At 45.2% G+C, this 72,089-nt stretch overlaps 1 protein-coding gene across 1 annotated transcript; it reads right to left on the bottom strand.

Moving 5' to 3' along the window:
- Window positions 1-9,711: 9,711 nt before the first annotated feature.
- On the bottom strand, window positions 9,712-20,964 carry KLF10 (KLF transcription factor 10). Its single transcript, XM_089658285.1, has 4 exons — window positions 20,808-20,964; window positions 15,841-16,068; window positions 14,178-15,033; window positions 9,712-13,398 (listed from the first exon to the last, which is right to left on the bottom strand). The coding sequence occupies exons 1-4, from the start codon at window positions 20,823-20,825 to the stop codon at window positions 13,139-13,141; spliced, it is 1,362 nt and encodes a 453-aa protein (XP_089514411.1). The 5' UTR covers window positions 20,826-20,964; the 3' UTR covers window positions 9,712-13,138.
- Between the last annotated feature and the right edge of the window lie 51,125 nt (window positions 20,965-72,089).

The following is a 72,089-nucleotide window of genomic DNA, read 5'->3' on the forward strand; positions in this document are numbered from 1 at the left end:
AGTGGGAGGTTTCCCACCCATCAGAAGACAATGATCACTGCAGGAGGCTATATCTAGAGGCAGTAGTCATACAAAAAATACCCTACAGGCTGGTTGTATTGAAATCGATTGATTGATCGATTGACTTCTGTACAACCATTCTGCCTATAGATGGTCAGAATTAAGCCAGTTCAGTGGAAACTGACCGAATTTCAATCCATCTTTGGCTGGCTTAGGAAGCACCCCCTTCCTTTTATATTTCATTGTTGTTGCCTATAATTCAAGAGGGGCTCTTGGGACCCTGATATATGGAAGAGGGTGGATTCTAATGTTGGGGAGGTGACTCTAGGGACCCTGATGTTAGGGGGGAGCTACTCTGGGGATCCTAAAATAGGGGGGTAACACTAGGGACCCTGATGTTAGGGAGGTGTCTCTGAGAATCCTGGTAGGTGGTTTGGGTGACCCTAATGTAAGGGTGGGTCTGGGAACCCTGAGGTAAGACTGAGGAACCTCGGGGACCCTACTGTAAGGGGAGGGATTTAAGGACCTTAATGTTGGGGGAGTGGGTGATTCTGGGGATCCTGATGTAAGGGGGAGGACTCTGTTTGTGGGGGAACTCTGATGGGGATTCTTGATCTAAGGGGGGAATCTGTTGTGAACATGTGGGCTCATCCTGAGGCTGTACTGATGCTGAACTTGTATTGAAGTTACTTACTCCTGACCCCCTGTACTCTATACACTATGCTGTACACAGACCTGACCAAGGTGTTCATTGTCCCAACAGCTGATGGTTTTAATGAAGTTATTCTTCAAGGTAAGCTCAGTCACAAAAAGTGATAAATTTTTGTGCTCAGAAAAGCAAATATGATGGAAACGTTTACATTTTTAAAAATGATCCTTTTGTCCTGAGGGTTATGTGTATCTGTGAGACTGTCACTTGTGACATAGTAAGTAATAATTTGTGTGTATGAGGACTGTGCTATATGTATACAGTGTATACAGCAACTAGGCACAGATTCTGTTTATTCAGCACAGTGGCTAAATGGTTAGCATTTCCGCCTGGCAATACTATGGTCCTTAGTTCGAATCCCAGCCACAGCACCTCCTGCTTGGAATTTGCATGTTCTCCCTGTTCCTGCGTGGGTTTCCTCTGGGTACTCCAGTTTCCTCCCACACTCCAAAGACATGCTGGTAGGTTAATTGGTTCCTGTCTAAATTGGCCCTTGTATATGAATGTGAGTTAGGGACCTTAGATTGTACGCCTCTTGAGAGTTAGGGACTGATGTGAATGTACAATATATATGTAAAGCGCTGTGTAGATTGACATTGCTATATAAGTACCTGAAACAAATAAATTCATCCCCCTTTAAGCTCCTCCCATCGTTAGGCAAAATCTGTCCTCTGTGTCACTTACTACTGACCACTGAACTCTGCCTTACCTACTACTGACCTCTGTCCACCACCCTACTGCCCCTGTGCACTGCCCTTCAAACTGCTCTGCCCTACTGACCCCCTGTATAGTGACCTCCCATCCTCTGCCCCACCAACATTTTTTACTGCACCCCCACATTAGACAGGCTAGATCCAGCCCTGGTATAGAGTGCAGCAGTCAGGATGAGAGGGAGAAAGAAGGGAACAAAGATAAATAGGGGGGAAGAAGAGGGGGTGGAGGTAGAGAAATTAAAGCGGTAGTAAACCGCAAGAAATAAAAAAAAAAGTCTCCAGCAAGGTATTGCCATAATGTGCTAGTATGCATTGAATACTGGCACATTATGTAAAACTTCTGATTCTCTGCTTTCAATGCATTCTGAGTCACAGACCTAGAACAGGTATGAAGGAATTTGAACTTTCACTGGCCACATGCTTATTCTGGGTCAGTGACTTAGAAGTATGGGAGCTACATACTGCCAAGAAACTAGTATTTTTAGAAAGTGACCAGCAATAGCCGCCCCCATAGCTCTCTCATCACAGGTGTACTTAGAGCAGTAATAAACCGCAGCCTAAAAAAAAAATTAAAAATCCCCTGCAAGTTAATATCATAATGGGATCGTATGCATTGCATGCTAGCACATTATGAAGGACTTACCTTAAAATGAATCCCTCCAGTGGTGCACTGTCACCACTGCAGAGGCTTCCATCTTCACCCGGTCCTTCTTCCGGGTTCGCGCGTCCCGGGGCACAGCTCTGGAGGAACGGCATGGGCATGCTGTTCCTTTAGAGTGCATGTGCCAGCTGCAGGAACAAGAGAATATCTCTTAAATGGTGCATGTTTAAAAGCTATTCATTTTACCTACAGGTAAGATTTATTATAAAGGGGGAGAGTTTAAAGGGGGAGTTCACCAGAAGGGGAATTGGATCCCCATCTGTCCCTTTTTGGCAGATCGTATGTTGGCAAATGTTAATGGACACACCCACCGATCCATAGAGGAGAATGGAGGTTTCGATCAAGTCCACCTGAAAAATGAGCAGGCGGACCCGATCGGAACGTCCGTGTGAAAGAGCCCGTTATCGCATTTCCCACCTGAAGTCCCAGAGTTTTGAACCGGGCTAAGTGTCCAAGATTGGGAGGAAACTCAGCTAGTTCAGAGTTAAGGACCACATCTTGCAGAGGTACATTAATGGGGCAATGTGGCTTCACATGTATTTGCAAATGTATGCAACAAAAGGCCATTTTTAAACCTAAATGTTGAAACAGTTTAACTAGGTATTTTTGTGCCAATTCTTATATTATTTATCATAATTTGGACACAAATATTATGTTGTAGGTTGTAAGGTAGAGCTTACAGGCATGCAACGCATAAGGCTGGCCATGCATTATACTATTTTATGTAAAATTTTCCTTTATATTTACCAAAACCATATAATATGAGGTTAACCCTAAACGCTTTCAATTTGTATGTAATCAGTTAGGCCATGCACTACATAGTTGAAGGTAAATCAAAAGAAAATTGTATAATGTATGGCCAGCTAGGTGATAAATAGCTGCTTATTTTAGAACCTAATCAAACAGGTTTTTGATTTGTCATAGAGTACAACCCTTGCCAGTCATTAAAATATAGCTTCCGTGCTCTTATGAGAACACCAGCACGGAGGAGATTACAAGTGCTGAATCATGAAGGTTGGATCAATTTTGCATGAAAAGGCTCAGATCTCAGTTTGGGTTCATCTGTATTCCCTCATCTGTAGTCACAGAGCAGACACTACAAGGAGATGACCACATTAATATATAAATATATGAGTAATAATGAAGTGCCATGAACCTCTTGGCTCTAAGCTTCCTGCACCCATCAATAACGTTTGATATTATGTACCACTGATGTTACATGTTCCCAATACAACAATATTTTATCCCTACTACCATTATATTGCCATTTTGTTCAATCCAATTACTTACCATTGTGTTTTGAGGGGGAACTGGAGGTCCACACAAACCAAGGGAGGTCATAGAACCATGAAGACCCTTTCCCTGGTGGGTATTGAATATAGCATCCTGCCATACACTGCTGTATATGTGTGTCAATCAGTTACCACCATTCTGAATCACTGGAGATAATGTACATTTAGTATATCTGTACTAGTAAATTGTACAATATGTTATTACAGCAGTTCAGGACATACACTATGTAAGTATTCATCCAGGACCATGTATATGTCATGTAATATGCAGGCACAATTGTAACACATTTTCGTACAGCCTGGAATGCACAAAACGTCCTCATTGAAGACACAAACTGAAATCAAACATTGCACAAAGTAATGAATACCGACCAATTCACTATCAAACACAAATGGAAAGGTAAACAAATAGTAATGCATTTACTTATAAGTAGTTCAATCCACCTAGGATTGGTTTCTATCCTGCAAAAATAGAAAATACAATGAGAGAAAATGGAAAAATGAGAGGGTACATATAGCAATTCTGCATATGTTCTCATTTATCCATTATATTTAGGACAAAAGATCAAATATTGAATATTGTATTTGTTTAAGTCAGGTAAATACGAAATATAAATTTTGCAGCTAACTGGTAAAGTTCTAAGACTTTTCATATCTAAAAGGATGTGATACTCCTGTAATGTACTCCAAGTTAGTTTGTTTTTTAGATAATTCCTAGATTGTAAGCTCCGAGGAGCAGGGCCCTCCTATCCCTCTTGTATTGAACAGTATTGTTGCTGTATTGTCTCCCATTATTTTATATATATAGCGCTGAGCAAACTGTTGGCTCTATATAAATCCTGTACAATAATAATAATAAAGGCTAGGTAGCATCCTAAGATGAGTCAATCTGGGAATAAGGTAGTAAGGTCACCTCAGGGCAGGCTGGGAGGCTTTAACAAATCAGTGCTTCTGGAGCCCTCCCACCTTTCTAGGGAGTGGAGAACTTTCTGGAACAGGGGTGGAGGAGGGAAGGAGGCCCAGATCTGCATGTCAGAGGGACCTTGGCCAGTCAGCAGAAGATGGGGGGATGTGAAAAGAGATTCACAAGAAAAAGTGGTCACATTATGGACAGAAAGCGATACCCAAAAATGTATAAAAAAATTATGCTTTATTGCAAATTTTGCACATATTTAGACATTTAGGTAAATACTACAGTTAGCCATTGTTAGAAGTGGCTCATGCAGATAGCAGAGGAATGAGGCAGCAGAGAGTAGTTACACTTAGTGCTCTGGATTGAGACAAGCATACACTATAGAGGGATGTGCTTTGTTCATATTTCATGTCTGAGGTTTACAACCACTTTAACTCTCAAGCTTTTTATGTAGTGGACAAGCTTGATACAGTACTGCAGCTATTAATTTGCATGTCTGGACTTGGATGTATTCAGCTTTTTGACCATTCATAGTACCTAAGTGTGTTACTTAAAGGGAGTACTGATTACTATTCCCAATACGAGAGGCAGTAGGGTGGAATCGGCCAGGGCTGCCAGGGAGCCTGGCGAAACAAAATCTGGAACAAGATTCTGGAGTCCTGCCCAATAGCATGAGATGCAGAAAAACACCTCTGAGAAGACTGCATAGAACTCAGATTACAGTTGAACTCCAGGCAGATACAAAAACACTAGTTAGCACAGTTATGTATCCATTACAAATCATGAAATCTAATTTTAACACAAGTGTCTGAATAGGATCTGAATTTGTCTTGTTATCCCCTGTACCTGCTTAGCACTCAAACTGGAATTAGAAGAAAAAAGGCTGTGCTGCAGTGCACATATGCTAAAAGGAGGAGAGCAATGGCTCATCTCTGTGCTGCTCCTTAGGTAACCCATACATTGTTCTTTTTTTTTTTGTTGAACCCTCGATCCATTTCCCCCATCCATGCATTCGATGTAGATGGGGAAATCACTCCTGCTGAGGTATTGTGTTCAATACACTGATCAGTGTTGCTGTCTGTAGTCAGTGGCACTGATCGTTTGGGGAAAAAACCCAACAGGCTGCTTGTACACAAGTCGATCGATAGAATGACTTGTGTACAACCGGACTTGCCAAACATGGATTTAAATTCCGTCGGTCCCTTCTACACCAGCCAAGTTTTGATATATGTATGGCAGGTTTTATAGTGATATTAAAGTGATTCTAAGCCTTTTTTTTATAACAAACATGTCATACTTATCTGATCTGTACAATGGTTTTGCACAGAACAGAATCGAACCTCCTCTTCTGGGGTCCGCCACCAGCATTCTTGGATCCTACTCTTTGGCAAGTGCCCCTTTAGCAAGCTGCTTGGTAAGGGGCACTCGTGTGGGCTCAGTCCCAAGCTGGGCTGTGCTGTCTATAGATACAAACAGCGCAGCTCGGCCTCGCTCCTCTGTCCACTTTTAAAGCCAGTCAAAATCTAAAAAAATAAAAGTCAGACTGACTTTTAAAAAACAGACAATTACTTGTCCCTCTATCCAGCGGTGTCCTCACCGCAGCCAGATTCATCAGCTGTCCTCTCTCCCCAAGGCCACCATCTTAAGTATGGGAAACCGGTTGTGACAGACTTGCGGCTTCACAGCCGGGTGCCCACTGCACATATATGCGAGTAGCGCTGTGCCTTGTGAATGGTTTCTGGGACCTGTTATGTGTCCCAGAAGACTATGGGGAGGGGGGGGATAACAACTTCAGCTTTCGCTTGCCGGAGATTGCAGCAGAAGTGATAGTGGGTACCTGTCAAAATCGGATACCTGCTCCACCCGTTCCCCAAAGGTGCCAATCTTAACAGGGAGCGGGGGACAATGCCTTAAAGCAGAACTTCCCCTTTTAGGTGGAGCTCAGCTTTAACTCCTTCCTGTGAAGCCTGGATGTTCAGGAAAGCCGCACTGGGAAAGTAGGAGCCAGCAGCGTTGAAAGTTGTAAACTGCAGCTGCTGTGGTACAAATTTTAACAGATAGTTTACTATAAAATGCTAATTTTATTTTTCTCAATGTTAAGCTTAAAAATACTGAGGGTTTAATACTACTTTAGGTATCCAATAGGCAGGCTGGGGTATTTTTTTAGACCTGGCACAGGTGCCTGAATCCCAAAATTAGATGCACCGTTTTATAAACCCTTTGGAAGGTAACAGTGCTAGTTTTCTGTGCCAGAGCTGTACCATATGTTGTTCTTGCAAGTACACATACACAGTGCTATGTGGAGCTGCAGATTTGGAGAACAACTGGAGAGCCATCCAACATAAGCCATGGCTCCTGCATTGTGGGTCCATTGCTAGACTGCTTCTGAAAACATTTGTTGCTTGACTGTTTTTAAGTCAGTGACCCAGCAAATATACTTTGATCAGACATAACATTAAGATCACTAACAGGTTAAGTGAATAAAATTGATTATCCCATTAGTGGCAACTGAAAGTTGGCAAGATATATTAGGCAGCAAGTAAACATGTTGTCCATGAAGTTGATGTGTTGATAGCAGAAAAAAATGGGCATCACACTTTGTTGCGAATGGGGCTGTGTAGCTGCAGGCTGGTCAGGGTGCCTATGTTGACCCGTGTCCAATGCCAAAAGTGCCTACAATGGGCACATGAGCATCAGAACTGGACCATGGAAGAAGGTGGCCTGGTCTGATGAATCCCTTTTCCGTTCGCATTATGTGTATGGCTGAGTGTGTGTGCATCACTTACCTGGGGAAGAGATGGCACCAGGCTGCAGTATGGGAAGAAGGTAAGCTGGCAGAGGCAGTGTGATGATGTGGGCCATGTTCTGCTGGTAAATCTTGGTCCTGCCATTCATGTGTGTGTTACTTTGACATGTACCACTTTACCTAAACATTGTTGCTGACCAAGTACACCCCTTCATAGAAATGGTATTCCGTGGTGGCAGTGACCTCTTTCAACAGGATAATGCCCCTTCCACACTGCAAAAATGGTTCTATAATGGTTTGAAGAACACAACAACTATTTTGAGATGTTGACTTGACCTTCAAATTCTCCAGATCTCCATCCGTCCAGTATCTGTGGGATGTGCAGTTTGATCCATGGAGGTCCCCCCTTGCAATTTACAGGACTTAAAGGATCTGCTACTGACGGCTTGATGCCAGATACCACAGCATACTTTCAGAAGTCAGGGCTGTTTTGGCAGCAAACGAGGGATCTACTCAATTGTAGGTGGTTCATCAAAATATGACTGATTGGTGTACAGTATTTAGCAACTGAAGTCAGAATTGCAGATACTTACTCTGTTACAGTGATTCAGTGAGCAATAAAGCCAGAGAGCTGGTGTTCCAGAAAGGAATCTAGAACATTTAGAGAGATCAACAGATATTTCTGCCATGACAGGTTTCCTGCTTGATGAACTGATGAAACACAACCCCAAGTTAATAAACGAAAAAATATTTCTGAAGGGGTGGTGGTGAGAAAATCACTACATGGGACTCCCATGTCTCCAATAGTGTAAAAATGATAGCAGATCTGTAGACTCTAGGAGCACTTGCTATAATGTGCAAGTATACACATCACACTTACACATTATAACAAACCTACCTCCTAGTTTGTCCTTTAAGGCCTGGTTCACATCTATGCATTTTTTAGTGCTTTTTGTGTTTTTCAGAAACTCTCTACAATCCATTTAATACGGCTTCCTATGGGACACGTTCACATCTATGCATTTTCAGCCGCTGTGTTTTTGGATAGGGTCAGGATCTTTTTTCTTGCAGCAGATTGCAACACGCATAGGTGTGAACCAGTCCTGAGCGAGTGGTCTCCAAACTATGGCCCTTTGCTTGCCTTTATTCAGCCCTTGGCGCACTATTCTTCCCATTAGACACTAAAGGGGTTATTTACTAAAACTGGAGAGTGCAAAATCTGGTGCAGATCTGCAAAGAAACCAATCAGCTTCCAGGTTTTATCGCCAAAGCTTAATTGAACAAGCTGAAGTTAGAAGATGATTGGCTACCATGCACAACTGCACCAGATTCTGAGTGCACCACTTTTAGTAAATCAACCCTAATAGTCAGACAAAATTCCTGCCACTGACACCAACAATGGGGCAGGATTCCTCCCATTGATACCAATGATGGGGCGCCATTTGTCCAACTAATACCAATGATGGGGCACCATTCCTCCCACTGATACCAGTGATAGGGTTCTATTCCTTCAAGTAATACCAATGATGGAGCGCTATTCCTCCAACTAATACCAATGATGGGGCACCATTCCTCCCACTGATACCAGTGATAGGGTTCTATTCCTCCAACTAATACCAATGATGGGGCACTATTCCTCCCACTGATACCAGTGATAGGGTTCTATTCCTCCAACTAATACCAATGATGGGGCACTATTCCTCCCACTGATACCAGTGATAGGGTTCTATTCCTTCAAGTAATACCAAATGATGGGGTGCTATTTGTCCAGCTAATACCAATGATGGGGCACCATTCCTCCCACTGATAAAAGTGATAGGGTTCTATTGCTTCAAGTAATACCAATGATGGAGCGCTATTCCTCCAACTAATACAAATGATGGGGCACCATTCTTCCCACTGATACCAGTGATAGGGTTCTATTCCTTGGCCAGCTCAGTGGATTGCTTTACAAAAGGCCTGGATTAATTCTTAGATACACAGCATATAACTGGATACTAACATTTATAGGTAAAGTTGATCCAGGGAATATCTGATTGCCTCTCGGGGGATCAGGAAGAAATTTTTTTTCCCAGCAGGAGGAAATTTGATGGTGCTTTGCTGGCTTTTTTTTTGCCTTCTTCTGGATCACCTGTGGGGTATAGGATTATAACTTTTTTTTTTTTTTTTTAAATGATTGAACTGGATGGACTTTTGTCTTTTTTCAGCCAGACTAACTATGTAACTATGTAGCACTTCCACCTGGCAGTACTAGGGTCGTTGCTTCAAATCCCAACCACGGCACCACCTGCCTGAAGTTTGCATGTTCTCCCTGTGCGGGTTTTCTCTGGGTACTCTGGTTTCCTCCTACACTCCAAAGACATTCTGGTAGGTAAATTGGCCCTAGTATGTGTATGTATGAATGTGAGTTAGGGACCTTAGATTGTACACCCCTTGAGGGTTAGGGACTGATGTGAATGCACAATATATACGTAAAGTGCTGCGTAAATTGATGGCGCTATACAAGTACCTGTAATAAATAAATAATAAATCTCAAGAGTGACACTGGCCCAATTGCAGCAGAGAACAATAAGCTCACTAGGTTGGCTCTACAGTGTGACAAGGCTGTGTTATTCTCTGGACTGGATTACCTAAATTTCACCAGCCCTGAAAAAAAAAACAACACTATACACAGACGGCATAGAAAATTGTTCTTTTATTTTATAACACGTATAAAGTACAACTTTCATTGAAATACTGTGCAAACATATAAAAAAAGTAGTCACAAAATGCCTCATACATTAATGATCAACATTAAACCTGCTCAAAGCTGTGCATATGCCCCATGGAAAGAATAGATATTAAAGCTTTAAAACATCACTGATGATGCCTAAAACAGCCGTGGTCATTTTGTTGAAGGCCTAGAGTCATGTGTCTATATGTAATGACTTCACCAAGGGCTAAATGGCACCAGCAAGGAGTGTGGAACTTGCCAGCTCCTCATGCCTTCTAGGCCAACTCAAAACAACTGCCTCTTAGGTGTATCTACAGATTTAATACACAAGAATAGATTGTGTAATTTTCTGGGAATTAGATCTCTTTCCAAAACACTTGTGACCAAAGTACAGTCTAAAGAAGAACAAAAATGCACAAACATATTTTGACATTATGGGGATAATTTACTAAAACTGAAGAGTGCAAAATCTGGTGCAGCTGTGCATGGTAGCCAATCAGCTTCTACCTTTAGTTTGTTCAATTAAACTTTGACAAAATAAACTGAAAGCCGACTGGTTTCTTTGCAGTCTTAGCTATATTCCTGTCGCATACATTCCTGGAAATACGGCTCATCAATACCGGGTGCTGTAGCGACTACCAGCTGGGACTGGAAACATCATAAGCAAATGTACATATTCATCAGCATGTCATGGATCTCCAAATATGGTCCAAAGAGGTTTTTATTGCAAAAAGATCACATCACAGAAGAGAGTGCAATGTTTCGGAGCCATGCAGGACCCCTTCGTCAGGCATGTGAGGGTTTCTTTGCCGAGCTGCACCATGTTTTGCGCACTCCAGTTTTAGTAAATCAACCCGTGTATCAGAGATGCACTTAAAGCAACTGAAACCTGCAGCTTCCTTTCTCATTTAAGTGCATCAAGTTAGAAGTAGGCCTCTATTTATCCACCCCAGCAAGACTTGAACATCTGAACATAGGTCTGACTTAACAGCAAGTTCACCTAGTACGGATATTTAATTTTTGGATAGTCCCTGGCTGCTGCCATCACCCCCTTTGCCAGATCAAGGGATGATGTGACACTGCTGACTGTTCCATTTCTTTATTGTATTGGCAGCTATGGTGGGGAAGGCTGGGTGAGGAACACTAGTGGGGAAATCAACCTGTATTCCAGAGTCCACAGAAAAAAAATAAACATTCAACCCACCTCTGATAACCGAGATATTTATTTTCAATGAACTAAACCCTTAAGCAGCAGCAGAATCGGCTACCACTGAGATGTGACAGAAATTAAGTGTTACATTTGTGTTGCTAGAAGATGTTTCAGTTGCAAAATCCTGTACAATAGTGAAACTTATAAATGTGCATACATGAATTTGGTTGGATTATATGCACACAATTATGATACAGCAGTATCAAGCTATGCTGCAGTAGTATACGTCTTGCCACACGCCGTGGCCTCTACAACTTTCTACAGAACTTTGTATAGTGGTAAGGCTACCAAACACTCAAATGTGATTTCTTTTTAGTTGCCATTAGAAGAATAACACTGAACATCATTTAAAATATTGCTAACGGCACCCGAAGGTAAAATGGCTAACTTAAAGAGGAGCTTCAGCCAGGTTTCCAAAAATTAAAAGTCAGTCGCTACAAAAGCGGTAGCTGCTAACTTTAAATAAACAGACATTCATCTGTCCAGGGGTCAATCATTGCCCTAACATGGGCCAGTTCTTCCCCTTTATTTGGGTTCTCGGCATGTTAACTGTGGGAAGTTGGCTGCGAAGTTGTGTCAGGCTCCTCACTGTGCATGCGCCTGTAAATGGTCCCGCAGCCTCATGGGACCTGTGACATGTCCCAGAATGTTGCAGGCGGGGCCTCAACTTATTCTTGGATCACCTAAGCAATCTGAGCAGAAGTGCGAGTGGGTACCTGATAAAACTAAGTACCAGCTACCCCCCTCAAAAAAATACAAAATAAGGTAGGTGGAACTTCCCCTTTTGCATGAAGTTCCACTTTAAATGAAGTAAAAATATGATCTGAGTGCAAGAGAAAGTCTTTTTTTTTTAGCATACACTCCTAAATCACTACTGACTTCCTAAAAAAATAAATAAAACCAAAACATGGCAGCAGTTCTTTTAAGCAAAAGGGTGAGGTGCAGTTCCCTTTGAATATTTCAGTTATCCTTTGTCTAAGAACCTTATAGTAAATTGAAAAAACTATTTGCTGAAAAAGATAAAAAAATTTAGGACTACAAAAAAAATCCCTAACATTTCTATGAGGAAATGAGAGACCAGCCAGTACACCCTTAAGACCCAACAGTGCTGGAATACTCCATACTTGCAATAACAAGGTTTAAGCTGCCTGAAAATTATTTAAAGCCTGCATGGCTGACTTTATTAAGTGACATTTTAGGTATAGGCTCACTAACAAATGGCAAAAGGCTTTAACAAGATAATAGTACCTTCATTCATGTACTATGGATAGGTTTTATAGTAATGTCCAATAATAAAACAAATTTGCCAAATGCTTACCAACTTTAGCAAATACAAAAAGAGAAAAAAATCCTACTTAACATCTTAACGTGCATAGTTATTTATTTCTTTTTTTAATGGAATGGCATTAGCATATCCACACTTTTGGGATACTAATAATATTAAGGTGCCTTGTAAACCCAAAGTCAGCTACTGCACCGCCTTAAAAGTAAAAAAAGAATGATATGAACTAGAGGTGAAGACAAAAAATAAGAAACCTCTGTGGGAATTAAACGGAAAACTAATGATAAATAGAAGCAGTCACAGTTTTCTGGCATCTCACACCTTTTAGTTCGATGAAGAGGACACTCTAACAGTAAAGTTGAAAACTATTGTTTTGTCAGTCGTAAGAGGACTTACCTAAGGAAATAGAATTTGATAAATATTAGCTAACCTTTAAACATACTAGAATGGTTAGTAGATTAGGTGTTTTTTCTATTTTGAGTCAGGTATACAAACATCCCAACTTAACTTCGTTAATTACAAACCAGGCATCATAAAAATCGCCAAAATGAAGCCACTTTTACCAGGTAGTAAGAAAAAGCTTACATAGCTTTGTAAGCGGTACTAGTAGCAAATTGTTGTAATTAATAACACGCACACTGTCCTGGCAGCACTACCGACCGTGCCACACAAGAAAACCTGCATTCAACCATCTTCTCCAGTGCCAAATAATAAACAGAGGAATCAGAATCCTCGTAAAAAGTCTTTCAGTCACCGCCGCTGTTGCTTCACAGACCTCATTTCCATTTGGCTAATCAGACTTACGTCCACCATGGAGTGAAGGCGACTTGCCATTACGGTTTTCACAAGCGACGTGCCAGGAACCTATAGCAGAGTGATACAAGCTCTACTGGATACATTCACTGGACAGGAGCTGAGGATTGTGGCAGAGCAATGTCGCTTAACCGGCTGACTTCCATCTGCCAGGTAGGTAGCTTTTTGTTAGACAGGTGACGCCTGGCATGCTTGGTCAGGTGGTCACTGCGCATAAAGCGCCGGTCGCATTTTGGACATGCAAACTTCTTTTCTCCTGTATGTGTGCGACGGTGTCGGGATAGTTCATCAGAGCGAGCAAACTTTCTTTCACAGCCTTCCCAACTACAATTGAAGGGTTTCTCTCCTGTAAGTAAGAAACAAATTATAAACCTGATATGCAAAACATACAATACACAGTACTTTAGACCACAAAGCAAAGAACTTATAATCCTGCCAGGCACACCATTACTGCTGATATATCTTAATGTAATGGTTAATGCTTTCACAGCAGCGTAACGCACATGTGCATTGTGAGTGGGCCTTAACACAGGGTCAGGTGTCTCTACTGTTCTGTGCAAAGCATGTGCTTTCAGCCAAGTATCCGAGCTGCTATTGACAGATTCCGATCACTTATATTTATGATCAATAAAAGGGCTTCCAATTTTTATATCTGACATTTCAAATCACATTATTAATGCTTCATTTTAACCCCTTGGCACCAGCCCCTGCCAGCCGTTCAAGTGGCTCTGGAAGATTGGAGCTAGAGGCAGATTTCCTGATTATGTGATTGTTATGATTGGCTGTTGCAGCCACTTTAATCAGGAGATCTGCCTCCACCTCCAGTCTTCCAGAGCCCCTTAAAGGGTCAATATAAAATACAGTTTAATGGTAAGAATCATTTTATTGAATTGAGAAAAAATGTCTTTCTATACTTTATAACCAATAAAAAAAACTGACTGTGTCCTTAGAATACACCAACTAGGAGAACAATCTTCTCAAACAATATGCACTGCCTAAACCACTGCTGGTTAAAATTTATACTGGATAATGACAACAGTTCAATAGGGACTGGTCACTAAATGCAATAGACTCCCTTAGAAGGTTCCTACCAAGGTTTTGAAGGAATAGAGGTTATTCACATACCAGTGTGTGTTCGCATGTGGGCTTTCAGGTGAGAGCTCTTAAAGTACGTCTTTCCACACCCAGGCTGGTTGCAAACGTGGCTTCTTATGCGTGATGCATCCATAGGTGATGGAAACTTGGCCTCCGAAGCAGAAATTCCTGGTGCTGGTGCTATTGGTGACAATCTGGTGCCACTGGTCAACATAGTCTTTGTATTGTGCACTACTGGCTGGGGCATCACGAACATCACAGTTCCTTTAGGCACCTGCGCTCCCATGTAGAAGACAGGCTGCATGACTGCTGGGGTCTGGGCGGAAGTGCTTGCCACCACTGTTGTCAGCACTGAATTGCTTGAAGAAAAGGGGACCATTTGACAAAGGACTGGCACCTGCGGCAATGCATTTGGTGTTACAGGTGTGGACACCAACACTGGGGGTGATGGAATCTGCACTGGAATAACACAGGCATCACTGGAACTGGGCTTGCCATTACAGGCCTGAAGAGGAACACTACCATAAGTACTATTTGCAGGCAAGAAGGCAGGCAGAACCTGCATTTCTGTCTTGAATTGCTCAGAAAGAGACGCTGTAGTGTCACCAGACTGCACGACAGAACTTTGCTGCCGAGTGCTAATGTTTGTTTCATGACCATCACAATTCCTTGGTGTAAACAAATGTTGACTGCAGAACTCTGCGTCCGCAGTATGGCGGATAACGCTCGTTGCCTGGGCTTTTGGATGGCTCAGTGCATTGTGAGCTGAAGTACTTGGGGTTGTGCTGGTGACAGGCCTGCTCTTCTCCATACATGGAGATGCTGGATTGATGCTTGGGGAATGTAGCATTTCAAATTCGGATGGGCTGTATGGTGGGGTCAGGCACTGGAAACATGAAATTGAAAGGCTTGGTTAGTTCATGGCTGTACTTTACCACAAAGTCAAGTTCAAGTAAACAATAAAAAGGTACTAAGGGGTATTCTCTAAAAGAAATACAAAAGAGAAAGGAAAAAATGGAGTGTCTCCTAGCAACCCAAATCTTTAAAGGACCAGTGGTGGGGAAATTTCCAGTAATAAGATGTCTCCACGCATATTTCTATCCGCTTTCTTATTCCCTGCACATGGTGTCGTGCTCCTCCTGCTACAGTCTTTGTGATGTTAAAGCGGTGCTCCCAGGCTCCCCAAAAATCATTAGAAGTCAGCAGCTACAAATACTATAGCTGCTGACTTTTAAGATAAGGACACTTACCTGCCCAGGGTTTCAGCGAAATCCTCATCCGAGCCGATTCTTCAATCAGTTTCGGGTGCAGGTGCTGACATCTTCAGTAAGAGAAACCGGAAGTGAAGCCTTGTGGCTTCACAGCTGATTTCCTTCTGACGGGCAAGGGGAAAGAAGAAGAGACCAAGTGGTCACGTGACCACTAATAAAAGAATAAAAGCTATTTTTGTTTTTTAAATGTCAACTAAGGGCATATTCAGACAATGTGTAAGCATTGGCATTTTATATAGCTTGACTTTCCTTCTACTTTAAATAAATTAACAATTGAAATTGTGAAAGGAGACATCTACTCTGACTACTGGCTACACATACACCTTAAAACTGCAAATACATTGAAGAGCTGTCATGTACTTTAAGGGGCAAACCAAAATAAGACACTACATATAAAAAGACACTACATAACCCCCACTTACAAAAGCCGGCATGGTGTTGAAGTCAGCTGTGATCATGCTGTCTTCGTTCTCGGAGAGATCAGACGCTGGGGTGATTGGCCTTAGATCAATGTAGCTTCTGGGCTCAGGCTTCCACCGGCTGCTCATAAACATGAGAGCTTCCACAGCCTCCACGTCACTTTTCTCTGCTGTGAACTTCCAGGGAGCTCCCCCAAATCGCTGAAGACCACATACGTCCATTCTGTCCCTCTGATGAAACAAAAAAAAAAAACACATCCACATTAATCACTTTTTGGTACTTCAACTATTAAAATCAGGAACTTGGACAATAAGTGCTGCATTGGATCCAAAATTCTGCCAGATCCTTATTTATTGTTGTTTTGATTAAATTTTTTTTTTTTTTTTTATTTGAAAAGTATCCCTCCTTTCCCCCAATCTCCTCTATAGCTCGGTTCCGTCCAAAAAACAAAACACACACACACATTTGCACACACACTGCAATCCAGCTGTGTTTTGTACATTCACATCAGTCCCTGCCCTTAAGGAGCTTACAATGTCAGGTCCTTAACTCACATTCATACATACTAAGACCAATTAACCTACCAGCATGTCTTTGGAGTGTGGGAGGAAACTAGAGTACCGGGAGGAAACCCACACAGGCACAGAGAGAACATGCAAACTCCAGGCAGGTAGTGCTGTGGTTGGGATTCAAACCAATGACCGATTACTGCCAGGCAGAAGTGCTAATCATTTAGCCACTGTGCTGTCCCACTTACAATTTAAAGCAGAAATAACCCCCCCCCCCCCCATCCTTTACAGCCAACAAGGCTGATATGTTAGCCTCTATTTGATCTGCAGCTGACATGGTGCTGCACATGTGCTCAGTTATGACACCAACCATATGATGGCTTAACAGTTCAGTTGAGAGCACAAGCAACTGTGATAGTTATCATTCACGGAATGCTTTGAATGTTACTGTTTTGGGAGTACTTGGAGGAATCCCACACAGGCACAGGGAGAACATGCAAACTTCAGGCAGATGGTGCTGTGGTTGGGATTCGAACAGACCACCCTAGTACTGCTAGGATGAAGTGCGAACCATTTAGCCACTGTGCTGCCCTGGGAATAAGAGAAAGCCGGCAGGCAAGTGGACAGGTTGGGGGGGGGGGCAGAGGGTCTGCTTTGAAACCAAACTCTGAGCAAAATGTAACCCCAAAGATGCTGAGCGCCACACTCTCTCTTAAGGCAAACACACTGATCATTCACTTCTGTGGCTGGCAGTATGTTTTAGTGAGTCTCTGTCATGCCGTGTTGTGATAGGCTGCTATGCCACACATTGCAATGCAGTACACAGATTACAGTGCATTACCACAACAGAGGTGTAAAAATACCCCACAGAAAATGAAATACACAGGCAAAGTGACTACTGAACAGCCCAGCTTCATTTATCTGCCAAGCGTCTGTGTATTAAGCAGCAGCTTATTTTTATCAGGTCAGGGACTCCTGTAGGCGGGCAGCCCTTGTAACCCGAGTACACAGGAATCCCAATGACATAAAAGAAGTCCTCTCCCCCTCCCCCGGTATCTGATATCCCTTTCATATGAAGTGGCCCTCTAAAATACAATTCCTCCCCTCCTCCCCATGTCAACAAATGGCCAAGACCTGTGCGGACAGAGAGGATGCCAGGAAAGGAAGAGTACAGCATGTGAAAGCAAAGCTCTACCCCAACCTCTGAAGAGTCAATGTTCTCCTGCAGCACTCCAAGCTTTCCTAAACCCCAGAACAACCTGTCAAATGTGGCGGCTCAGAGATTTGGTGGCTACAATTGTTTTCTTTCCTCCGTTACTTCCAGCTTGTGATGTGATCCTGCCAGTATCACCATTCCTGTCCTACAGTGACTGAGACAAGGGTGGGGGCAGGAGGGACAGCCGCCCCAGAGCAGTGACTGCAAACCACAGACTCTAGATTGGTGGTGGCCAACCAGGGCATTGTGGCGGATCTCTGTCTGCTCTTACTATTGCCATCACACCGCACTCCAACAAGCATCCTCCCTCCTTGGATCACTGTGTAAAAAACATCCATGAGTGGGTGACTCCTAGCTGCGGAAGAGGATGAGAACACCCATGCATGCGCTGCGCTCCCTCCATGCCAACAATGCGCAGATGAGACGTGGGGAATGGGAACATGGACAGCAGAGCATGCCGGGCGGTACGCCATGTGTTAGCAGAGGGGGAGGGGTGCAGTTCTGTATCTTGTACTTGCTCACTCCACTATCTACACGGCTGTTGTCACCCCAGGCTGCTCTCCTTATTGGACTACAACTGCCTCCCCCGCTCTTCATCTCCATCACATGGGGGAGGGGATTTGTAGTTCACAGAAGACCACTTCAAATCCAGATCACAGGATATGAGATTTCAGTTTGACAGGAAATTGGAGAGCATTAGTGGCAGGATCAAATGCCACTTTCTGTGTTTGCCTAAAAGAAAACGAATGCTGCCACCCCACTGGAGGACTGATGAGCTGAAGCCTGCATATGGTGGGTGCTGCAGACACGTCACAACAAACTGCTTTCTCACTGGCTCCTCAATTCGTAATATAGCTACGAAGACACGAGGCCGCCTTGTTTTCGCACAAAAACAAGGCAGAGGCGCCATTGGTCAGGACGGGATTTGAACCCGCCCACGCAGCCTAGTTGGCCGACCTCCAGGCCTTGTGTCACGTGATCCCAGCCTAAAACTCATTCCGCCCACCTCCTCACGTAAGCCTTTTGTGTTGTTCTCTCAGCCCAGTTGCACAAACAAGCGGCTGCCTGGCCGCCGCAGCCAATGGAAGAGCGCTGACGACGCCCATTGGCTGACAGGCCCGCGCGCTCCTGCCGGCCATTGGCTGGAGCGGCTCTGGGCGTGCACGTGAAGGAAGCGTGATCAGCTGCTGCCCTGCAACTCTCAGGAAGCATGAACTCAGCGAACCACCGAGCGGCGACCTTTCACCTACTTACTGCTCCGCACACAACACGGGGCCCCCACCACACAGTACACCGCCCGGGGCCCCACCACACAGTACACCGCCCGGGGCCACCGCCTAAGGGTGATGTAATTCCTCAGAAACTAGCCTCTAATCACAAAGACTCCGGACAAGGAGATCGGAATGGAGGAGCAATGGTCGAGGGACACCCGCCCTACACTGTACTGAGCCCTACCCCTCATCCCTGCACTGTACTGACCCCTACACTGCACTGAGCCCTACACTGCACTGAGCCCTACCCCTCATCCCTGCACTGTACTGAGCCCTACCCCTCATCCCTGCGCTGCCCACTACACTGCACTGAGCCCTACCCCTCATCCCTGCGCTGCCCCCTACACTGCACTGAGCCCTACCCCTCATCCCTGCACTGCACTGAGCCCTACCCCTCATCCCTACACTGCAGTGAGCCCTACACTGTACTGAGCCCTACCCCTCATCCCTGCGCTGCCCCCTACACTGCACTGAGCCCTACCCCTCATCCCTGCACTGCACTGAGCCCTACCCCTCATCCCTGCACTGCACTGAGCCCTACCCCTCATCACTGTACTGACCCCTACTCCGTATCCCCTCACTGCACTGACCCCTACTCATCCCCGCACTGCACTGACCCCTACTCATCATCCTTGCACTGCCCCCCTTCTCCATCCCCGCACTGCACTGACCCTTACTCATCATCCTTGCACTGCCCCCCTTCTCCATCCCTGTACTGCACTGACCCCTACTCATCCTCACACTGTACTCCTCCTCATCCCTGCACTGTACTTACCCCTGCACTGTACTGACCTACCCCTCATCCCTGCACTGTACTGAGCCCTTCTCCTCATCCCTGCACTGTACTGAGCCCTTCTCATCCCTGCACTGTACTGAGCCCTACTCCTCATCCCTGCACTGTACTGACCCCGACTCCTCATCCCTGCACTGTACTGACCCCGACTCCTCATCCTCACTCTGTACTCATCATCCCTGCACTGCACTCCTCATACAACACAGCTGCAGGACTACAAGACTCAGCAGTAATGTCTGTGCATGCTGGGATTTGTAGTCCCGAGGGGTCTCAGACCTCATTGTTCTCCTATAGACTTCCAGGTCTGTCTCTATCTGCACTCAGTGGACAGCAATCCTAACCCCCCCCCCCCCCCCCCCCAGTCATGGAGACCCCTGACCTGTGCAGGAGGACATCACACACGTCTGTAGGGACTGTAGGACTATGTGCAATACATCTCCTGAGACCACAGTCCCACCAGAGGTACTACAAGGGTCAGCATGCCCTGACAGTGCCAGCTAGGACCCCCTTCTACAGATGATTTTATTTATATATATCTATATCTCTAGAGGAACTACAAGTACCAGCATACCATGGAAAGGAGTGCCCCCTACAGATGCATACCTCTATAGGACCAATTACAAGAACTACAAGTACCAGCATACCATGGAAAGGAGTGCCCCCTATAGATGCATACCTCTATAGGACCAATTACAGGAACTACAAGTACCAGCATGCCTTCCTTGCCCCCCCCCCCCCCCGGATGTCTACAATGTCATTATATACAGGGTGCTTTGTCCTGTGTGCACCTGGTCTCACCCTCCCATAATAATCACACACATCTCAGAGGCACTACAAGTGCCAGCATGCCTTCACTGCTAGGACTGCCCATCTCAGAGGCACTACAAGTACCAGCATGCCCTGACAAGGACAGCCAGCACCGTCTCCCCATTGTACATCTGAGCTCTCAGCAGACATCCCTGATTAACTACAAGTACCATCATGTCCAACAATGGCCGGGATGAGTGATGTGTGCCGGGGAGCGGTGCGGGGTCATCGGATGTATGGTGAGGCCCCCTAATGGACAGATGATTGATATACCAGCAGAGGGACTACAAGTAGCACAGTGTCCTGACACGGGCTCCCAGAGCCGCCCCACACAGACATGTCCCACCAGCAGCCCCGGGCGGCGAGCACTCACCGTGCTGTAACCGATCATATCTCCGCTCCGTACTGCAGTCACTGATGATCTCTCGGCGGGTGATGTCTCCGTGTCTCTCCTCCCCTCTCCTCTCTCCTCCGCTGTCCTCGGCGCCCCAGCTGCTCCATTCAGATAGTACTAAAGCTCAGAGAACGTAGCCGTGGGCGGGGAGAGCGGCGTCCAATCGGCGGCAAAGGTGTGTGGCGAGGCGGCCAATCGGAGGCGAGTTAGCGCGTGATCAGCTGCTGCTAAGCGGCGTGGTAGAGCGGGAGTGAGTGCGTGGTCCCCCGTCCCGGCCTGGGAAGTCCCATGGTGATGCAGCATCCCCGGCATCCTCAGTCACTCCGGAGAGGAGGGGGATGGGAGGGAGAGAAGGTGCGTGACTAATTGTCACGTCTCAATCCAGCTCCCCCCTCCCCCCGCAGAGACCACAGAATGCAGAGGCAGGACTGGAGATCCCCCCCTGGTCCCAGCCCCCTCTGGTCCCAGCCTTTGTTCTCTGGGGTCATGGGTGTCACAGTGAGGGTGACCTGTAGTGGGACAGGAATAGGCATTGTCATTGTATTCCCCCGGCTGACCTTTCCCCCACTTCGGTCTCCTAGGAGTCATGGCGAGGACATCTGACTACAGAACTCCCTTCCTGCCTAGGCGTGCGCTATCCCATTCCTGGCCCGGGCCCAGTTGTTGCCAGCGGCGGTACGGTTCAGTAGGTGGTCGTGTGATCGGTTCAAAGCATCCGAGTTCTAGAAGTTCTAAATACACGGATGGATGGTGAATGAATGGATTTGTATCTGTCCATCCAGTCCTGAGATTTACCCAGCTCTGCCACACAGCACAGCCCTGTCCGAGGAGACCTGATTTATGTCAGCTGCAAGTCAGTAACATGTACAGGTCTTGTCCCTCCCCTAGCCTGTGATTGGACAGTGACCCTAGTTTCACAGCTATTGTCTTCTGTAGTGTTTTACAGAAATGCAGTACATTCCATTTAACATGATTTCCTATGGACAGGTTAACATCTCTGCGTTTCATGTGGTGTGTTTGTTGGAAAGGGTCAGGGACTTTTTTTTAACTCAAAGTTGCATTTTTGGTTCTATAGACTAATGAAAATGCTGCAGAAAAGCATGTAATGCAATTTTAATGCAGTTTTGCCACATTTTTGATGCGTTTTGCATTTCAAACCTGCCTAGCAACAAGAAAAATTTTAAAAAATGAACCCCTCCTGCAAAACACATCAAAAACGCAGGTGCAAAAAACACAAAACAATGCAGAGACAACTCAAACGCAACCTGCATAGGTGTGAACCTTGCCTGACAGAAGAAGCAGTAGACTGATGAGCTCATCTCTCCATCACTCTGCTCTCTCCTCCTATCAACATGAGATTTGCACTGCAGAACAAGTGATCAGCTCATTGTGCCGCCTCTCCCTCCCTGGCCTGAGCTCTGCTGCAGGTTGATGTCAGTTCAGATTCAGGGACTTTTTATACGGCTTGCATTTAGTAATCCATGAAATGATGTAATAAAGTGATTGTAAAGGTTGCATTTTTATTTATATTAAACATGTTTTAGCCCGAGTTCACATTGATGCAGTGCGCCACATCGCATGCGATCCACACAGGAACTGCACCGCCTTCCTGTGCAAATCACATGCAATTTCTGTGCGCCGCATTTTGTACGTCTCAAATCGCACCGCATCCCCACTAAAAAAGTGCCGGACCCTTTTTTAGTCCGCACCAGAATCAGATCGCATGGGTGTGTGATCCGATTCTGCATATCGCACCACATTTTGCAAACTGATTTTGGGGTTAGTTCACTTAAAATACCTGCAGCGGTTCGTATGAATGGGGTGTGATTATGACGCCTGAACGGGGTGCGATTATGACGTGTGAACGGGGTGCGATTATGACGCCTGAACGGGGTGCGATTATGACGTGTGAACGGGGTGCGATTATGACGCCTGAACGGGGTGCGATTATGACGCGTGAACGGGGTGCGATTATGACGCCTGAACGGGGTGCGATTTTGACGCCTGAACGGGGTGCGATTATGACGCGTGAACGGGGTGAGATTATGACTTGTGAACGGGGTGCGATTATGACGCGTGAACGGGGTGTGATTATGACATATGAACGGGGTGAGATTATGACGTATGAACGGGGTGAGATTATGACGTGTGAACGGGATGCGATTATGACGTGTGAACGGGGTGAGATTATGACGTGTGAAGGGGGTGCGATTATGACGCGTGAAGGGGGTGCGATTATGACGCGTGAAGGGGGTGCGATTATGACGCGTGAAGGGGGTGAGATTATGACGCGTGAAGGGGGTGCGATTATGACGCGTGAACGGGGTGCGATTATGACGCGTGAAGGGGGTGCGATTATGACGCGTGAACGGGGTGCGATTATGACGCGTGAACGGGGTGAGATTATGACGCGTGAATGGGATGCGATTATGACGCGTGAACGGGATGCGATTATGACGCGTGAAGGGGGTGAGATTATGACGCGTGAAGGGGGTGCGATTATGACGCGTGAACGGGGTGCGATTATGACGCGTGAACGGGGTGAGATTATGACGTGTGAAGGGGTGAGATTATGACGTGTGAAGGGGGTGCGATTATGACGTATGAAGGGGGTGAGATTATGACGTGTGAAGGGGGTGAGATTATGACGTGTGAACGGGATGCGATTATGACGTGTGAACGGGGTGAGATTATGACGTGTGAAGGGGGTGAGATTATGACGTGTGAAGGGGGTGCGATTATGACGTGTGAAGGGGGTGAGATTATGACGTGTGGACGGGGTGCGATTATGACGTGTGAACGGAGTGAGATTATGACGTGTGAAGGGGGTGAGATTATGACGCGTGAACGGGGTGTGATTATGACGTGTAAACGGGGTGCGATTAAGACGTGTGAACGGGGTGAGATTATGATGTGTGAACGGGGTGCGATTATGACGCCTGAACGGGGTGCGATTATGACGCGTGAACGGGATGCGATTATGACGCGTGAACGGGATGCGATTATGACGTGTGAACGGGGTGCGATTATGACGTGTGAACGGGGTGAGATTATGACGTGTGAAGGGGGTGAGATTATGACGTATGAACGGGGTGAGATTATGACGTGTGAAGGGGGTGAGATTATGACGTGTGAAGGGGGTGAGATTATGACGTGTGGACGGGGTGCGATTATGATGTGTGAACGGAGTGAGATTATGACGTGTGAAGGGGGTGAAATTATGACGCGTGAACGGGGTGCGATTAAGACGTGTGAATGGGGTGAAATTATGACGCGTGAACGGGGTGAGATTAAGACGTGTGAACGGGGTGCGATTATGACGCCTGAATGGGGTGAGATTATGACGCGTGAACGGGGGGTGTGATTATGACGCGTGAACTGGGTGCGATTATGATGTGTGAACGGGGTGCGATTATGATGTGGTGCGAATTCTGCGTGGCATCAGTGTGAACCCAGGCCTACTCACCTACTCTGTGCAGTCGTATGGGAGATCTACTCCGCCCACTCCTCTAGGATGGACATGCAGAAGAAGGGGTACGAACCCACCTCTAGAACCAGACTGAACATCCTGCAACAAAGGAACAAAGCGATGTACGCTGTGGGCACCTTTAAAGATGCAACTGGACTTTAATTCGCTTTTAAACTTTGTTAAAAAAAAAGACAAATTACTGTAAAGTGAACCTCTCAGATGTCTCCAAGAGTAAGTGTCCTGCAAGATATTCAGATTTGAAAAAAAAAATGACAAGTTACCACGAAGTAAAAGTGATTCTAAGCCCCCGGTCACATCGGGTGCAATTTGGCATGCGATTTGCATGCCAGGTGACTTGCAAATCGCATGCCAAGTCACACCCTATTGTCCGCAATTTACAGCGATTATATCGGTGCGTTTCCGACTTGGTTGGAGCCACACCGATTTCTAAAGTAGTGCATGCCCTACATTTCGTGCGATTTGCATAGACATCTGTGCAAATCGCACCGGCATGCCCCACAACTTTGAAATCATGCAACTTCACTGTAAGTCGCACAATTTCAAAGTCAGGCTTGATGTGAACGGGGGTAAAGAATTGAAAAACAAAAACAAACGTCATATCTACCTGCTCTGTGTAATGGTTTTGCACAGAGCAGCCCCGATGCTTGTCTTTTTGAGTCCCCTGCCAGCGGTCCTGGCTCCTCCCCCCTTCCAAGTGCCTACATTAGTAAGCCTCTTGCTACTCACGAGCCATGTTCCTGTGAATGGACATTGTCCATTCACACGCAGAGCGTGGCTTGGCCCCACCCCTGCCCTCCACTCTCCTCATTGGCTCACTGGCTGTGATTGGGAGTAGCAGGAGCCAATGGCCCCCACTGCTGTGTGACTCAGTGAGGCGATAGAGACCTGGGACAGCCAGTGCTCTCATGCACATTGTTGAATCACGATGGGGTTCAGGTAAGTACGAGGGGCTGGGCCGTAGGTTTGTTAGCCCTGGTTCACAGTGAACTTCAATTGAAACCGCATGATGTCAAAGTTGTGTGTCAAAGCAACTTCAGGTGTGACTTTGCAGACATCTGTGCGACTTCATGAACACATGACTATGCAAGTCGCACCTGAAATCGGCAGAAGTAGTGCAGGAACTACTTTTCAAATCAATGTGACTCCGACACAGTCAAAGTCGCACCAATTAGATTGGTTCCTATGCCGATCATTGGATGTGACTTGTCATGCGTATTGAATGGTCAAATCGCATGACAAGTTGCATCAATGTGAACATAGAATGCATTAAGGTAAAAAAACAAAACCTGCATTTAGAATCACTTTACCACTTGCCTACTGGGCACTTATACCCCCTTCCTGCACAGGCCAATTTTCAGCTTTCAGTGCTGTTGCACTTTGAATGATAATTGTGCAGTCATACAACACTGTACCCATATGAAATTTTTATTAATTTTTTTCACACAAGTAGAGTTTTCTTTTGGTGGTATTTAATCGCCACTGGGGTTTTATTTTTTGCACTATAAGCAAAAAAAAGAGCAAAAATTTGAAAAAAAAAGTTTTTAAAATTTTGCAAGCAGGTAGTTTTTCTCCACTGACGTGAGGCTGCACTGATTGGCAGCACTGATGGGCACTGATAGGCAGCACTGATGATGTGGCATGGATAAGCAGCACTGATAGACTGCACTGATGAGGCAGCACTGGTGGGCATTGATGAAGTGGCACGCATAAGCTGCACTGATGAGGTGGCACTGATAGGTGGTACTGATGGGTGGCACTGACTGGCGGCACTGATGGGTGCAATTATTTGTACAGCACTGATGGGTGGCACTGCTGGGCACTGATGGGTGGCATTGCTTGGCACTGGTGGGTGTCACCTTGGGGTGCCTTGAGGTTTCCTCAGGGGTGCCTTGGCAGAACGCCTAAAAATTGCCCAAAACTTGTATACAAGCCAGCAGATAGACCAAGCCTGCCTTTTAGTTACACAAAGCCGCAGGTTTTCATTGTGTGCCATTACAACCTTCCAGCCGCTGGCGTCCTAACAACCAATTATGTGATTTCACAGGAAAATGTCGGGCCCCTGTACAGCATCCTTGTTTGCCCCTCTCAGTCAGCACAGGGGTCTCATTAGATGAGTGAGGGACAGAAGATGAGGGAGAAGAGAAACACTGGAGCACTAGTCAGTACCAGGTGTATGTGCTTTGGAAGAATAAAGCACCTCTAATGTTGGGTGTCCTACATGTGTGGATGTTGCTGCATTCTGTAAAACTATTAGTTCAGGTTTTCCATTTTCAAATGGGGTGCCCCAAGATGGTGCAGAATTTGAAAGGGTGCCTTGGTTGAAAAAAGGTTGAGAATCACTGATCGTGCATAAAGGCGACTAAAACGCTACATTTTGTTTTATCGATCTGCCTGCAGCATATTTTATTCAAAAGGCCTGTACACACACAGAAATATCATGAAAATAACATTTCGATGACTAAGAAAAATCCCAAAACCTGCTTTCCTGGTCAGAATTTTATATGTGCATGTGGGAGTATGACCATAAATCACAGCTCCTCCCTGAACCATAGATTATATTCTAGGCAGAAGAATTGTCACATGCCTATACCAGAACTGCGTTTTTTAGCACAGGAACTTTCTGCCAGGAAGATCCACTGTTCATACTTGAGTACCGTGTGCATGGACCACTACAATTTGTGTCACAGATCCCCTTTCATCCAGATTATACTGCTTCCCAAAACGCTGCATCCACTCACCATTTCTCAGGTGGCTTCTTCACCTTGCAGGGTTCTATTGTGAGATGGGGAAACAGCTCTCATTCTTTGAACACTGTGTGGAGTAAATTATTGTGTGGAGTAAATTAAATGTTCTGTACTGACATTCTGCGGTTTAGCCACAAGATGCCACTATTTTCCTAACACAGCCTCAGACTGCATAGATATTTCTATATTCATGAAGAGGTGGGTTTTTCACACAGAGTTGAGAGAACAGAAGAGGAGAGAGAGCAGCCATGTTTGGAGGATGGTGAATGGAGGAGCCGTGTGAGCAGAGAATCTGATGGCACCCAGGTGTGAGAACATCCCTCAGTAACCAGAGCTGCAGCTAAGTGAAGCTGATCGTGTCCAAGACCCTGATCCTGTTCAGAGAAAGGAAGATTGCTGTCAGGAATGCTGATGAGAGCAGAGGAACAAAGCAACATACACTGCGATACCGCATGCTTGTTGGAGAGACATTCGGTAAGATCGTGCACGCACCTCATTTCAGTGTTGGCGCCTAGAGACTAAGGCCAGGCCTATAGTTAGTTAGTTAGGGTCTCTGTTTGTGTCAGGCCACAAGTGTTGTTACTGATCATTGGAAGGACTCCATAATTTATAGTGATATTTCACATTGGAGAGCTGATAACATCCCACAAACTCAAGCCAGACTGGCGTTTTGCTCAGAAGGAATACTCAGGCACATGCTACAGGACCAGTTATGGGAGGGGGAATACTGTAGATTTGTGTAGGATTGTAAGCTGTTGTGCTGCACCGCAGGCTAGCCCATACCATACACCCATACACTGATTCCTGCTCTCTTAGGGTAATAACAGGTAAGGTGTGGCAGCTTAGTTGTGCCCGCCAGTAGGTAAATTACTTCACTTTCTACCTTCATCTATCAGAAGGCGCCGTGCTGTGCAGCACATGGGTCTCAGCCTTTGGGCTGGGTGTATGTAAATTTATTGTATATTCCAGCATTTGTGGTTGTGTTTATTTGCCACATCTAAGTAAAATTCTGTTGTGGCAAAAGCTGGTGTTGGGGTTGCTTTCCTCGTGTGTGACTTCACTATATCCTGGGGAGCCCACCCCGGTACACGGCTTACAACTTGGCGTAGTCGGCAGGATACAGCGACCGTTATGGATGGGAATACGGCGGGAGATCTTCCCCTGGCGCCAATGGCACCGGTCCAGGACCCAGCTCAGGGTGTGCCAGTGCAAGACCAAGTTGCCCCAACACCGCTGATACAGCTTGCCCCCCGCCCTGCCCGTACCAGTAGGGTACATTCCCGTGGGGAGCTGTTGAGTCACCTGCCAAAATTTGACGGTAAAAATTTGACGTTGCAGGACTGGACTGAAAGAGTGCGAAGTGCGGTTAGAATGTGTAACCTGACGTCCGAGCTGCGGGCAGAGGTTGCATTGGGGGCTCTAGAGGGTGACGTCAGACGGACAGTAATGGTAGGGCCCGAATCTGAGAGAGACACCCTAGAGAAAATATTCTCCCTGCTGGAGAGAGCCCAAGGGGGGCGTGCTAAAGTAGTGCAGCTGCCTAGCCACTTCTTCAACCTACCACAGCAAGAGAGCGAGACCCTGATGCAGTACTCTAATGCCCTACAGAAGATGCTAAATGAAATACAGCAGCGAGATCCGGAGGCCATGGGAGCTTTCTGGGAGGTGGACCGGCTACTACGAGACCAGTTCATAGTGGGGCTCTCCAACAAGTTCTTACAGGACAAATTGCAAGAGATGACCCGGACGGCGCCCAAAATGATATTCTACAGCATCTACTTAGCCGCCGTGGAGAGAAAGGAAGAGTGCATACCTGTGGCGGCAAGAATAGTGAGTAGTACCCATGCTACAAGAGGTCAGTCTGCATCTGAAGACTCAGAATCCTTAAAGGATTTGGTCCAGGCCCTGCAGACAGAATTAAGAAAACTTCTTCAGCTGGAAGTGTCCCAGATGAAGGCAGAATCTCCCCGGCCTCCGGAAATGACCCCAGCACCCCGCGCCACTCCACCCAGGATAACTCAGCTGCGGGGGCACGTCAAAAGGGGATCCCTCTGTTGGGCATGTCGACAGTACGGCCATATGGCCAGAGAGTTCCCAGAACAGATGAAGTTCGAGCCGATGTTAAACTTCCGACCGCCACAGTAGCTGGGCGTCCTGCGGCGGTACACCAGAAGCTAAGCCCTAAGCATGAGGAACACGACCTGTATGCCAGCAGCCCCGTTATGGAAGCCGAGTTGGAAGGCCAGAAGGTACGCTGCCTAGTTGATACAGGGTCAGAGTGCACCCTTATGCCTCTGAAGTTCTTCGAAAGACACTTTGGACATATGATGGTGTCTTGGAAATTCGTTTTTAATGAATTTCTCCTTACCGTGAGTACTCGCAGTTGGATGCACAGAAATCCCCCATTAAGCTGTCGAATCTCGCTTACCACGACTGCAGCTAAACTACATGATTCCTGCGCCCCCAACTGGGTTAGCTTCTGTTGAGATGTGGGAATTGGAGCTCCGTTACCCAGGAATGATCACACGACACTCTCAGGTTGCTGTTGGAATTCACATAGAGGAAGTTTTCATTCTCAGCCTCTGGTTTTATTACAAACACACACATGCCCCCCACATGAATAAGGTCAATCCCCTCCCACAGAACAATGCAATGAGGAGTGCCTATACACAGGATGTACATTCCGATTGGAGCATAGCCTTTCCTTTTATCTATCACTGGTCCTCCCCCATGAGCCCTCTGAGGTCAGCAGGCTTCCTCCCCTCCCCCCATGAGCCCTCTATGGAGAGCATACTTCCTGTCCTAGCTCCTAGTGGTCTGTAAATTCTCTGTACAAGCATCCCTTAGGTTAAACAGTGTCTGTATCTGGATGGGCCCGATACGATCTTTATTAAAACACATCCATCCAGATACAGTTTCAGGTTGGTAATGGTTTGTAAGATATGCATAAGCCTACACGCGGAGTTCGTACTGCTTGGTGCCTTGCAGCACGGAGTCCATGTGGTACTATGCTGCTGATATGTAGATACAGGCCCGCGGCCTACCGCTGGCGGCATTCGCATCGAATGCCGTGGTGGTATACACGCCGGTCTATAAGCGCAGATCTGCCATCTCATCCATTACCGAGCTGAGTACTGTAATACATACATTGTACATGCGCATGACCCAATTGCAGCCTTCAGAGCTTTAATTAAGCCACACAAGAGACATATGAATAACACTCATATATGACACATTTAAAGTTCAACCAACAATACAAAATTTCCATGACAATGGAGCTGGAAGATGGGAGCGTCATCAAGCTGACAGCTGCCAATAACAGAGAGATGGACGTCCAAGGAATAGTCTGGATGCGGGTCCGGCTGTGTGGGCAAGACGTCGGTAAGAAGGGGGTCGTGCTGGTGGATCATTCATCCCGGAGAGGGATGGACGTGACACTAGGTATGAACGTGCTGAGAGGCCTAGACTATCAACTTTATGCCAAAGAAGGGCCGAGGTATTGGCAACAGGCCAACACACACCGGCCAACCCAGAAGGCTCTACAGCAGATGGTGAGGAGCTGTAGTCTTCGAAAGGGCGACATGTGCGGTTGACCCATTGGACATGTGAGGGTGCCGCGGAGGACCCCGGTGAAGATCCCGCCTCGACAAGAGCGAATATTGATGCTGCCGGTTGGGGCTGGACGACAACTGAATGGACTGGAGGTCCTGTTCTAGCCCGCTTACCAAGAAGAAATGTAGACTCATCCATTGGTAGCCCGGACCCTCGCTATTGTGAAGGATGGATGTGTGCCTGTACGCTGCCTCAACGTTGAAGACTGTGAGTTAACCGTCCCTGGGAATACTTTGCTGGCCGAAGTTTATGTGTCCGAAGGGGATATTCCTCGACGGAGGAGCTTCATGCTACGGCCAGATAGGAGATCAGCCTGGGCCTATGCTGTAGAGGTCCATCAAAGGGAGACCCCGACAGCGGAGAGAAGCGGTCGAGTGATCATGGCCCGGATGTGGGTGAACTGCAAGACCCTGACTCCAGGACAACAGAAGTTGCTGGAAGACACTCTTTGGGAATTTCAGGAGACCTTCTCGAGACATGATGAGGACTTCGGGTGTGCCTCCACCATCGAACACAAAATCCCCACCGTCAATGCTGCAACGATCAGGGAACGTTACTGGCAAATCCCGCCTAAAATGTACCAGGAGGTGAAGGATATGGTGGCCAGCATGTTGGAAAACCAGGTGATCCTGGAGAGTCAAATTCCTTGGGCTGCTCCAGTAGTCTTGGTGCGGCAGAAAGATGGGAGTCTCCGTTTCTGCGTGGATTATCGGAAGCTGAATGACCAGACCGTCCGGGATGCCTACCCCCTTCCGCAGATTGAGGAGTTGTTGTCCTCCCTGAGTCATGCGAAGTACTTCTCGACTCTTGACCTGGCCAGTGGGTATTGGCAAGTACCGGTGGCCAAGAAGGACAAAGCGAAGATGGCCTCCATCCTACCTATGGGACTCTACGAATTCAACCGGATGCCATTCAGCCTGTCCAATGCCCCGGGAACATTCCAGCGGTTGATGGAGCACTGTCGGGGAGATCTCAACTTCGAGTCGGTATTGATATACCTGGACGACGTAGTAGTGTTTGGGGCCTCTTTTGAGGATCACCTCCAGAAACTGCGACAGGTCTTAGGACGGCTACGAGACCATGGGCTCAAAATCAAGCCCAAGAAGTGCCAACTGTTTCGACAGCAGATAGAGTATTTGGGACATTTGGTCACCCAGGAGGGGGTAAAGCCAACCCCTGACAAGGTGAAGGCCGTCCAGAAGTGGCCCCAGCCAAGTACACTACGAGAGGTGCGGGCGTTCATTGGACTGGCCAGCTACTACAGGAGGTTTATACCCAAGTTTACTCATTTGGTGGGCCCGTTAAACGAGTTATTAAGGGGCACTGCAGGGGCGGGCGTTCATTGGACTGGCCGGCTACTACAGGAGGTTTATACCCAAGTTTTCTCATTTGCGGGCCCGTTAAATGAGTTATTAGGGGCACTGCAGGGGGCCCGAAGAATTGTCCCATCGAGTGGGGACCCCGGCAACAAGGGGCCTTTGAAGCAGTGACGGGGGCGCTGATAAGTGCCCCAATTCTGGCTTATGCGCAGTTCGACACCCCATTCCTGCTGTACACTGACGGAAGTCTACATGGTCTGGGGGCTGTGTTATCCCAAGTCCAGGATGGACGTGAGAGAGTCATTGCCTATGGCAGCTGGTCTCTGAGGGAGTCAGAGCGCAACCCTGACAACTATAGCTCCTTTAAATTGGAACTACTGGCACTGGTGTGGGCCATGACCGAAAAGTTCACGGTGTACCTCACCGGTGCAGAGGTGACCGTGATGACGGACCACAACCCATTAGCACATCTGGAAAATGCCAAACTCGGTGCGCTTGAGCAGAGGTGGTTGGCTCGCCTTTCTAAGTACCAATACCGCATCAAGTTCCGGTCAGATAGGGAGAACGGCAACGCTGACGCACTCTCCCGAGTCCCTGTAGGGTTGCCGGCTCAGAGTGCCGATGAGGAGCTAGAAGACAGTGAAACTCCTGACCTTGGTCGATTGCCCATGTTTCAGGACGTGGCACATTCAAGTGGGGTGGCGTCCGGGATGCCAATGGTGCTGGGAAAGACGTTGGCTAATTGGGAGAGGGTCTAGAATAGCTGCCCGGACCTGTGGAAAGTGAAAGAATGGGTCCGGACCAAGATCTGGCCGCGGTCAGAAGAGCGGGCTCGTCTGACTCCCGAGGGTCAAATGTTGATGAGGCAGTGGGATAAGCTGACTGTTACCCAGGGCCTCCTGTGTCGGACCATATACTTGCAGTCAGAGTTGCAGTACTGGCGACTGTCATCCCCATGTCATTAGGACCGGAGGCTGCCCGGGAAGCCCATGAGAGGGGTGGCCATTTTGGGAGCGATAAAACGTTCAAGTGGCTCCAACGGCTTGTGTACTGTCCAGATTTGGCAGACATGGTGGCCAAGGCATGTCTTAAGTGTCGGCCCTGTGGGCTGAGTAAGAGTACTGAACAGCGGGCTCCCGTCCAGGCCATCCGCACATCAGCACTCCTAGAGCTCCTTATGATCGATTATGTACAGATTGGGTACTCTACCTTGGGACACTCGTACTGTCTAGTCATGACAGATCATTGTACAAAGTATACAGTGAATGTACCCACCAGAGACCAGACGGCAGAGTCGGCCACTGAAGCGGTCTGCAAAGACTTTATACAGGTGTTCGGGTGTTCACAGAGAATACATTTGGACCAGGGGGCATGAATGTATGAGTTGAACCAACTGTATGGGATCGAACGTTCCCGCACCACCCCGTATCACCCCCAGGGAAACGGGGCGTGCGAACGGTTAAACCGCACCTTGCTCCAGATGCTGCGGACTCTGGAGGACCACCAAAAGGCTTGGTGGCCTGAATACCTACCTGAACTGATGTGGGCCTATAATAACAGGGTACACAGTACCACCGGATACTCCCCACATATACTCATGTTTGGGAGAGCCGGACGGGAGATTGAAGATCTCCACATGCCCGATCCGATGGAGCCACCACCGAGAAATACTACCGCATGGGTGCAGGAGCATCGCCGCCGGCTGAGAGTGATCCACAAGGTTGTGAGGGAGCGCCTTAGACAAGTAGTATACCCCAATCCAAGACCAGTGCAGAAGGAGGGGTATGCCCCGAGTAATCGAGTGATAGTCAAAGCCAAGCGGCCGTCTGGAAAGTTGGATGGGTGGTGGGAGGAGGGTAGACCCTTCCATCCCGGTCTATGAGGTAGAGCCAATAGGGACTGGGGGGCCCTCACAAAACTTGCGCTGTAATATATTGAGGCATTGTAATTTTGATGAACCAGTGTGCGTGGAGGGGATGGCTTCTCCTGCTCAGAGTACAAAGGAAATCCCCCTAGAGGATGGGGAGGAATGGTGGGTTGTCCCTGCCCCGGTACCCACAGAGGCTCCAACCATAGCAAGTTTGCCACCAAGGGAAAGTGTTGAGCGGTCAGCAGCTCCTCTCCCATTAAATGTGCCTGACGTCCCCAGTGCTTCTGAGCCTTTCACTCTACGAAGGTCAACAAGGCCCAATGCTGGTGTGCCCCCACAGCGCTATGCCCAGAATGAGTTTGTATGGGGAGGGTTGCCGAGGACGACAACCTCTAGTGGGGTGGCATGTGAGATAGGAAAACAGCTCTCATTCTTTGAACACTGTTTGTGTGGAGTAAATTATTGTGTGGAGTAAATTAAATGTTCTGGACTGACATTCTGAGGTTTAGCCACAAGATGCCACTGTTTTCCTAACACAGCCTCAGACTGCATAGATATTTCTATATTCATGAAGAGGTGGGGTTTTCACACAGGGTTGAGAGAACAGGAAGAGGAGAGAGAGCAGCCATGTTTGGAGGATGGTGAATGGAGGAGCCGTGTGAGCAGAGAATCTGATGGCATCCAGGTGTGAGAACATTCCTCAGTAACCAGAACTGCAACTAAATGAAGCTGATCGTGTCCAAGACCCTGATCCTGTTCAGAGAAAGGAAGATTGCTGCCAGGAATGCTGATGAGAGCAGAGGAACAAAGCAACACACACTGCTATACCGCATGCTTGTTGGAGAGACATTTGTTCTGTTCAGAGTCACCAGCGGATGCAAAGCAGACCCGGGTAAGTAAGATCGTGCATGCACCTCATTTCAGTGTTGGCGCCTAGAGACTAAGGCCAGGCCTATAGTTAGTTAGTTAGGGTCTCTGTTTGTGTCAGGCCACAAGGGTTATTACTGATCATTGGAAGGACTCCATAATGTAAAGTAATATTTCACATTGGAGAGCTGATAAAATTCCACAAACTCAAGCCAGACTGGCATTTTGCTCAGAAGGAATACTCAGGCACATGCTACAGGACCAGTTATGGGAGAGGGAATACTGTAGCTTTGTGTAAGATTGTAAGCTGTTGTGCTGCACCGCAGGCTAGCCCATACCATACACCCATACACTGATTCCTGCTCTTTTAGGGTAATAACAGGTAAGGTGTGGCAGCTTAGTTGTGCCCGCCAGTAGGTAAATTACTACACCTTCTACCTTCATCCATCAGAAGGCGCCGTGCTGTGCAGCACAAGGGTCTCAGCCTTTGGGCTGGGTGTATATAATTTTATTGTATGTTCTCAGCATTTGTGGTTGTGTTTATTTGCCACATCTAAGTAAAATTCTGTTGTGGTAAAAGCTGGTGTTGGGGTTGCTTTCCTCGTGTGTGACTTTACTGTGGAGCCCACCCCGGTACACGGCTTACATTATTATGAAGTCACCCCTAGGCCTCCTCCACATGGGCGTGCTACACTGTACACCTATGTGAAGGCCATGTTTACCTGTATACCCGCATGGGATCAGCCCAACAGCTTGACCATCCCACACGATGGTCGACTTTGTCATTCCAGTGCTTTTCTATAGAGGGTTCCATTCTGCGTCTTTGCCGCTCAGTCTTCACTCCACCTATGTCCTGAGTGTGCAGGGTCAGCTGTCCTTTGGTCAACACCTAGTCGATCAGGCTGTGCGTTTCATGCCTTTGCTTTTTGCAGGCAAATTGACTAACATAGAAATATAGAAAAGTGATGGCAGAAAAAGACCGAGTGGTTCATCGAGTCTGCCCACTTTTTTTTTGGGGGGGGGGGTGGTTTGGATAGCCTTTTTGTCATGAATTTGTTTTGAGTATAGACTTCTTGGATTCCATGCATGTGCCCAAAATCAAAGCTGTGGCTCATTGAAGTTGGGCCCCTAGTAACAAAGTGTAACTCATTTAAGGCACGCATAGGAAGGTTTTCTATCAAATGTAAAGGTAAATACAAATATCTTGCAGGATTTACTATTGAAGACATCTGAGAGGTTCACTTTATAGTGATTTGTCATTTTTTCCTTTTACAAAATGTAGAAGCAAAGTAAAGTCCCATTGCATCTTTAAAAGTGCCCACAGTGTACATTCCTTTGTTTGTTTGTTGCAGGATCTTCAGTCTGGTTTTAGAGGTGGGTTAGTACCCCCTTAATCTGCATGCCCATCCTAGAGGTGTGGAGTACATCTCCCATAGGATATATAAATGGACAGCACAGTGGCTAAATGGTTAGCACTTCTGCCTGGCAGTACTAGGGTCGTTGGTTCGAATCCCAGCCATGACACCACTTGCCTGGAGTTTGTATGTTCTCCCTGTGCCTGCGTGAGTTTCCTCTGGGTAGTATGGTTTACTCCCACTCTCCAAAGACATGCTGGTAGGTAAATTGGCCCTAGTATGTGTATGTATGAATGTGAGTTAGGGACCTTAGATTGTACCCCCTTGTGGGTTAGGGAGTGATGTGAATGTACAATATATATATATGTAAAGCGCTGCGTAAATTTACAGCACTATATAAGTACCTGAAATAAAGTGTTACTAAACCCAGGACCCTGCATTCACTATATCTGGCCCCCCACAGTACAAAGAACATGGAAATGCAATTATTGTAGTAAATATAAGCTGCTAAATAGCTTTTCTCATCAGAAGGTAGAGAAGTCTTGTACCTTCTACAGTGTTCAGTCAAGCACTAGCTAAAGCTTGTAGGAGGAGTTTTCTTTTTGCTCTAGGAGGATGCAAAACCCCTGACCTCTGTCTGACCAGTGCTGATTGAGCCTGTGCTGATCAGATGCACTCTCCCAAGAAAAAAAAAACCCTCTCTATCAATACACACTAAACTCAACATGTGCAAAATGCCTACGGTTCAGTATGTCTTATCAGGAGATAAGAGGTGGTTGCTTGAACAAGGGGAGGATCAGAGAAGTCAGGATCAAACAGCCTTTTTACACAATGCGGAGGATTAACCCCTTAGGTTCCACAGTGAGTATAACAATCATGCTTTACTCTGTATACAGACTGATTTTACCATTGTGGGTTTAGTAACACGTTAAGGGATGGGAAGGGCTATAGGGAGGGCAGAGTCTAGAAGAAAGTGAGGATCAAGCAAGACGTAAGAGCTGGGGAGAGTTATTTTCCCCTCTGAGGCACCCAGCTAGGAGTTGAAGGCCTCAGATCTGATCATGGCAAAAATGTAAGTGAAACTAAACCGAATGATTTACCAGTTTCCCAAAACAGTAATATTTAAAGCATGCTGCGAATGATAACTGTCACAGTTGCTTGTGTTTTCAACTGAACTGTTAAGCCATTATATGGCTGGTGTCATAACTGAGCACATGTGCAGCACCATGTCAGCTGCAGATCATATAGAGGCTAACATGGCAGCCTCAATGGTTGTAAAGGATGGGGGGGGGGGGTATTTCTGCTTTAAATTGTAAGTGGGGCAGCACAGTGGCTAAATGGTTAGCACTTCCACCTGGCAGTACTAGGGTATTTGGTTCAAATCCCAAACACAGCACCACCTGCCTGGAGTTTGCATGTTCTCCCTGTGCCTGTGTGGGTTTCCTCCAGGTACTCTGGTTTTCTTTCACACTCCAAAGACATGCTGGTAGGTTAATAGTGTTGGTTATGTGTTAGAGAAGACACTGGTAGCTTGTGATGAGGCAGAACTTGGTTTACTTGTGTGGCTTAAGTTGCAAACATACAACACATTTCAGCAGACTGTAACAGCAGACATCTTGGTTTAGAAGAAAGAGAGAAGAGAGAGAACCAACAAGTTTTACACATATGCACAACTGGTAACCTTAGTGTACAGTGCCATCTACTGGTCAAGTGATATTAACACACAGTACTATATAGTACATGCTGTTGTATCCCCAACAAATTGGCTCCTGTCTAAATTGTCCTAGTTTCATCCCTGGCCATGTGGGATTTCCTGCATGGTAGGGGTTGGGAAAAGACATGGCAACCTACCCTGTAAAATAATTGCTAAGAGAATTCATGGAAAAAGTCGCTCACGAGTGACGGTCCATGCAATCGCCAAATGTCGGATACAACTGAATGGATAGATAGATATGTATGTAGGAATGTGAGCTAGGGACCTTAGATTGTACAATCCTTGATGGTTAGGGACTGATGTGAATGTATAATATATATGTAAAGCGCTGTGTAAATTGACAGCGCTATATAAGTACATGTAATAAGTTCACATTTTCAGAAAAAATGAAAAGGTGAACTAACAATGTACACCCCCACCATCCCTCCTGGTCCCTGCTGTACTTACCTCTGTCAGTGGAGTTGTCAGATGCCGTACAGTGGTCTGTGGATTTGAAATCCACACTCTTCCTCTTTTCTGTGCAGCACTTCTGGGACGGATTAGAGCAATTCTGATTGGTCAGTGCCTGCACGGAGCACCGCTCTGATCTGTCCCAGAACTGTTGCAGAGAGGAGAGGGAGAGGAGTAGAGATATCAAATTGCTTGGACTGCTGCACTGGCTGCATGGACACTGATAGCTCATCACCCATGGAGTACAGTGGGGACTGGGGGAGAGTGAATGGTGTTAGTTCATCTTTTAATTTTTTTCTAAAAAGGTGAACTAACCCTTTAAGCTTTGCACAAAGGATCATACAACTGCTGAGTGAATAGTTGTTTTCCATTTAATCTATTACAGGACCTAACACCAATAATGTGGACTGAGCTCTTGCAAGTTACAGACTGTTCTTTATCATGTTTGTGGAACTTTGCTGCTTTACAAATTATGTGGACTGTTTTCTCTCCATGTGATGTGGCTGTACACATATATACAAGAGGCGTTCAAATCAAACCGGGACTTTTAATTTTACAGGGATGTTAGTGTGGTGGTATTACACGCAGTAGTAAGTGCCAAGTGTGTCCTATTACTGATAGGCGGCGCACATGTCACGGACCAGTCCAGAGACCGTTAATCAAGGAGGCAGACAGCAATGTTAGTACGTGCGTGGAACAGCGTGTGGTAATGAAGTTTCTTGTCTACAAAGGCATGAAAGCCTGCGGATATCTACAGAAGACATCAAGCACAGTACGGTGATGAGACGTTCAGCCACAGTAAGACATTTGAATGGTGTAAACCTGTTAAAGATGGTCATATATTTGTCAGTGATGATCCTGGTCGTGGTGATTCCCAGCCCACAGCAGTCATTCCTGTGAACATTCAACACGTTGAACGCCAGATCCTGGATAATCAATTCATAACCTGTTGTGAAATTGCAGAAGAGATTACTCTTTCTGTGGGAACGGTGAACACAATGATGAAGGAGTGATGCAGGCTGTCCTAGGATGGTTCAGGCGTACTGACAAATCATTCTATGCCGAAGCTTTTCAGGCTCTAGGTAAACACTGGAATAGGTGTATAAATGTTCCACAAAAGAAAAAGTCTCAATGCATGGACTTTTGAGGAGCCCCAAAAGAGAAAATCTTTCTGTGGGAACAGTGAAAACAATCATTCACGAACAGGAGCGGACTGACCATTTGGGCACTCGGGCACTGCCCGAGGGCCGGGGTCAGTAGGGGGCCCCATTAGATGCCCCTGGTACCTTTCATAGGCTTTTTTGGGTGTGGTTTGAGTGTGGGCAAGGATACAGGGGCCCCATGATCCCCTATTTCCCGGGGGCCCCATGAGTTGTCAGTCCACCCCTGTTCACGAATGTCATAGATTGGTTCAGACGTACTGATAAATCTTTCTATGCCAAAGCTTTCCAAGCAGTAGTTAAAAGCTGGGATAGGTATATAAATGTAGCAGGGGAGTATGTTGACAAATAAATGCAGTTTCCACTCCTTGTTCTTTTACTGTATAAACTCACTGAAATGCCCCTTGTACATCAAGTAGGTGCATCTGCTGCAAAGCTGCAGGCAGCCTATTAGGCAAGACAATCTAACTGGCACAGGATTTACAGCCTATTAGACAAGACAATCTAACTGTCACAGGATTTATTCACCCACAGTCAATATCAAGAGAGAGAAGACATCAGCTGATTCTGGAGTAGGGGTGATGGTGGTGGGATGGTGGACAATAGCCTGTTGCATCTTCCTTGTCACTGAGCACCCATGTAACATGGGCCTTCGTGAGGGTGTAGTTTACGACAGCATTGCTCCTGGCATCATGTGCTTAGTTGGGGCCTCAGATTAAGGGAAGATGGCACTTCTGCCCAGAAATAGAGCCTTAAGGGAAATAGATCTGTGTGTGGTAGAACCGGTGGGATGACAAATCCTCTGGATCTCATCCATGCAAATCTACAGGCCTCCTAGAAAGAAGAACCGACCTAATAACTCCAGTCACTGGGAGGTGGTAACCAAACCACCTCTTCAAACCCAATGTGATCCTGCGCTTGGATAAAAAATATGAACATAAGCAGCTAGCACACATGAAAGATGCTAAACCACAATAAACATAATACAAAAAGTGCAGTGCTAAAAAATATACATTCAAAATAGTGGCAACCCACCGTGATAAAATAAATGTCCACATCAATGAATGTCTGTGATAATGAGCGTGTTTCCAACAATTAAAGAAGGAGAAAAGACCCTCTTTTCCAACAGGACTGAAGAGAAAGTGACACTCTAGGATACTTCTGGTGACCACAGGTGAATAAACCCTTACCAAATTGTTGGGCTTTCAATTTAATGAAAGGCCAAAAGCTTGTGAAGGCATCAATCCCAGAACATGTTCATGCTGTATGGCGATACTCCAATCATATGGCTCCACTGTACCTTCACTCTTCAACAGTTGCGGTATGTAAAATACATAAAAACCACGTCATGTCAGGCTCCACCCAGAAAACCAACAGGCCTCCTAGAAAGAAAAACCGACCTAATAACTCCAGTCACCGGGAGGTGGAAATCAAACCACCTCTTACATGGTCACATGATATCCCCTGGTCCTTTTCCTTCTGCAGTGGCGGTTGGTGTGTCCTAAATGATCTAGAGCACGGGTGTCAAACTCGCGGCTTTCCAGATGTTGCCAAACTACAAGTCCCATGAGGCATTGCAAGAGTGACAGTTTCAAGCATGACTCCCAAAGGCAGAGGCATGATGGGACTTGTAGCTTCGCAACAGCTGGAGGACCGCCAGTTTGACACCCTGATCTAGAGAATGGTGCTTACATAATGACATGATCCTGCTCCTTGCAGAATTCTCCTGTGAGCCCAGGGTGGTTTGATAAAGCACCTCAAAGGGTACTTTCTTGACACCATGGATTCACAAGAAGTGGTTTAAATGTAGGCTAGGATCATTCAATGCTTATAGTGGCAGTGTTCAACATTGAACTATGGAATCTGTGGAAGACAGCACTGGAGATAAGGTGTGTATTGCAGCTGGAGCTTATATTTTTATTTTAAAAGATGCTGTAAGAAAAAAAAAAAAAGGCTGCAGCTGAGCTTGGGCCTGTCTACAAAAACTTTGTGGGTTCTGGTAATCTCTGAGATTTGGTTTCCAATTCTAAAATGTGTTGCAGAATGGGTCTCATTCTTTACTTTTCCATTTATTTCAAGTGGGACACAGTGTTGTTTCTATTTTGTGGTACGGAGACACAAGAAGCTGAACTTTTTGCTGTATTTAGAAATGTGATACAAACACTTTCTTATTTTACCATTCGTGTTTATTATACCATATATCTCCTTAAATGACCTTTCCAGGACAGACCGAAGAAAAGGAGAACATATTACTTCATCCCGCGGCACATCGCGTCTGCATTTGTGAAGGTTGTCACATCTTGTTTTTGATGACCATGAGATAAAGGGATGTGTCTAAGGTCATAAAAAATCTAAAAGATATCCCTCCCCCAACTTGTAATGAGTCAGCTCAGTGTGGAGACAGTGCAGGCTTGAAAAAGTCTGAATTTGCGTTTTGTTCCTGTTAAAGAGAAATCCCATACAACAAGTGAAACCAATCAGTGAGTACTACAAACATGGCAGTTGTTGAGCCACTCCAAAGCACTGAAAGTGTGATCTTTATAACTAATCCAGCTGTGGCCTTATAGCTGTAACTTACAGTCCCAGTAGAATTAGCGTACAATGACACGATCCAAATGACATCTTGTGGATTGTAGAAAGTTTTAATCAAAAACTTAAGCAGATCTTTGAACATTAGATAGGTCAAAATATCATAGTATGTGCAAGAGGCTCCAAGACATGTCAAAAGGTTGATTTCCTTTATAGTCATAGCGGCAAGAATTACCGTCACATGATCCTGGAGGTTGGCTATTATCCCACTCCATATGGCCAAAGCTAAGCTATCTTGTACCATGATAAATGAAAGACTTTTTGCACTTTTTAATGAGAAAGTGAGGTTGTTTAAAAAGGTTTGGATCCATGGATCTCCTACCTCTTGGGAAATGTCTAGTGTTATCGTTACCATTATTAGAGAACGGATATTTTTTGTGTTTACCCCTTTGTAACATTTCTTTTTGCTTCTCTTCTGGAGAGGTTGCCTTCCGCATCGTCGCAGCGTCCCATATAACGCAGTGCCTGTGATTTGAACTGGGGCGAGACGATGGAGGGGATCCCTCTCCAGGGATATTCTTGTTTGCCCAACTTGGGCACATTTGCTCTCTCTTAGATTGACACATTATATTGGAAATATCGGTAAGATGCCATTTACTTCCTGTTACCTTGTTTGCCTGCAGATTTTCTACGCGTTGGCTCTTTGAGGTGACATAGGCTGATGTGTGATTCTATGTTATCATCTGTAACCTATGTTGGGAAATCTGATTTGCAATTGCTTTTCCCCCCATTTCATATAATGCTTTCCCTATTTCTTTCTTTTTCTATTTAAGGGAGACAATTGTACTCATGTGTCAACCTATGTTTTGTTTGCCCCATTTCTATTGGAAAATAATAAACATGATTGGAAAAGAAAAAAATCATAGTATGTCTAGCTCCAGCAATTAGCCCTGGTTCCCACTAGAATGCAGTGCAAGAAACCATGCGCATTTCCTGCACCGCACTCAAAACTCACTGCCCTTGTGATCTTCAGCGGGTGTCAGTGCAATGTTAATGCAGTTGTAGCACTATCTCCTTAGGAGTCTTTGAAGATTTGGTCCTGCAAAGCCAGGCATCACACATTTTCCATATTCATATTCCCTGTTGACAAAGTCCGGATGTGATGAAACGCGTCCGGGGCACGTGAAGTGGTGACGTAGTGACGCTCTTCTGGAAGTGCTGTGGCAGCCATTTTTGTTCCTGGAACACGCGGCTGTGTTTGTCCTGGAATCCTCCATACAGGTGTATGGTTATTGGGGAACCTACCACCGATGATCTATTCCTCCTCTTGAGTGGTATGGTGAGGACACTTAAACACTACTGAGGAGAGGCTCGATTGTAGAATCATTCTTTCTTTGTGTGGAAGCCGATTTAATGTAAGTTGCTATAATAAAGTACTGTGATTATTTATGATATACACTGATCCCTGGTCTGTTTATGAGGTCTGTGGGAAGTGGCTGGAAAGGCTGAAGGAAAAAAAAGGTTGGAAACAATCTCATCTATGCTTATGTTACTACCTTGAGGGTAATTATGCACTTCTGTTATTTTTTGTGCAGTGGATTAACATTTAAGGCAGAGGAATTTTGTTTTTTCACGGTTGCTGTGGCACGGTAGTTTTTTGCATGTAACACGTGTGGCACTCTTATGTTAATATTTGGATAAAACACTATGTCGAGTTTTTTTCTTTGAGGTATATGAAGATTTGTTTTTGGATTATATCAAAAAGGCGTTTTGGATAACACGAAGATTTGAGAAAGTATCGACAAAGATTTATATTTTTTTGGGGGATTTTATTTGAATTTTGATTTTTGGACTCCTATTTTGGGACTTTATACACTAATATTTAGGTTTATTATAATCAAGTTTGCTTAAAGATTGATTTATTTACACATTTTCCACAGACTTGCATTCCAGAGACAGTAAACAGTCCATGAGCTTGTTTTTTTGTTTTTTTCATTAGGGGTATTTGTAGCAATCATGCACACAGAGATGGATGCGAACCTCCATTTTGGCAAAGGCCTCCATCTTCTATCATTTTCTACTCCCAAATCAGTTTTCCTCATCCCCCCTCCCTCTCTGTTGAGTGACATGTGGTCTGTTTTATGCAGAGTTCAAAAGGCAACATGCCCAGGTGGGATAACTCCATGGCTATAAAACCCCAGCCGAGCTGGTGCCTAGATGCCTGTTAGCTTCTCAATCTGAGATATTGTAAAACCATAAACCAAGCCCTTCGCTGAGTTCAAAGACATTCCAGATAAGCCATAAAACAGACTCACATTTAAACATCCATTTTCCCCTATGATTACATATCTTGGATTATGAAAGATTTACACAAACATGGAGCACATATTCGGATGGCTCACTTTAATACAAATCATTTGATATATTACATCCCCTAGCTGAGATCAACAGGAGAGCAGAACATAATATCTCCTTAACCATCCCAGCAGGTGTCTCATATTTCATATGTAGACATTCAGCCAAAGATTCTGCGTATTAATCTACTCGTGGATAGAATGTTGTATGTATCCAGGGTAAGTTATGAACCATAATATAAGCTACAAGGGATTTTTGGTCATAGCTTGGGTCCCCGCCTGCCACACCCGCCCAAATGAGGCGATTGGTTCTCTGCTTCAGGAAGACACCCTGCTGAGTAACGCATGTGACAGCGCAGTTTTAGATTGGCTAGTCCTTCGGTCACGAGTTTGGTGAGAAGGGCTGGGGTCTGACGCTGCGATCGTCACAGTATAAATTTGGATGAGGTAAGGGTTGTATGGGATGCCCATCGGAACTGTAAACTGAGGACAACATCCTGGAAACTATGTACAAGTCTTTTTATAGCAAAAAGTTATTTCTTGGAGAGCTCTCCAGCCTCTCCTGATGTACCACCCTAGACCCCAGCTCATCCAGCTATCTGGAGGAAATCCTTGGGCAAGGGGATCCAGTGCCTGCCACTTTAAGTTGAAACAGTCCTGGGCAAGGCGCTAGTAAGGTTTCCCACCTGAATGCTCCTTTCCCCTTAACTGGCCTAGGAGTGTAGGATTACTCACCCTTCCTCTCCAGTGTGCTTGTTGGGTTGGTGGCTGCATTCAGGTCTTCTGCTGAGCTGGCTCCTTCCCCGCTGCATAGATATTCCTCGCTCATGGGACTCCCAAGGCTGAGTAATCCTCTTTTCCAGCAACTCTGCCTGGAGGTAGGCCTCTTCCCACTGAGCCCCCTCCCAGGCTCCTGCATCTCAGCTGTCCTCACATCTTCCACCCAAACTCTCCTTCCTCTGAGCAGGCTCAGTCACTATCAAGGGCTGTCCTGACCCCATGCCAAGCCTCCTGTCTGGTGATTGGCCAGGATTCCTCAAGTGTGCAGGCAAGCTCCTCCTTACCCCCGCCCACTGTGTTATAGAGACTTCTCAAGAGTCTCTAGATCAGGGGGATGTATCAGTGAGCTGATCTATACAGCCTCTCAGTCCTGACCCGAATAATACGGTTCAAAAAGTGTGCATACCCTTAAACTAATACTTTGTTGAAGCACCTTTTGATTTTATTCCAGTCTTTTTTGGTATGAGTCAGCATGGCACTTCTTGACTTGGCAACATTTGCCCACTCTTCCTTGCAAAAACACTCCAAATCTGTCAGATTGCGAGGGCATCTCTTGTGCACAGCCCTCTTCAGATCACCCCACAGATTTTTGATTGGATTCAGGTCTGGGCTCTGGCTGGGCCATTCCAAAACTTTCATCTTCTTCTTGTGAATCCATTCCTTTGTTGATTTGGATGTATGCTTTGAGTCGTTGTCATGCTGAAAGATGAAGTTCCTCTTCATGTTTAGCTTTCTAGCAGAAGCCTGAAGGTTTTGTGCCAATATTGACTGGTATTTGGAACTGTTCATAATTCCCTCTACCCTGACTAAGGCCCTAGTTCCAGCTGAAGAAAAACAGCCCCAAAGCATGATGCTGCCACCACCATGCTTCACTGTGGGTATGGTGTTCTTTTGGTGATGTGCAGTGTTGTTTTAGTGCCAAACATATTTTGTGGAATTATGGCCAAAAAGTTCAACCTTGGTTTCATTGGACCATAACACATTTTCCCATATGCTTTTGGGAGACTTCAGATGTGTTTTTGCAAATTTTAGCCAGGCTTGGATGTTTTACTTCGTAAGAAAAGGCTTCGGTCTTGCCACTCTACCCCATAGCCCAGACATATGAAGAATACGGGAGATTGTTGTCACTTGTACCACACAGCCAGTACTTGCCAGATATTCCTGCAGCTCCTTTAATGTTACTGTAGGCCTCTTGGCAGCCTCCCAGACCAGTTTTCTTCTTGTCTTTTCATCAATTTTGGAGGGATGTCCAGTTCTTGGTAATGTCACTGTTGTGCCATATTTTTTTCTACTTGATGATGACTGTCTTCAATGTGTTCCATGGTATATCTAATGCCTTGATAATTCTTTTGTACCCTTCTCCTGACTGATACCTTTTAACAATGAGATCTCTCTGATGCTTTGTAAGTTCTCTGCGGACCATGGCTTTTGCTGTAGGATGCAAATCCCAAAGAGAATCTCAAGAAAGACCTACTAGAACAGCTGAAGTTTATTTGTGGTTAATCAGAGGCACTTTAAATGATGGCAGGTGTGTACTGACTCCTATTTAACATGATTTTGAATGTGATTGCTTAATTCTGAACACAGCTACATCCCCAGTTATAAGAGGGTGTGCACACTTATGCAATCACATTATTTTTGTTTTTTATGTTCACTTCTCCCCCCTAAAAGATTTCATCAGTTTGCTTTTGAATTGAGTTGTAAAGTTTATAGGTCACATTAAAGGTGGAAAAAGTTCTGAAATGATTTATCTTGGTCTCATTTTTTACATCACAGAAACCTGACATTTTCACAGGGGGTGTGTTTACTTTTTATATCCACTGTATGTATATATATATATATATATATATATATATATATATATTATCAAATGAATGCTTATTTGTTGTCCCAAAAAAGCAATGTATAATACATTGGGGTAGACTACAAAAACCTAAGAGGGAGAAGAGTTCCAGGGGCCTCCTGTGGTTAACAGCTGTATACCCTGTCACTGCCAATACATCAACTCCTTTGAGAGACCCTGTATTGTTTACATTAAAAGTCCCTAAATACCTTATTTTTTAGGCAGTATTGGCAGTCATGTGAGTGTTCTCTCTTCCTGTTATTCTGAATAAAGAGGGCAGAGGTTGTAGCTTTGTGATGACAGGGGGCCTGTTAGACCTCCGCAGATGGATCACTGCTTCCCCACAGAGAGCAAGGGTCCTTCTCTGCACAATGCTGGCAGGGGACAGGCTTTTCTGTGGTTGATTTTTAACCTCTTGATGCCTGCAAATTAGCAGCCTCACAGAACTGTGTTTTTTCCCGTGGGGCTGCTAATTTGCATACCTGTCTTTCTGAGTGTCACTGGGTGTCACTGAGAGCCCTGGGTCCCATTCTAATGATCGGGACCCAGAACTCCTGATTCCAGGTCACTATGATAGCCTCTGATTGGCTATTTCAGTGATCAGTCACTGTGAAGACCGTCCCCCTTGTTTTCTCTCTCTGAATGGAGGAGAGAAATGCATTGTATCTTTCTCTGTCTTTTCAGAGAGAAAAAAAAAAACAACTGTGTGTAAAAAATAAATACATACATAAATAAAAATTATTTAAAAATAAACAAAAATACCTAGATCAAGGTTTGACCTAGGTCTGTGCTAGGGTTAGTGTTTGGGTCAAGGTCAGGGTCAAAGGTCAGGGTTTTTTTTTTTTTCGGTCAGGGTTTTTTTCATTTTTAAATTAGTGTCAGTTAGTGGCAAGATTAAAAAAAAAACAAATTGCACACTATTGTTTCTGGGCTGTGCTATGGGTACAAACAACAACTAACATACACACATGTGGTATCGCTGCAATTGTCAGGAGCAGGATAAATTATTTTGGGTTGTTTTTTCATTGTAGGTTATGGTAATAGCAAAAACTATACAGCTAAATTTAAAAATTTTTTTTTTGTTACTATTTTGGGCCAGTTTTCCTTTGGTAATAAAAAAAAAATCAGGAGATATCCATTACCGTCTACCACCAAATGAAAGCCCCTTTTGTCCTGAAAAAAATGCGGTATAATTAACCTGGATGCACAAAGTAGTTGTGATATGTATGGTTTTGCTAACACATGTCAAAGTTGCAAAATTGTGCTTAGGCATTTAGATTTGTTTTACCCTTAAGCACGAAGGGGTTAAATAAAACAAAGACTTTGTACACATTTATTTCAGGTACTTATATAGCGCCGTCCATTTTACGCAGCGCTTTACACATATATATATTGTACATTCACAAGTCCCTAACCCTCAAGGGGCATACAATCTACGGTCCCTAACTCACAGTCATACATACACATACTAGGGCCAATTTAGACAGGAACCAATTAACCTACCAGCATGTCTTTGAAGTGTGGGAGGAAACTCACACAGACACAGGGAGAACATGCAAACTCCAGGCAGGTGGTGCTGTGGTTGGGATTTGAACCGACGACCCTAGTACTACCAGGCGGAAGTGCTAACCATTTAGCCACTGTGCTGCCCATTTGGTTTTAATGCACCTAGAATGTGATTAGCTAATTTAACCCCTTCCAACTGACAGAAACCAGTCCTAAGCTGGGTGGCAGAGGCAGGCTTCTTGACCAAATGATCACTATGATTGGCTGTCACAGTGATCACAAGGACAAGAGCCCGTTCCGAGCTGCCAATCATAAACAGTGACCTGTCAGTGCAGTCACTGTACTTGAAGTGCCAGATGAGAAAGCTCTGAGCAAAAAGCAGCAATGCCAGCTTCATGCATATATATGGCAACCTAACATTAAAGTGATAGTAAACACTTTGTTAAAAAAAAAATACCCAGTCCCCCTGCAGGTTAACGCCATAATGTGATAGTATGTACTATAACTTATACTAGCTCATTATGACAGACCTTAAAACAGAGCCTTCCAGCACTGTGCTGTTACTGCTGCAGGCAATGCTGGGACAAGGTGATCAAATGCCCCATTTATAATGTGCAAGTTTAGGGGATCCTACGCCCGGCAGTCGCTCGCTTTTCAATATCACTGCCGCTATCACTACTCCTGCCAGCCTTGTAACAGAAGGAAGGCTCCCCGTCAGTAAACCATTGCTCCCAGGGCTGCCACCCCTCCCGTCCACCCCTTGTCCTGGCCCTAGCTGCAGGTGCTTCCATCTTCATCCAGTCTTCCAGGTTTGAACTCTCCGGCTGTTTGAATTGGCGGGCCATGAGGACATCACTGCCGTGCATGCACATAGGAGTCATGATCGTGCCCAGTGGTGTATTTTTTTTTTTTTTGCTGCCCTAGGCAGAACTAAAATTGGGCGCCCCCCTTCCCCTTCTAAAAGAGAGAGCTGGAAAATAAGAGAGGAAAAAAAAAAAGAAAGAGAGGAAAAAAAAAGAGAGAGAGAAAAAGTGAGGAAGAAAAGAGAAAGAGAAAAAAAGAGAGGAAAAAAAGAGAAAAAGAGAGGGAAAAAAAAAGGGAAAAAGAGAAAGAGAGGAAAAAAAGGGTATGAAAAGAAAAGAGAGAGAGAAAGAGAGGGGAAAAATAGAGGAAAAGAGATTGAGAGAGAAAAAAGGGAAAAAATAGAGGAAGAGAGAGAGAGCGAGAGAGAAAGAGGGAATAGAAAGAAAGAGAAGAAAAAAAGGGGAAAAAGAGAGCGAAAAGGAGAGAAAAAAAGAGGGAAAAAGAAAAAAAAGAGAAGATAATAAAGAGAGATGGAAAAAAAAGAGGAAACCAGAGAGAGAAAAAAAAAGAGAGGCAAAAAAAGAGAAAGAGAGGAAGAAAGTGAGAGAGAGAGAAAGAGAGGAAAAAATAGAGAGAAAAAAAGAGAGAGAGGGAGAGAGACCATTCTTCCAGCACTCACTTTCCCAGCTCTCCGGAATGACACCTGCTGGCCATCCCCAGGGCTATGATCAGGAAATCCTGGTGTCATCCTTGTGCGCTGAGCTCAGCCACTGATCTGGGAATCCCCGGAAAGCAGAGCCGACCTCTGTCTACACCCTCCAGCAGTCTGTAGTCTCTTGCTGATCCCATTGTGGTGTAAACCACTGCAAAAATATGGGCTCCTGTATGAGGAGATGTGTTTGGGGCTGACTCATCCCCTGTACATCATCCTCGGGAGCTCCTGCAGTGGCTCACCTGATCCCCATCCTCTGTCACATGTTTCCCTTCTGCCTGGGAGTGGCGCCACTTCCCTGAATTATGCTGCCCAAGGCAAATGCCTTGTTTGCCTCGTGGTACATACGTCCCTGATCATGCCATGGTGCTCTCTGCATGGACACCCTGAATGCACAGTGATGTAATCGGCTACAGGCGATGTGACTATATCCTAAACAGCGTACATTTAGGAGATATTCACGGTACCTACAGGTAAGACTTATCGTGATCCTACATGTAGGTACAAGTTAAACATCCAGAATGTACTTCCACTTTAAAGGCCAGCCCTAAGGGGTTAAACTGAAAATCCACTTGGGCTTCAATTTTTGTTGTTGGATATAGTGTTGTTCATGCCTGCTACTTGTACCATAGCACACATATAGAGGCAAGAACAAAATCCGTTCAGAGAAGACCATCTGCCCAGATATAGTATGTTATTGCAGTGACCGTCTGCATACTTCAGTCTGTACAAACATGAGATGGGTCATTATATTTGCGCAGTGTGTCCACCGTGTTCCTGCATAAGCCACACATCTGTAGGTGTGGAGGGGTCCCGTGGCTTCCTGCTCAATGGGGATCCAGTGCATGTGGGAAGAGGTGGGAGTGCGCGGTGGGAAGAGGTGGGAGTGCGCGGTGGGTGGGACAGGATGAATGGATGGCTTATGTAATATTTTGTTCTAAGTCTACAGTGTATGTGTCCAGGGACTTGGATTTTCCACACGGAGGAATGCTTCCCTCACCACTGAAGTAGCTCTTCTAATACCGGCCTATAAATTCCTATCAGCCCTAAATCACTTCTCTGCTGTGCAAATGGGGAGGGTAATGCATGACCCTGATAGGCAGACACTTTGTCTATAGTATCATGCAATGTATGTCATTCCTGGACCAGCTACGGATCATGGGAGGTTGGAGGTGAACCTCTGAAGCCTCGCTGATTCTGTGTGAAATGGCAAATCTTAAAGTTGAATTCCAGCTATGGCTTTTTTTACATAGTTACATTGGTCCAGGTTGGAGAAATGTACTGTACGTATACATATTGCATACCTGGCTGATCCCTGTGGAAGCCGAGAATCGCTGTATTAGGTGTCACCACTACGGTGATCCTCGCTGTCTTCCTGGTCCCATGCAGAGAGCCTGCCCTGCTGTATAGTAACCACAGGGGGGTGCTCACTAGGCACAGGTGCCATTCAGAGAATGCCTTCTATTTTGTTCAATGAATGCTCTCTGAATGGATGAGGGGGGATTGTAACATCACCGCCCTGCTCCTCCACCTCATCCAATCAGAGAATGCTTTCCATTCCTTGGGATAAATACAAGACATTCTAAAAATCTGTTGGAGTTCATCCCTCATTTCTTCAGTGTTGCTGTCACCATATTATTTTTTGCTGCCAGAGTAACAAGTACTATATGCTGGTTTTTCAACAATCAGCATATTACTCTGGTGAGTTCTATTTAACCATTTTTGGTGGTGGATTCACTTGGTGATGAATTATTTTGGACATTATTGATTATTTGAACTTTTGGACTTTTTCGTTTTTGCTGGATTTTATTTTGATTTAAAATATTGTTTCTTATTGTTTTGTTACATTTTTTTGTTACACTTTTGTATGTATCCTATTTTTTTTTTAAGTATTCTAAAAATGGTGCCTGGGAGGCAGCAAGGATCACTGTAGTAGTGGTGGCTACTACAGTGGATCTCTGCTTCCACAGGGAACTCACAGGGAGGGATTTTTTTTTCTCAGAGAATGTGTGCAGGAACTTCCTGCTTCTGGGTCACCCTTGTCTCCACCCCTACCCACCTCCGAGCCCTTGTTCTACCTCCTAGTACTACTCCTTTTAGAGAAAACAGAACCAAGTATCATATTGTTGTGCTAAGTAATTTGGAGTTTGTTAATGATAACAAGAAAAGCAGAAAAATAGATCCCCTGCAGCCAGCAACAATAGATCCCCCCTGCAAAAAGAGACCCCCCAGCAATAATAGACCCTCATGGCAACAATAGATCCCCCAGCAACAATAGACCCCCTGGCAACAATAGCTCCCCTGTCAAAAATAGACCCCCAGCAAAAACTGTCCTCCAGCAACAATAGATCCCCAGCAACAACAGTACCCGCAGCAACAATAGACCCCCCTGATAACAATAGATCCCTCAGCAATAATAGACCCTCCTGGCAACAATAGATTCCCCAGCAACAATAGACCCCCTGGCAAAAGTAGACCCCCATCAACAACAGACCCCCCAACAACAACAGATCCCCTGCAACAATAGATCCCCCAGCAACAATAGTCCCCCGGCAGCAACAACAGATCTCTAAACCCTCCAGCATCCAGCAATAATAGACCCCTCCCTCAACAGTAGTTATTTCTCAGCAGCAAATGACCCCCCAGAAACATTAGACCCCCTTACTAACAACAGACCCCCTTAGTAAGAATGTATCCCTCATCAGCAACAATAGATCCACTAGCAGCAAGCATCAATAGACCCTCCAGCACACTCCAGCACCCCTTGACATTACATACATCCAGTGCTGAAGGTGCTGGAGGTGCGTTCCCCCACATTCCCACTGAAAAAAAGGCCTGCTCACACGTATGAAATATGCATACTTACATTGGACCAAAGTAACACGGCAAACATATCCTCAGCTTTAGAGCTGACCATACAATTTAACAATCTGGTTGCACAATTGGTTGTAAACCTCAGACATAAAATATGAACAAAGCATATCCCCACTAAGTGTCATTTCTGTCTTCTGGCTCATTCCTCTGCTGCATGAATCACTTCTGACAAGTTTCCTGACACCAAGAGAAAATTGGTGTCGGGGAACTCCAGCAGATTGACAGCCTCAACTCTGTTCCTGTGAGCTGTGTGGAGAGGGGTGTGTCCCCTCCCTCCAATCAGCTCTCAGAGCTCTCCTCACTGAGATCTGCAGAGTGTAATTTCAGCTCCCCGCCTCCTGTTTTCTGATAGCTCAGACAAGCTGTATAAATTCAGCACTTTGAATGGCTGTAGAGGAGAGAGGGCTGCAGATAGACAGGTACAACATATATAGGAGGGTTTGCTACATCTCTGTGTATCACCTAAGGCCAGCAACTTCACTGGGTATACTGTATGTAAGGGTCTAACAACAACCATGTAATACAAGGACCTACCTCACAGGATACTTCAATGGACTGTTGCAGTGGAACTTTAAGGAAAAATTAAAAAAGGGCAACCAGATAGGCTTTTCACTGCAGAAGAGACATACTATGGGGGTAGTTTACTAAACTGATGATGACACTTCTTTTGAGGTATGGCCCCTTTAACATGGCCTGTACCTAGTTCAAGAAAGATTTGCACCAGTGTTGACACCAATACCAAAACATGCAGCAGATTCAGGAAGTTCTTGGTACCTCAACTTTTACAACCTGAAGCTAAGACGTTTCCAGATTCAAAAAGAGTTATAGCCAATTCACAGATAGGCAAACTGGCGGTAATTATGGCCAGCTCTGAGTTGGCATACAGTAGGTGGCAGTGCTCAGAGTAAGGCATGTGTGATAGGAAGCTGTCATTACTGTTATAGCTTCCCAAAATGGGCTTGTGGTTGCTAGGACGTTGGAGGTCGCTTGCTTTCTAGTAACCAACAACTCATCCCCGACTCATTCTGTTGCCAGCTGGGAGATTCCCCAGCTGGAAGTAAACAAAGGGGCAGGAATGCTAAATGACACAGCTGTCTAAATATGGCCATGAATATGTATTCACATTTGCAACCAAATTAAAGCCCCATATGTCCCACAAAAACAATATATTTGGGAAACGGCAGACTATTTTCAATATTGGGGTATTGTCCTACAGAAAGGTAGTTATTGGGAGAGGCGTTCCCAAATGAGATGGGGCAGATCAATGCAGGGAGGTGATCATGGGTAATGGTCAGGTGGAGGTGACTATGGGTAATGGTTATATTGCTGCTGGACCCTTTGAGACAAAGAAGACTATGGGGCTGATACTAGAGAAAAGAAGAGCTGTTACCAGGGGCAGACTGAAAACTCATGGGGCCCCGGGCAATAGGGGATCATGGGGCCCCTGTGTCCTTGCCCAAACTCAAAAAAGCCTATGAAAAAGGTACCAGAGTCATCTCATGGGGCCCCCTACTGACCCCGGGCCCTCGGGCAGTGCCCAAGTTTCCAAATGGTCAGTCCGCCCCTGGCTGTTACTCATAGAGACCAATCAAAGCAATTGGTTGCTTTTGGCAACAACTCCAGTGTTGTGTTTGCTTCCTTTTTGTTTTAACCACTTGCCTACTGGGCACTTTCACCCTCTTTCTACCCAGGACAATTTTCAGCTTTCAGTGCTATTGCACTTTGAATGACAATTGCGCAGTCATGCAACATTGTACCCAAATTAAATTTGTATCATTTTGAGACAGATAGAGCTTTATTTTGGTTGTATTTAATCACCACTCAGGTTTTTATTTTTTGCTAAGCAAGCGACTAAAAGTTTTGGAAAAAAAACCTTTTTCTTAGTTTCTATTATTAAAATTTGAGAATAAGTATATGTGCTTCTTCACTCATGTGCACTGATGAGACTGCACCAATGCACACTGATAGGCTGCATTGATGGGCACTGATGAGGCTGCACTGATGGGCACTGATGAGGCGGCACTGATGGGCAGTGATAGTCTTAAATAAGCTGCACTGATGGGCACTAATGAAGAGGCTCTAATGAGGCAGCACTGATATGCTGTACTGATGGGCACTGATATGCTGCACTGATGGGCAGTGATATGCTGTACTGATGCACACTGATTGGCACTGATGGAGCTGCACTGATCATCAGTGCCCTGATTATGTGTAAATGTCCCTTGTCACAGGAAAGCCGGTTATTGGCTTTCCTTTTCTCAGACAGTGACAGCGCTGAGGAAAGGAAATGCAGATAACCGGCATGTGTTAACATGTGATCATCTGCGACTGATCACATGGTAAAGAGCCAACGTCATTGGCTCTTTTACCCTGATTGGTGATGTTCTGTGTCTGAGCGACACAGCTCACCACTGATCGCAGCATCGGCAAGCAGCGTGACCAGGAGGACGTCATATGAGGGAAGGCCCGCCTGGCCGTTGATCTACTATAGGCCAGATGGGAACTGGTTAATGAAGTACCCCCATATATGTCATATCACAATAAAGCCTTTATGGATCATAAGGTATTCACGGCTCATTCCATCACATATCTCAAAACTAAGGCTGGCCATAGATAGGTCATTTTTTTGTTTTTTTTGGCTGATTGAAAAACACAAAGGGATTCCCTCATCCACACAAGCGAGGTAGATGGAGGAATCCTCCCCACTGTGCTATTCTGTTCTAACAGTTGGGACTCCTTCACTATCAAAATATACCAATCGATGCTGCAGCTGATGATTGCATGGACATTTCCAACATTCCCTTTTAACAAAAGTTGATTGTTAGATTGACTTCAGTCGAGTGGGAATGTCCATAGATGGGTTGAAACTTGTCAGGTTTATTTCTCATTTTAGGAAAGTGCAAATCATTGCTTTTTTCCCCTCTGGCCAGATGTATATCCAGAACTGCTGATGTAAAGTACAGTGCACATCCAGCCAATATTATAGAGCCATTGATTCCATACTGCATACAGCAGTACGCAGTACTTTTTGGCCTTTTGGCCATCATCAGTGCAGTGTGTAGTACTACCCCCACTACTGTAGTGCTACTCGCTGAGTTTTGGGTCACCCTATAGTCCTGCACAGCCAGGCAACACACATTTTCTTCCTCCACATTTGCGCACTGAGACAGTAACCAGTCCTTAGGCTTGTTTTTGTGATTTTATTAGGGGTATTGAACTTGGATGGGGTTGAGAGATTTGTGGGATGCCTAAGGAATTGTGAACTGCGAGGACAAACTCCTTATCAATTATGTACAAGTCTATGGACAAGAAGCAAAAATCTGTCTCTTCTCTGAAAGAGCACTCCGGCTCTCCGGTGTACCTCCTTAGACCCCAGGTGAATCCTCCTATTCGCCCAGCAGTACTAAGGGTATTCCTTGGGCAAAGGGATCCAGAAGCTGCCAAAGATTAAATAGTCCCAGCTGAGGAGCTAGTTGAGTTCTCCACCTGACTGCCCTCTCCCCTTATCCAGCCCAGAGGGTGTAAGGTTACTCACACTGTCCTTCCTGATAGTTTTATGGGTTGGTGGCTGCTTTCAGACCTCCTGCTAGGCTGGCTCCTTCCCTGCTGCTCAGGCTGTCCCTCCTCCTAGATGGTGGTACAGTAGAGATCTCCTTTTCCAGCAACCAGCCTGTAGGTAGGCCCCTTCCCTGGGCCCCCTCCCAGGCTCCACACTCCAGCCTCCTACTCCATCTTCCACCCGACACACTCTGGCCATATCCTGCTGATCAGACTCAATCATATCTGAGGGCTGTCCTGACCCCATGCCAAGCCTCCTGCTTGGGGATTTGTCAAGATCCCTCAGACATGCAGATCAGCCCCTCCTCGCCCCTACCTTCTGCCTTCTAGAAACGTCTTAAGCTTCTAGAGCAGGGGGAAGTATCAAGGAACTGACCCACAGAGCCCTCAGTCCTGACCTAAATTTAACCTGCAAAATGCAGTCCAAAAGTGATATAACACTACTTGATTATGGTTTATTTTTTATATATGTTTCACATGTCATTTGGATTTAGTGGCTCAGCCAGGTGTTTTGCTTACTATTGACTTTACTTATTTCACAGAATTGTTAATTTACACATTGAGTTTGATGCTCAGGAGGGTGTTTATTTATTATTAGTTTTTTTTTGGGTCACTAGGGGGCAGCGCAGCACTATTCTTGGGTAACCTGGCTGACTTACACCCAACTGACTCATCCCAGGCTGCTATCCAGCCTCTAACTAAAAAAACCTAGCTAGCTTGCTCTGGCTAACAAGAGGGGCGCTACAAGTGTATGGAAACCATGGCTTCTATAGAGTAGGACTTGGGATACAACGAGAAAATATATCCATACACTGCATGGTTATAGTGGCCCCTGTAGGTCAGATATACCCTATTGCATTTTCATTGGTAGTAGAAGATATCGTTTCCAAAAAAGCAGGTACAAACACAAACATAAAGACGATTTTCAGCAAGTTGTCTAACACACTATAGTGTCACTTGGATGAAAAACAGAGGTCTCATCTACATGGATGTCATCCAGCCGCAGTGATTAAATTAAACAAACCCAACAGGTTGGCTGTACCCCATCGATCAATAGATCGACTTCAGTACAACCAGCTTATCCATAGATGGATCAAAATTCGCCTGGTTCCTACTGAGCCAGTGGAATTTCAATCCGTCTATGCCAGGCTTTTGTTCAGACATTGTGGAGGGTCAACATCTCTTTTCTGGATTGAATCACCAGCTCAGAGATGACACGCTATACTATGGGTATAGAAAAGAACCACCCCCCTTTAAAATAATCACATTTTCTTGCAGCCTAAAATGAAGACAGACACAGTTTTTGCTTTATCCAGCTGTATTTACTCAACTTATAACATCCAAGTGAAAGATATAACACCAACAGTGTGTTAAGAAAAAAAATTAAAAATAGAATCACTGAGTTGGAAATAGGATCACTCCCTTGTGTCAGTATTTTGTTTAACCACCCTTTCCTTTAAAGCAGAACTCCAGTCAAATTTGTTATCTTCCCATGCAGTGGGGCTGTGCATGGGTTAACTGCTAATTTTCTCAAGGGGCTCAGGGAAAAGCTATGCCTACCCCATCCTCCAGAAAACTGCGCTGCCCCACATCCAGGGATGGATTGTACCTGCTGTCCTCAGGTCCAGAGCCAGTCCATGGGCGTAATGATGTAAGGAACAGCCCATTCACAAGACAGCTAGTGTGCGGGGAGCTGGAGCGACGAGGACCGGTCTTGCACTTGGAGGATCGGCGGATTAGGTAAGTATATTTCAGCTTTACGAACCCCTAGACAAAAATGAGCATTTAACCCATGCAATGCAGGCACAGCCCTTCTGCTTGGGAAAATTACATTATTGCCCAGATTTCTTCTTTAATTCCAGCCTTTAGTCTGTTGGGATATGTCTTTACTAACTTTTCAAGATTTGCCCACTCTTCTTTGCAGAACTGATCAAGTTCAGTTAAATTTGATGGTGACCGTTTGTAGACTGCAGTCTTCCAAGTCATTCCACAGATTTTCAAAGGGGTTTAAGTCTGGGCTCTGACTAGGCCATGCAAGGACCTTCACCTTTTTCTCCTCCAACCACCGTGTGGTCATATTTGCTGTGTGCTTTGGGTCATTGTCATGTTGGAAGGTAAACCTTTTTCCCATTGACAACTTTCTGGCAGCAGATTTTCCTCAAGAATTTGGTGGTATTTTGCCCCATCCATTTTGCCTTCTATTCTGACAAGTGATCCAGTCCCTGCCCTGCTGCAGAGAAACCCCCCATAACAGGATATTACCACCTCCATGCTTTACTGTAGGAATGCTGTTATTTGGATGGTGAGCTGGATTGGATTTCTGCCAGATATATTGCTTTGTGCCGAGGCCAAATAATTCAATTTTATTTTTTTTTTACAAAAATAGACAATATGGTAAAGTGTCCCACCATTTAGATGGTTTTTTGCCAACATCCCAATGTATGCAGAACAGGAAAAAATAAAAATGTTCCCCTGTGACTTTGTATGGCAAAAACCACAATGAGTATACAAAAAATATATAAAACAATAATGTTTATTACAAAAAGTTAACGCAATTATTATTATTATTATAATACAGGATTTATATAGCGCCAACAGTTTGCTCAGCGCTTTACAATATAACGGGAGACAATACAGTAACAATACAGTTCAATACAAGAGGGTTAGGAGAATCCTGCTTCTTGGAGCTTACAATCTAAGAGGGAGGGGCTAGTGTTACAAAAGGTAATAACTGTGGGGGATGGACTGGTAGGAGGAATAGAAGATTCCATTATTAGCTGAGGGCAGGATAGGCTTCCCTGAAGAGATAGGTTTTCAGAGATCGCCTAAAAGTGAGCAGAGTAGGCGATAGTCTGATAAATTGGGGTAGAGAGTTCCAGGGGGAAGTTCTGGAGAAGTCCTGGAGACAAGCATAGGAGGAGGGAACATGGGAGCTAGAGAGCAGGAGGTCATGTGAGGAGCGGAGAGTACGGTTTGGGTGATATTTGGAGACAAGATTGGTGATGTAATTTGGGGCAGAGTTATTAATGGCTTTATATGTTATTGTTAATGTTCTGAATTTTATCCGTTGGCCAATGGGAAGCCAGTGGAGGGATTGGCAGAGAGGGGTGGCAGATATGGAACGCTTAGTAAGGTGGATGAGTCTGGCAGCAGAATTCATGATAGACTGAAGAGGGGATAGCCTGCGATGAGGTAGGCCAATAAGGAGGGAGTTACAATAGTCAAGGCGAGATATAACAAGGCAGTGAATAAGTTGCTTAGTAGTTTCAGAGGTTAAGAACGGTCGTATCTTGGAGATGTTGCGGAGGTGAAGTCTACAAGATTTGGACAGCGATTGGATTTGGGGCTGAAAGGACAGATGGGAGTCCAGGATTACACCTAGCACCCTGGCATGAGGGGAGGAACTGATGGTTGTGTTATTGATCTTGATGGAGAAGCCAGGGGAGGTTGCACAATAAAACGAATGAAAAGATTTGATGTAATAGCTTGTGATACAATGATTCATATGCCACACACAGAACTTGTGCATAAAACCTGACAGTCTGTAGCAGGGGCGGATTGACAACTCATGGGGCCCCCGGGCAATAGGGGATCATGGGGCCCCTGTGTCCTCGCCCACACTCAAACCATACCCAAAAAATCCTATGAAAGGTGCCAGGGGCACCTCATGGGGCCCCCTACTGACCCTGGGCCTTCGGGCAGTGCCCGAGTATCCCAATGGTCAGTCCGCCCCTGGTCTGTAGTACATCAACTGGAAAATGGGTTAGCAACCCAAAAGAACTTGTACAGTGATGTTAGTCAGACAAATCCAACACGTTTCGGAACTCTTATTTCCTTCTTCAGGGACGAAATATGTCAGGTCTAGAATATAACATCATATCAAATGAGTGTAAACAATATAATACATAATATCATTTTAAAAATATGTAAGACAAAACTGATTACTCAAACACTTACAAATTCCACCACATCAGATAATAAGTGACAGATATTCATGGAAAGTTGAATAAGGATGCTCTCCGAATGACACGTCAGGGAGAGGGCAGGTAGAGATGCCACAGTGAACCATCGCCAGCGAGGGCCATATAGCAGCAACCAATGAGGGGATCTAACAAGTGTGGTAAAAGCCATAAAGAATCTAATGTTTATTGTTTGGCACATAAGAATGATGTGTAGCTCAAACAAATACATTGTTGGCATAGGGGCTAAATTAAAATGTGTGCTATAATAAGATAGCAAAGTAGATCCAACCCAAGTAAAGGTAACAAAAGACACATATATGAGCCCATATGCAGACAAACAAATTCACCCCTCCATAAAGAGAACAAACAAGAAAGTTGGAACATTGTAAATTGCTCACCAATAGTACCTCTATATGTCTCACATGGAGCCACCTCAGGACCATTCAAGAGAGATATAAGTGCCAGAGATCATGTATAAATAGTAGTACTCCAATGCTCACATGCCAATGAGCAGCTGTCCCTGTTTGGCGCCAGTGATGAGTAATTAAGTATATAAATTCTCCCCCCATATTGCTGCACAAGCAACATCATGGCCACCAATGGCCGAGGTCCCCCGGCTTGTGGGGGATTCTATTACGTCAAATCTTTTGATTCGTTTTATTGCATTAACTTTTTGTAATAAACATTATTGTTTTATATATTTTTGTACACTCACTGTGGTCTTTGCCATACAAAGTCCCAGGGAAACATTTCTATTTTTTCTTGCTTTGCTTTGGTCTTGATGACATTAGAACTCTAGACTAGTAAGAGGGAGAAGAAGCTGCAGGGAGTGGTCTAATGGAGGAGCGGAGGATTGGGTAAGCAAATCTTTTTTTGTTCCTCTAAACCAGTGGTCTCCAAACTATGGCCCGGGGGCCAGATGTGGCCCTTTGTTTGCCCCTATCCGGCCCTTGGGGCACTTTTTCTCCCACTGATACAAGACACTATTGCTCCCATTGACACCAACAAGGTGCATAATTCCTGCTACTGACATCAACAACAGTCACTATTCCTCTCACTGAAACAAATCATGAGGCACTATTCCTCCCACTGACACCAACAACGGGGCACTATTCTTCCCACTGACACCAACGATGGGGCATTATTTCTCCAACTTACACCAAGAATAGAGCGCTATTCCTCCCCTAATGCCAAAGATGCATTGTTTACTCCCAATGACACAGGACAATTTCCACAGTCCGGCCCCCCTAAAGTCTGAAAGCCAGTAAATTGGCCCCTGCTCTAAATCAAAAAGAGCAATTACCCCTTGCAGTGCAGTCACAACCCCACTGCAAGGGAGAATTTTTTAGTTGGCTGGAGTTGGGCTTTATGAGCATTTGTTCATCATTTTGTATTCTTAAAGTGTTACTAAACCCACGACCCTGCATTCACGATATCTGGTCTCCCACAGTACACAGAACATGGAAACGCAATTATTTTAGTAAATATAAACTGTTAAATACCTTTTCTCATCAGCAGTTAGAGTAGTCTTGTGACTTCTATCAGTGTCCAGCAGAGCACATGTTAAAGCTTGTAGGAGGAGTTTTCTTTCTGCTCTAGGAGGATGCAGAACCCTTGACCTCTGTCTGGACAGTGCTGCTTGGCCCTGTGCTGATCACATGCACTCTCCCAAGAAAAAAAATAACCTCTCTAGTAATATACACCAAACTGAGCATGTGCAGAGTGTCTCCACACGATATGTCTTACCAAGAGATTAGAGAGGGGCACTGGAAGAAGGGGAGGATCAGAGAAAGCAGGATCAAACAGAATTTTTACACAACGCAGGGGATTAACCCCTTAGGTTCCACAGTGAGTATATCAAGCATGCTTTAATGCATATACAGACTGATTTTACTGTTGTGGGTTTAGTAACACTTTAAACACACCCACTGCAGGTGTATCTAAAGCTATTTTATTACCATTTTGGATTGAACAATGAAGGGCAAGAACCTCTTTCAGGTTTTTATTGCTCTTTGTGTCATTGCTGGGAAAATTCACCCTATTTGTCCTGGTGACCATTTTGTGTGAAAGTAGAGGGAAATCTCTTTTGTGTGAAAGTAGAGGGAAATGTGGAATTGTCACCAGAAGGTAAATCTTCCAATGGGGACACTTGTTTCAGTGAAAAAGAAAAAAAAATAACAGCCATTCCCTACTCTACTCAAAGCTAAAAAATATTTTACCTATGCAATAAAAGTAAATTTTATGGAAACTGTTCCTGTACATAATGACGTCTGCAGTTTATTCATGTAGACCTGTAAGGTTACTGGCAGTGTCTCGTTATATGACTAATCCACCCCAAATGGATAATAAAACCTGGTGCTTGGTGTACCTAATAAAACATAATAACCATAATATAGGAAAGTGTGAAGTGACTTCAGGAAATTCTTTTACTTCCGTTTAGAGGTAAAATAACTGTAACAAAGACGAATCACTTCCTCTAAATAACACGTGTTGATTTTTTATATGTTTATACAAGAAAACTTATTCCTGCGCCAAAACTTTCCAAATAACACTCTAAAAATGCTGCTGTGCCAATCGTGAAAACACAAACAATATAAATATAAATAAACAGTGCAAATTTAGATAATTAATCAATATAATAAATCATATAAAATAGGTGCATAAATTATTCGTGTTTGCCCTTAATCTTAAACAAAAACACCCAAAAGTCCATGTGCTGAAAACATAATTAAATTGTTGAAATAGAAGTGCAAACTTCTTTTCTTCAAAAAATACTTTCACCTTCCACCCGTGCACAAACCAACATCGAATACACTCACCAGAACTTGGTGAGTAAAAGACCTTTAAGGAATTTTTAGGGATCCTAAACCCTCTTTGGTGCCACGCTAGGGTAAATCTTCACCCTCCGAATAGACTCCACCATCCAACCAAAAGAAAAAAACTCACATAGCATAATATTGTCACACAATAGTAACTTTTTCCAAATGGAGATTAAGGCCACTCACATGTTAAACACTTGCTAAAGGCATGTTTATTATGTATAAAAGGCTTCAGTTCCAGCAGATATACAAACTTTTTCCTTCCAGGACTCTCACATCCACAGTGGAACAAAGACAGGACTCCTCTTAGACCAAACAGTGAACCAAGATGGCCGCTGGAACGCACCGCTCAGCGTGCGTTCCACTCACCGGAAATGACGTCAGGCGCATGGAGTGTGGACCGGAAATGCATGGAACTGAAGCCTTTTATACATAATAAACATGCCTTTAGCAAGTGTTTAACATGTGAGTGGCCTTAATCTCCATTTGGAAAAAGTTACTATTGTGTGACAATATTATGCTATGTGAGTTTTTTTCTTTTGGTTGGATGGTGGAGTCTATTCGGAGGGTGAAGATTTTCCCTAGCGTGGCACCAAAGAGGGTTTAGGATCCCTAAAAATTCCTTAAAGGTCTTTTACTCACCAAGTTCTGGTGAGTGTATTCGATGTTGGTTTGTGCACGGGTGGAAGGTGAAAGTATTTTTTGAAGAAAAGAAGTTTGCACTTCTATTTCAACAACTTAATTATGTTTTCAGCACATGGACTTTTGGGTGTTTTTGTTTAAGATTAAGGGCAAACACGAATGATTTTTTATATGTGTCTGTGTCTCATGTAGACTGGAGGTCTGCAGCCGGTGGATTGTGGTCTACCCATTGATCACAGCCATGTGATGGGTAAATCGTGACCCTGCCGTGCCGCCAGCTCCTGACCCAACCATTTACCCTTCATATCAGAGCAGCAATGTGAATGTGAGCTGATGGAATTTCTAGGCTTCATCTCAGCTCTGATGTGTCACATGATGCAACTGAATTTTACAAAGGGAGGGGGTAATTTGTGCTTACTATCAGGGGCGGACTGACAACTCATGGGGCCCCCGGGCCATAGGGGATCATGGGGCCTGTGTCCTCACCCACGGCCAAAAAAGCCTATGAAATAGCCAATTAACGGTACCAGAGGCATCTCATGGGGCCCACTACTGACCCCGGCCCTCGGGCAGTGCCCGGTGCCCAAATGGTCAGTCCGCCCCTGTTTACTACAGACCTCTGAATTCCTTACTTATTACTGACCTATGAACTCTGCGTTACTTTCTACTGACAGCTAAACTCTGTGTTACTGACTACTAACCCCTGCATATTGTATTACTCCTCTTTGAACTCTGCATTACGTACTACTGACCCAGGGGCGGACTGACCATTTAGGCTCTCGGGCCCAGGGTCAGTAGGGGGTATGAGATGCTCCTGGTACCTTTCATAGGCTTTTTTGGGTGTGGTTTGAGTGTGGACGAGGACACAGGGGCCCCGAGATTTCCTATTGCCTGGGGGCCCCATGAGTTGTAAGTCCGCCCCTGTACTGACCCTTTCCCTTTATGCTACTTACTATTGACCTCTGCAGTCTACATTAACTGCTAATTACTCCTGTACTCTGTATTACTTGCTATTGATCTTTAAACTCTGCGTTACTTACTACTTACCGTTGCACACTGGGTTACTACTGACCCCTGTACTCTGCATTACTTAATTTTGATCTCTAAACTCTGTGGTACTTAATACTGATCCCTGCACCCTGCATTACTTTCCGCTGACCCTTTTACTCTGCATTACTTACTATCGACCACTGTATTCTGCGATACTGTCTACTCCTGTACTCTGCATTACTTACTACTGACCCCTGCACTCTGCATTACTTATTACTGACCTCTTCTCTCTGCATTAATTTCTACTGACTTCTGTACTCTCATTACTTCTTCCTGACCCATGTACTGTATGTTACTTGCACCTGACTCCTACACTGTGTGATACATACTACTGACCCCTGCAGTCTGCATTACTTACTACTTTCCTCTGTATTCTGCGTTACTTATTACTGACCCCTGCATTCTGTGTTACTACTAGCCTCTGAACTCTGCAGTACATACTCCTGACTCTTTCTCTCTGCATTAATTTTGTCTGACCTCTGTATTCTGTGTTACTTACTATTGACTCCTGTATACTGGGTCTGCTTTACTACTGAATTCTGTAGTCCTGCCCCCTGTGCTCTGCATTGATTACTCCTAACCCCTACACCGTGCAATACATACTACTGACTCCTGCACTCTGCATTATTTTCTCTTGACCTCTGCAGGTTGAACTTTGAATTACTTACTACTGGCCACTGAAGTCTGTGTTACTTACTATTGACCCCTGAACTATTCAAACCTTCCTTACATTCTAATGGGGCCTTGTGATGTTATCCACTTAAAGATAAAAATCATGCTGCACCCTGGTGATCTTTCATCTCTTCCGTGTTCGTTAAGATAGACCACCCCCTTTCTAGGATCACCTACCCTTGATGTAGGCTATGTAGTACATACAGTGCTGTGAAAAAGTATTTGCTCCCTTCTTGATTTTTAATTTTTTGGCATAATTGACACACTCAAATGATTCAGATCATCAAAGAAATTTAATATTACACAAAGATAACCAAAGTAAATACAAAATGCAGTTTTTAAACGATGGTTTCATTTATTAAGGGAAAAAAGTTGTCCAAACCTGCCTGGCCCTATGTGAAAAAGTAATTGCACCCTTGTCCTTGCTAAATTATGAATGAACTGTGATTAACCACATTTTTTGGAAAGCTGAGCTAAATTTCACTTGACACACCCAGGCCTGATTACTGACAGATCTGTTGAATCAAGAAATCACTTAAATAGAAGCTGTCTAACAAAGTGAAGCACTCTAAAAGATCTCAAGAAGCAACACATGCCCAATATAAAGAAATTCAACAACAGATGAGAAACAAAGTACTTGACATGTATCAGTCTGGGAAGGGTTACAAATCCATTTCTAAGGTTTTGGGACTCCAGCGAACCACGGTGAGAGCCATTATCCACAAATGGATAAAACTTGGAACAGAGGTGAACCTTCCTGGGAGTGGCCGGACTATCAAAATTACTGCAAAAGCACAACGACGACTCATCCAGGAGATCATATAAGAACCCAGAACAACATTTAACCACTTGCCTACCAGGCACTTATACCCCCTTCCTTACCAGGCCAATTTTCAGCTTTCAGCGCTGCCGCACTTTGATTGACAATTGCGCGGTCATGCAACATTGTACCCATATGAAATTTTGATCATTTTTTTCTCACAAATAGAGCTTTCTTTTGGTGGTATTTAATCGCCACTGGGCGCTTTACTTTTTGCGCTATAAATTAAAAAAGTGCAAAAAATTTGAAAAAAAAAAAAAAAGTTTCTTTGTTTCTATTATAAAATTTTTCAAACAGGTAATTTTTCTCCTTCACTGATGTGCGTTGATGAGGCAGCACTGATAGGCGGCACTGATGGGCATTGATAGGCAGCACTAAAGGGCACTGATAGGCAGTACTAATGAGGTGGCACGGATAGGCGGCACTGATAGACAGCACTAATGAGGTGTCACGGATAGGCGGCACTAATATGCAGCACTGATAGGTGGCACTGATAGGTGACACTGATGATGGGTACTGATAGACGGCACTGACTGGCATCACTGCTGGGCACTGACTGGCGGCACTGACTGGCACAACCGCTGGGCACTGACTGGTGGCACTGACTGGCAGCACTGCTGGGCTGCACTGGTGGGTGGCACTGGTGGGCAGCACTGGTGGGTGGGCACAGGTGGGTGGCACAGGTGGGTGGCACTGCTGGGCACAGGTAGGTGGCACTTCTGGGCACAGGTAGGTGACATTGCAGAGTTCCACAGGTGGGTGCACTGCTGGGCACAGGTGGGTGCACTGCTGGGCACAGGTGGGTGATCTGCTGGGCACAGGTGGGCGGAGCTAGTGGGCACACTGCTGGGCACAGGTGGGCGGAACTTGTGGGTGGCACTGCTGGGCACCAATCATCAGGGCACTGATCATCAGTTCCCTGATGATCGGTGCCGATCCTCGCTCTGACAACTGCCGGTTCTCGGCAGTACTTTCCTCACGATCTGACAGCGTGAGGAAAGTGCAGCCGAGAACCGGCACTTGCATTTCCCTGTGATCAGCGTGTCATTGGACACCGCTGATCACGTGCTAAAAGGCTGGTATGATTGGCCTTTTACCACATCTCGTGATCAGCTGTGTCCGTAGGACACAGCGATCACGGAGATCGCCGGGTGCGCGCCCCCTGGGGCACGCAGGAGAGCGCGTTCTGGGGGGACGTCATATGACGTCCACCCAGAACTGGCCGGCCGCAGTGCAGCCGTCATTCGGCTATCTGCGGTCGGCAACTAGTTAAGGAACTGCAGACCTCATTTGCCACAGTTAAGGTCAGTGTTTATGATTCAACAATAAGAAAGAGATTGAGGAAAAATAGCATCCATGGGAGGGTTTCAAGGCCAAAGCCACTGCTGACCAAAAAGAACACAAAGGCTCATCTCACATTTGCCAAAAAACATCTTTAATATCGCCAAGACTTTCAGGCAAATATTTTGTGGACTAATGAGACAAAAGTTTAACTTTTTGGAAGGTTTGCGTCCTGTAAAACTACCAACAGTCAATCATGGTGGTGGTAGTGTGATGGTCTGGGGCTGCTTTGCAGCTTCAGGACCTGGACAACTTGCCATAATAGATGGAACCATGAATTCTGTGCTCTACCAGGAAATCCTGAAGGAGAATGTTCTGCCATCAGTTCATGACCTCAAGCTCAAGTGCGCTTGGGTTATGCAGCAGGACAATGATCCGAAACACACCAGAAAGTCCACCTCTTAATGGATCACAAAAAACGAAATTAAAGTTTTGGAGGGGCCTAGTCTAAGAGCAGACTTAAATCAGATTAAGATGCTGTGACAGGCCAATCATTCTCGATAAACCCTCAATGTAGCTAAATGAAAAAAATTCTGTGGGCCAAAATTCCTCCACAGCGATTTGAAAGACTCATTGCCAATTATCGCAAACATTTGATTGCAGTTGTTGCCGCCTAGTGTGGCACAGCCAGTTATTAAGTTTAGGGGGCAATTACTTTTTCACATAGGGCCAGGTAAGTTTGGACATCTTTTTTTCCCTTAATAAATGAAATCATCATTTAAAAATTGCATTTTGCATTTACTCAGGTTATCTTTGTGTAATAATGAAATGTGTTTACTGATCTGAATAATTTAAGTGGCTAAATGGTTAGCACTTCTGCCTGGCAGTACTAGGGTCGTTGATTTGCATCCCAACCACCTGCCTGGAGTTTGCATGTTCTTCCTGTGCCTGCGTGGGTTTCCTCCGGGTACTCCGGTTTCCTCCCACGCTCCAAAGACATGCTGGTAGGTTAATTGGCTCCTGTCTAAATTGGCCCTAGAATATGTACGTATGAATGTAAGTTAGGAACCTTAGATTGTACGCCCCTTGAGGTTAGGGACTAATGTGAATGCACAATATATATGTAAAGTGCTGCGTAAATTGATGGTGCTATATAAGTACCTGAAATAAATAAATAAATTTAAGTGTGACAAGTATGCACAAAACTGAAAAAAAAAAAATCAGGAAAGGGGCAAATACTTTTTCACAGCACTGTAGCTGGATTCTAGCTATAGTTAGTTCAGGCCCTATAACCCGGTACTGCTTGTCTTGTTAGTCAGAGCTCCATCATAACAGCCTGATTACTGTATTACTGAATGTTTCTTGCTTACTCACTGCTATCTGTTCGCAGCCAGGTCCCTCCCACCCACATACAATCTCAGTGATCTCATTCCGTATCCACAGGCTGTCTCTTACTGCACCGACGATGAGCTACTAGCTGATGAGAAGACGGAATTGTGCTTTATATCCAGGAATATTAGAAGAGAAAGAAGAATCCATTCAGAAAGGAGTGTTTGGCCATATGACAAGTGACTGCCTGTAATCTGTACACAGTGACATATATCACTGGTCATAGTTCAAGCACAGAAAGCACTTCCATTGCACTGCTAATGAGCTAGCACTACAATTCTTCTAAATTCAAAAAGCCCATTCAATTTATCTCTTCACATGTAAAGTGAGAGGTTCTGCTTCCCGAAATCTGTGCTGCTTGATGATTGTTCAGAGTCAAAATTTCCGAGCCAGGTTTTAGGGCCCATGCTGACAGTAGAATGCTGCGTTGAGATCTGTACTGCATACCATTTTATTTATTATTTATTACAGGTACTTATATAGCGCCATCAGTTTACACATATATATTGTACATTCACATCAGTCCCTAACCCTCAAGGGACGTACAATCTAAAGTCCCTAACTCACATTCATACATACACATACTAGGGTCAATTTACACAGGAGCCAATTAACCTACCAGCAAGTCTTTGGAGTGTGTGTGGAAACCAGAGTCACACCCCGGTCACATCAAAGTCGATTTTGAAATCGTGCAACTTACAGTGAAGTCGCACGATTTCAAAGTCGGGTGACTTGCCGATTTTAGGTGCGATTTGCAAGACATCTGAAACAGATGTCTATGCAAATCACACCAAAAGTTCTGCATACACTACTTTAGAAATCGGTGCGACTCCGACCAAGTCAGTACCGCACTGATATGACCGCTCTAATAGCAGACAATAGGGTGCGACTTGGCATATGGTTTGCAAGACGCATGGTATGCAAAGTCGCACCCAATGTGACTGGAGTATAAACCCACACAGGGAGAACATGCAAACTCCAGGCAGGTGGTGCTGTGGTTGGGATTTGAACCAATGACCCTAGTACTGCCAGGAGGAAGTGCTAACCATTTAGCCACTGTGCTGCCCATTTTATACACACCTGAATGCAGCAGTATTATAGGCCAGTGGTCTCCAAACTTAAGTCCATGGGAATGGATGTGGCCCTTTGCTTGCCTTTATCCAGCCCTTGGGGCACTATACCTCCCACTGGCACCAACAATGAGGCACAATTCCTTCCACTGTCACCATCAATGGGACACCTTACACTGACACTAAATATGGGGCACCATTCCAACCCTGACACCAACAATGGGGTACTATTCCTCCCACTGACACCAATAATGAAGCACTATTCCTTCCACTGACACCAATGATGAGGCACCATTCCTTCCATTGACCCCAACTGTAGGGCACCATTCCTTCACCTGACACCAACATTGGGGCACTATACCTACCACTGACACCAATGATGAAGCACTATTCCTTCCACTGACACCAGCAGTGGGGCACTATTCCTTTATTCCTTCCACTGGCACCAACAGTGGAGCACTATTCCTCCCACTGACACCAATGATGAGGCACCATTCCTTCCATTGACTCCAACTGTAGGGCACCAGTCCTTCACCTGACACCAACAATGGGCCACTCACTATTCCTTCCACTAACAACAACAGTGGGGCCTATTCCTCCCACTGACACCAAAGATGAGGTACCATTTCTTCCACTGACATGAGCAATGGGGCATTGTTCCTTCCATTGACACCAAAAGTGGGGCAGTATTTGTTCCCCTGACAGCAATAATGGGGCAGTATTCCTCACACTAATACTAATGATGGTGCTCTACTCCTCCACAGATTTTCTTTATTTTTTTTATTTTACTCTCACCAACCATCAAGCCTGAGGTAGTAACTACTCCCATTGACACTAGAGCATTTTTTGCTCCTACAGTCAATGGTCTAGGCCCCTTAATGTCTGAAGTACATTAAACTGGCCTTATGTATACCAAGACCCCTGTTGTAGGCTATAGGGCCCATGTGTATCACATACCTGGTGGAGACTGGAACGTTGTGGGGGCCTCTCTTGCACCTTTTGCCCAACGCTTCTGAAGGTAGAAATAGAGAGTGAAGCATGGATTGGCATGAGTGCCAGAGTAGCTGGCTGATGATATCCACACTGTTAATGGGTGGAACTGGCAATCTCAGTCCTCGGGGGAGGATGGTGAAGCAGCTTGGCACCAGAGCAGGAGGTAGTAGAGGAAGCTGGGAAGCAGGCAGAAGTCAGCCACAGCCGGACAGCCTGGGAACCGGATCGGAAGGCAGGGTAAAGTCGGTAACAGCTGGGCAAAGCAGCACACAATCAGCAGACAAAACAAGTCAAGAAAGCAGGTCAAGGTCAGTAAGTAAGTCAGTACAGAATCAGCAGGCAAACATGGGTAGGTAGATATAGTGTATCAGGTCTCAGGAAACACAGTAACAAGCTGAAAACCAGCAAATCAGCAACTTCTCTCAGTGACTCATCAGATTAAATAGGCCATTGGGCGGAAGTGCGCATGCTAATAGTTACGTGCCTGTGCGCACTGCGAACTGTCACATGATGTTGCCCATTTGTCTTGAAGTATGAGCCGTCTGTATTAGCTTTGTAGAAATCCGGTTTACCTTACAATGTGTTGTGGTCCATTTTTCCCCATAGCAATGAGCTGTATACGGCAAAACAAGAAAAGTCTAAGGGGGAGATGTACTAAAACTTTTGCACTCAGAATCTGGTGTAGCTGTGCATGGTAGCCAATCAGCTTCTAACTTCAGCTTGTTCAGTTAAGCTTTGACAATAAAAGCTGGAAGCTGATTGGTTACTATGCAAAGCTGCACCAGATTTTGCACCATGCGGTTTTAGTAAATAACCCCCTATGTCTGTGGTCTTATTTTGTAGGTATTTTACCCGATATGTATTTCAATGTTTGTGAGAAAGTTTATGCGTATATGCATAACCCATACATGGAGTAAAGTGTTACTAAACCCAGGACCCTGCATTCACTATATCTGGTCTCCCCGGACCCTGCATTCACTATATCTGGTCTCCCCGGACCCTGCATTCACTATATCTAGTCT

The sequence above is a fragment of the Staurois parvus genome, unplaced genomic scaffold (genome assembly GCF_062004578.1).
Source record: "Staurois parvus isolate SC_StPar_1 unplaced genomic scaffold, SC_StPar_1.0 ptg001062l, whole genome shotgun sequence".
NCBI classification, from domain to species: domain Eukaryota; kingdom Metazoa; phylum Chordata; class Amphibia; order Anura; family Ranidae; genus Staurois; species Staurois parvus.

Excerpts from the sequence above, each read along its gene's own strand:
- KLF10 (XM_089658285.1), bottom strand. Across the intron at positions 15,034-15,840 it reads TCAACACCATGCCGGCTTTT|TGCCTGACCCCACCATACAG; the intron begins GTAAGTGGGGGT and ends TCATGTTTCCAG. Across the intron at positions 13,399-14,177 it reads CCACATGCGAACACACACTG|GAGAGAAACCCTTCAATTGT; the intron begins GTATGTGAATAA and ends TCTTACTTACAG.